This window comes from Amphiprion ocellaris, chromosome 14 (genome assembly GCF_022539595.1).
Source record: "Amphiprion ocellaris isolate individual 3 ecotype Okinawa chromosome 14, ASM2253959v1, whole genome shotgun sequence".
NCBI lineage: Eukaryota > Metazoa > Chordata > Actinopteri > Pomacentridae > Amphiprion > Amphiprion ocellaris.
Window position 1 is genome coordinate 6,467,420 of NC_072779.1, and position 72,089 is coordinate 6,539,508.

Consider the following 72,089-nt stretch of genomic DNA (forward strand, 5'->3'; position numbering starts at 1 on the left):
CTACTCAACCACAACTGCTCAATTTCATATCATTACAAGTGCCGGATGAGGTACAGGAACAAGCTCCTGTTGTGGAATTAAATAATATCATAACATAACTCTGGTTTGAGTTGAGGAGGTCTCTCTTGTGCAAAAAGTGACCCTGAAATGAAGTCCTTTTAAGATGTCCTTTTAATCCATGCGCTGACCTTTTGTACCCCAAAATTCTTCCACTCCTGCAGCGCAAAGAGATCAGGGTCACAGTTGCATAACATGTCCGGCTGGAGTGTTTGCAGTCTTTATGTCAAATGGATATTTTTCTGGGTAATTTCTCACCGCGGCAGCCACTCTGATTATCATGGGAGTGCGGGGGGTCCAGAAGTGAGAAGCTAATGAATAGCTTACATAAAGTCTTCTGCCAAGGTTGGCTTTCTCTGTCAGGATGTCTGGGGAAAAAAAAACAAAAACTCACTGTTCACTGGAGTGGGGCGTTCATAACATGGATGGGGTTTTGGAAGGGAGAGAAAGCAAACAAGAGAGGAGGACAGAGTGAGAAAGGGAGAACAGATAAGAGAAGGTAGAAACAGCAAGGGAAAAAGTTGAGAAAATAACAGATGGCAAGCTATACTGTCGCTGACTGGCTGGGTGGGTGGATGGATGGATGAGAGGATGAGCGGGGGAGAGATGAGTGGATGGCTGGTTGGATTTAAACATTCTTAGATGTATGGTTGGATGGTTTTAGCTCAGAGATCTCTGAAATGTGAGAACTAAAACTTTCTTGTCGCCACAATCGTTTCAGTGTCTCAAAATAACGACAGAATGAGACTAAGACGGCAACCAGCCGGAAAATTATACAGCAAATCTTGAAGTGAACGATGATCAATAACCAGACAGCTTTTCTTTGCGCGTCTAATTATGGTTGTCTCACTCACACTATTTATTATGGCTCTTAAAGGAGCAGTGTGGTGATCCAGTGAGCACATAATAATCAGAAGATGAAAATATTCCTCCACAATGGGCACGATTTACTCCTTTTGAAACATTTGCCAAAATCGGCAAGTGTTTCAAAGTTTCTCTGTCTTTTTTTGTGAAACTATATACTAATTTGTGAACTGTAAACCAACGCCAAGAGATTTACATCATGCAGAGGTAAAGATAATGTACAACACTATGGAAAAAGACTGAATCTGCTGACAGTATATGTTAATGTAAATAAATTGCCCTAAGCCGCAATAGCTATGGCTAATTATATACATAGACTTTCATGGACGCTGCCATCTGTCTAAGCAGATGAATATGCAGGAAATGGCCCAAATAAACATTTCTTAAACCATCAGCTGCTTGAACAGTTTCTTTTTAAGCACATCTACATAGTAATAATAACAAATCTGGTTTTACAATTTAAATTATTCCCTCGACTTTTCAAAGTGTAGAAAAACTGCATGCTGTTACCCTCTTGGGCATTCTGAGAAAAAGAACTTTAAGTGCAATCGATGGCACACTTCAACACGTTTATGAAATATGCAAAACTGTCACATTCGTCTCTTTGAGAAATGGGAAGTCACAACATATTGTCGAATCTCATATAGGAGGGCTATGAGATTCACATGGTGCTGTGCTGGCTATTCTGCCACCTGCAATTGGCTTGAGTTGGGTTTTCTGTTGCTGGTGACACAGTCCCACGCATTCTTGGAAGCATCGTCGTTCCCAACCAGGCAAATACTGACAGTCATTATTTGCTTTACTCCCCAAATGCTGCTGTTAGAGCTTTATATGTGGGCAGGCTTTCATAACACGGCTTTGTTATTGTTGATGTGTGATTTAAGAGAATTTATTTTTTCTATTGTCATGTTCCTGCTAACAAAGCTAGCTGCTAAACTGAAGCTAGTGAGCCGCTGCTATTCAAAGTAACTGATGAATTGACTGTTGTGTGTTTTTCCTTTTGTCTATGTAAATTTATCAAATTAAAAACTGTGTTGCACTTTCTATACATAAAAAAAGAGTTACCACATGATTTTTTTTCCTGCTGGGTGAGGATGTAACAAAATATAAGCAAAATTTTTACAGTTTTCACTGAAAACAAACAAAAGAGGACAATTTGAAACACAGGCTCTCTTACACGTCATGACTCTCAAAGAAGGAGCAACAAGAAAATATTCTGGTTCCACCCACTACAACCTTTTTTCCCCAATTTTCCCAAATGCTATTCAAAGTAAGTGATGAACTGACTGTTGTGTATTTTTCCTTTTGATTTGACTGTGTTGCAGTTTGTATTAAAAAAATTATGCTAATCTTTTATTTTGTGATACTTTGTTTCTTCTTGACATGTGGCCCATTGTAACTAATTGAACAGCTGATCTTTATGATAAAGAATAAAATTTCACTGTTACTGTCCCAATTTTTACAATTCTGTTGGTCAAATTCCCCACATTTTCTGTTTTGTAATTCTTCTTATTGAATATGCTGTCAAAGCCTTCATAGTTTCACAGTTGCTTCCATTAAAACCCCAAAAACCATCCTGTCTTCAACCTTTATTAAGCTGCACACCTGTAAACACAGCTTTAAAAAAGCTACACCTCAGTGGTGTTATGGAACAAGCTAATTATATGTTTCCTGTCTAGATACAAGTAATTAAACAGTATCGCTTAAGTTTGTTTGTTTTCAGCTTTTACTTCATTTACTCTATATTTGGAATGTCTGTTTCTTAGTGATCTTGCAAATCTGATACTGGCCCGTTCCCTGATTTTCCACCCACAGATACTGGCATTTGTGCTGACACTTGTAAACAAGTTTTGGGCACCAGAGCATTGAAGTAGGGGGGGCACTGCTCTCAGTTACAGCAAGTATTCTGTTTATGCAAAAATAAATAGCACTTTCTCTGACTTCCTTTATAAAGCTTACATTTTACAGAAGCTCTGAAGATCACAGGTATTTAATAAATGATTTTTAAAGTTCTGTTCTTCGTAACTAGTCATAAAGACTTTGTAGACTTCTTATGATTAATTGAAATTTTAATAAAAATATCTGGTCATTTACTGGAGGATCTCAGGATATACTTAGGTTTATATGGAATTAAACATGCATTGATTTTCTTAGGATTTAGTCCCATCTGGGCCTTAAAAAGTGACAATTAAAATCTTAAAATTGGTTCTGAAATGCACAGGTAGCCAAGCTAATAACACTATAGTTGAAGTAGTATGTACTCTTTTGTTGAAATTAGTGAGAAGTCTGTGATATTTTGAATTAAGTGAAGTTGGGAGAGTCTGGAATGAAAGTTTATGCACAAAGAATGTTATTAGAGGTTATTCCAGTGAGCTAAACTCGATCAATAACATCAGTGATTCCTGATTATTTGTTGCAGGCATCGCAATCTTATGTAAAAGCTGTGTGTTTCCCACTGGTGGGTGGTTTTCCATGACCAAGCTGAGAGCAAAAACTAAATAATCCCTGTTGAGCTTACTGTATGAGTAAGATTGATTTTTTTTTTCACATTAATTAAACTGCTTTTTCCTGGTAAAACGTTGCCTGTGTCATAATCTTTTCTGACTGTGTAACAGGCTACAATACAAATTCATATGCAGGTAATAAAAAGAAAAAAGAACACCTTTAGACAGAGTTTTTGCAAAAATCAACAGCAGTTTCATAACAGGCCGTTTCATGTGTTGATTTCTGAATCATTCTCCAACTGGGTTACTGAAAAGGATTGCTTAAGGTCATTTGATAATGGTGAGCATGCAAAGCAGAACCTCGCTAAATACATTTAGCTGTAGTCTTAATTTACTTGTAGCTGTTATTTGTAGACCTACTAATATTGCAGGGTTATGAAATCTGTAAATAATCTAAATTTGAATAGGCTATAGAATGCACACTAGGGGGCATGTTGGATTAAAGAAAAATAAAAACAAAGAGGAGAGGGGAAATGAAGGAGAGGTACAGGTCCATTAAAAAAAATTAAGAGAGAGGCTGGCAGTGTCATGGAAAAGACTAGAGAGAGGGGCAATAAGGGGGTGATACAGGAGCATCAGAATATTCTTTGGGCAAATGTTAATGGCGAAATTATTAAAAGAAGAAAAAGAACGAGGACAAAGGAGGACGTGAAAGTAAATAAAAATCAAGCAGATAGATGCCGGTAACAGATGTGGGGGAGAGGCTAAATCAAGCCTGCAACAAGGCAAGGGAATGTGGGGACAAAAAGGTATCCAGGCAGGCACAGAGGTTAGCGGGGTTAAGGAGGAATTGACGAGGAGGAAGAGCAGAGGAGACGTCATTGGAAAGTGTGTGAAAGAGTGGCAAGAGACCAAAACCAAGAGGGAGAAAGGAAACTGGAACATCTGTCTTTTTGTAGGGGGGTAAGAAATGGAACGGGGGAAAAAAATCATGTTCTGTGAAATGAAAAGAAAGAAAGAAAGCAGGAAGAGACTGAAAAATTGGGCAAAGAGGACACAAAGGGGGTGAAGGATAGGATACAAATAATGGACCCAGAGTAATTTTGTAAGGCAGAGAAGTGAGCAAAGAGTGAACTGGAGGAAGATAAATTAGCACAGGGGTTGAAGGAGGAAGCAGAAGGATGAGAGACTTACCAGAGGACAGGTGAACTCAGGATAAGGGATGAGCATAATGGACACTGTAGTGGGAAGATAAGGCACTGGGTGGATGTACAGATGACTGTCATGGGGCGAATAAATGGATGGATGGATGATGTATGAATGGATAAACAGATGAATGAAGCTTGTAAATGAGAATAGAGAGTCACTAGAGAAAGGCTATGAGAAGGCAGGCATCTGAACATGGTGAGCTGCTGAACAGATACGCGAGAATGCAAAAGCATTAAACGACTGATTAGGGCAGAGACGCGTGATGGAACTGACTATAAAGATGTAGTGCACTTATTGATAAACAACAATAATGATGAGGATGATGAAGACAGCATGCCTCATAAAGTCCAGCCCTCTCTATCCTATGCCTGCTTGTCAGAGATTGCTTCCCTGCAGAAATACACATCAGGACTTGCGCAGCCGTATTCTACATCAACCAATTTACAGGTCGGTCCAATATGCTGACGGTGCTCAAGTAAATACCTGCTCCAAGGAGAACCTTCAGGCCAGCGTTGAGTTGACATATTTCACATCAGCATATATCATTTTAGGCCTGACATTCAGCCCAAACAAAAGAAAGCATTCCCCCTTCCCTTTGAAGCATGATTGTCATCCCACAAAACAATGATAGAATCTAACTAACTTCTAGGCAATTTAACACAGGCCTGGGAACACAAAAGGTCAGAGGTTGGATATATTCAGTATTAAGTGGAATTCCAGTTAAGTTTATAGACATTAAGCAGAGAAAAACATGACAAGATAATTTGACTAAAAAAAAAGTTTCATCAGGGATTTGTCAGTCAGTTGTAGATTTTTTGGTGCCACTTTTAACAGGAACAGGTCAAAAACAGCCTTTTCCTGTTCACAATCATTACAAACAAGACAGCTGTAACAAGATGATTACATTTTTCTGCTGGGTACCATTCCATGTTGCTTTATTATTATTATTTTTTATTATTAGAGTGACTTTTTATATTACAAAATGCATCCATGGCTGCTAAGGTCCCTGTGTTCATGCCATTTTGTTTCACTATCACCATGGTAACACTGCAGCAACCCTGATCAGACTCTCTCTTGAGCCACAAATCTCTCCTCTTCACTTAAATCGGTGTTTTCCATGTCAGTAAATGTAGCTGTGTCATAATGCATCACTCTAAGTTGTTCGCTCAGTTGCACTGTGACTGAGAAAGACACTGAAGCCATTGTAAAGCCCTCCAGGTGGGAGCATCAGCTGCACACCAATATGTAAATAAATATGGGTGACACAACCTCTCCAGCAATGTCCTTTCAGTAATAGATCAATCCCACCTTGTTGCAGCAATGTCAAAGGTGTGGAATGCAGAAAAAAATATCTGATCTGATTCTAGTCAGTGGCCTATTCTCCGCCTTAAAATCCACTTTCGCTTGCAAAAAAGTCAGACACCAAATAATCCAAAGCACATCACGTTGCAATAAATAACTGTATTCATCCAGGCGCAATGAGAAATTCCAACACGACCGCCTCAAGAGAAGCATTAACCATCAAGTGGTAAGCTAAGCTAGACCCCATGTCCTAGATATTTACCACCCACTTTGACACAAGTGCCATGATCATAAAGTGGACAGGTCATCTTAGCCAAGTGAATGGCTGCAGGCGTCCAGCACAAATCTATTCCCTGTTCAGAGATTGATGTCTCAGCCCTGGGGGTCACAAAAAGCATTATTATGACAATTCCACATCATAGTTTGAGAAATGCCTCAGGTGCAGGAGCACACATGACACACGGGATACAACTGAGGAGGATTACAGCGTTAGCTTCAGGGCCTATACGATATATGGCAAGACAATCACCATCTGAAAAGGAAGTTTGTTTTTATATTTCTTATTACAGGTCCATATTTTCCTCAAGTGGAACTGACAAAAGCAGCAATAGTTTTAACTTCACACACCAGCAGGCATTCAGTGACTGCTTTTGATTAAAAACAAACAAAAAAACCAATGAGATTACTTGTTTTCAGGAAAAAAAGAGCAAAAAGAACAATAAGGTTCAAATATATCATTATTATGTGAATAATAAAAATTAAAATTAAAAAACGTCCACTTTATTGGTTATTTAGTTATAGAAAACCCCACATTTTCCATGTTGCTGCCCCCCAAAATGCCAATAAAATAAAAGTTATACCAGGTCAAGTGTTTTTAAAGTCCATTTGAATAACATGAAAGAAGAGATGATACAACATGAGTGTGATCTGTTCACTAAAACACACACTGAACTTAATGCCATATCATCATACCGAAGCTCAATTAACAAACCAGAACAGAACATGAAGGAAGTTTCGTTCTCTTTCATTCTTCATTCCTCGGCCCTTTATTCTTCATTTTCAAACAAGCAACCGGATACCAGGTATTTCGCTTCCAATATAACCAATTTAATGTCCTGATGAGCCCTGTATTAATTTTTATAAAGTATGAGAAAGGAAAAGAAGTGCGCCGGGTATTTATCTCCTGCTCTGGCTGTTAGCATGTTATCGTTTTCAATTCATAGTATTTGCACACTTCAAAGACGGGCGATGTTTGGTTAAGTACATGTAGCAACATACAAAAAGCAATGAAAAACAAGGAGCAAAGCAGTTTAATTGTTATATCCTATAGCAAAATAACTACACACATGCACACACGCTTCATGTTCTTCTTTCAATGTGAACCATGTGACGCTGCTGTAAACCTGAACCCCTGATTTTACCTGACTTCATACATACATTACAACACACATACAAAAACACAGACTTAATTGGAGCTCATTTCCTAACCCTAACCTTGAGGCTAATCCTTGTGCTTCCCGGTGCTCAACCTAATCTTGAACGATGTCCTCACTTACACCTCATTTGATGTGCAAAAAGATAAAAAAAAAAAAACAACTAATAATTGACAGATGCCCATGCACTACACACCTCGCTACACAACTCCTCCATTAAATATGAGTGTATCTTCATGCAACAGTTTGATCAATTTCCATGGTCTGCCTTTGTTCCAGTACTCAAGCAACCTCATTTTCCTTAATGAGTCAGACTGTAAGAGCTGATGCTTAAAAAATTGCTTGGGCCATGTCTTTAACTCCTCCTCCTCCTAAGTCAATCCTTTGTCACTGATTAAACCTCTTAAACCTCATCTCTGTGATATCAGAGTTACATATTTGAATTATTCCACCAAAAATGCACCACAGAGCATCATGGGAAATCATTCCTGCCTGTTGCCATCAGTGTCACCGAGTCAATAGTCTGACTAGCAGATAAGTAATTTCCACTTCACTTTTTTGGTTAACACTTGATATTGTGCAATACCTACAATAACTACTTCCCTGAGCAAAAGTACAAATATTTCTCCTTTAGTATTTATTACACTGTACACTTACATTTTTTTCTTAGAACAATGCACATTTTATGCTTATATTTTTTCTACTTATGTTTGTATTTTTAGGACATATTTTTATTACTGTTTACATTTCTAAGACTTTGAATGGGAGCAGCTCTATCATAAGCACTTCCTCCTCTGGGATCAATAATGTATTTCTGATATTTAGATTTCTTTCCCATGACAATAATCGCTTCAAGTCTTAAAATGTTCCCACTTTTGCCTATTCTAGAAAATGCAGACCTATAGCCTCTGCTCAGACGCTGTAAAACTACACTAAACGATGGCAAGTTGTAATATTGGAGTAATTCAGCCATGCATATTAAAACTGGAAATTGAATGTGAAAAAAAAAAATTGGAAAGTGACATGCACTTGTTCTTACAGTTATTGTTTTGACCATTTGTTTCACTCGTGATTTCTCTTCTAGCATATCAACAAATACATGGGCATGTTAAAAATGCAAAGAAGTTGATTTCCACCAGAGGGGGTCTTTAAGACCTGTCTGTTTTGGTTTGACAGCATGTTACAAATGCAGCTCACATGGAACCTTGAAGTAACAGTCTAAGTAAGAGAACCTCGTTGTATATTTTATACACCTCTCCTTATTTTGAAGAGCTAGGATTTCTATGCATTGAGAGCCTGCAGAGCAACTCCTTCTCATTCATATCTTCAAACAGTGGCGAGCTCTCTGAATGCATACAAACAAAAGCCCGCTTTTAAAAAATATTATCATCTGTGCGGCATTTCAGCTGGAGAGCTTTATCTAAAATGGGATTGATGCTTAAGAGAATGTGAACCTACGTTCTACTGTATGTGGCACTAATACATCCACTGCAGCCACCTCAACCACCATCACACCTTATTACCTCGGCAAGCTCCAGTGGTCACCTCTCCCTCACCATTGTGGTCTAGCAGCTTCCATCAATCATGGTCAACTAGCTATGGAGGCTGAATGGAGGCTTGGTGGGGGTTGAAAAGCATTTGGGACGAGCTAATGTAGCCTAAACACATGGGGTATGGCCACTATTTACAAAAATCTGACAGCTGACCTGAATTTAATTTTCCTACACTTTTTGTATAATCTAAACACTTGTAAGGCCTGTTTTAGTGACAAGTCTTTCCATTTTACTTTCCTCATCATGCATGAGTACACAAAAACAACATATATACTCACAAGATTACACAACTGTCAATGCTGTTCATTCAAGTCCAAATCACATCCAACATCAATCTTTTTTAAGCGCTTGACCTTGGATGCTACCACCGAACCATGGAAGATATCACCGAGCAGCATTGTGTGCTTCGTTGTGGTTGTGTGTGTTGCTAAGCGTCTCTAAAGGCTGCATTGTGTGCCTACGATCAAAAAAATATTTATAGCTGATAGCTCAATTTTGATTCCTCTATATAAATGCCATAAGGGGACGCACATGTGAGGATGTTTTAATATTATGATTCAGACGAGCAGCCACCAGGTCAGGAGCAGGCTGGCCATGTCTTTCTCATAAATTCAAATTAGAGAGTCAGAGGTGTTCTTCATATGAGCACAAAGGGGGGAATGTTCATCTTAAAAATCCATAAGAATTCTCACTATATGCAACACATCTCTCTTGTTATTGATCTCTCCACATCTAGAGATACTGTAGTGCACCTCCTCAGTACAGAGCGGATCCCTCAAGCTGCTTTTACGAAACGCTACATCACTCCCTCTTCCTCCTGCTCTTCAAAACAGTTGCATGGCTGAAGGTCATGGATGAAGGCAGCGTTTTCTGACAGGAAGCAGCGATGCTCATGCCAACTGCTGAGGTTTTTGTCCAGTGGGGTTTAGAGAGGCAGCCTGAAGCCAAAAAAAAAGTCTGAGTTTGCTTCTCATTTCCCCTCGAATCACAGGCTGCCCTCTTTGCTATCGATTCATGGGAGGGCTGGAAGAGCTCTGAGACCTCTTAAATGGAAACCTTTGCTTTTAGTTATTCGCTGACTGGAAATGACAACACTTCACCATTTTATTGACGCTGTAATTGGAGTTAGTTGAAAACCATCCAGTCACACGTCAGTTTTATGAATTGGTTCTTAATTCCAATTGTTGCTATGCTTTAGTTCAGCGAGGAAATTCCTGTAGGTTGGATGATTATGCGACTGTGGAGTATGCACAGCACTCTGACCTCATCATTCCCCTGAAGGAAATGTCACACCAAGGAGTGGGGAGCAACAATAATAACTTTTACCTTAGGGGAATGCCGACTCAGAGACTACAGGTGGATGCTGGGGATGCTTTTGAAATGTTATTGGAACAACAGCAACACGGATGATTGCAGTATCGCTGCCAGTGTCAGTTCTGGAGAGCAGCGCTGCTTAATTTTATACATTTGTGAGTCTGAAACAAACTAAAAAGAAAGTGACAATTGTGCACAGCAATCTGTCAGTCCTGTTTTTTGTGGTGTACTATGAATGAAACAAAACTGTTTTATATTCTATGTGTTCATTTTTCCCTCTACTTAGCACAGTGTAGTTAACAAGATGTAAACAGGACTACTAAGGGCCAGCAGCTGTATTTGACAGTGACGAGCTTAAAGGCTGCTTTGCCGTTATTCCAAATATGACTCCTTCTCCCCCTCTGTCTATCTTGTTTCTCTCACTTTACTGTTCATGTATTTTGAGTGGCAGCAGCTTATGCTGAATGAGAAGTAAAAAAAGCAAAAAACAAAAGTAAGCCTCATGTTTTTTCCACTTACACTGCTGTTCTACTGATCGAGGGGGGTTAAACGTAGGTCTGTGTCTGCTGGATTTACCCATGCCAGCAGCGCAAGGATGAAAGCCACAATTCCTGACACATTTCAAAACAGAATCCAATTAATCAGATATCTGGATTTTTATCTTGTGATTATGACGTCAACATCATTTAACTCCTTCTGTCTCTGTGTCCTGCTTTTGTTTCTGCCTTCTTCAGCAGCTTTACCTTTAATGCCCCGGAGCTAATTTGCCCATAACAACTAAACAAACAACTAAGGCACATGCTCATGCACAGTGTTTATGTTCTCACCCATATCTGCACACATACAGATACGGTTGGCATGCCCCCTCCTTTGCTAGCAGTTAGGTGTTTTAATTGGTGTAACTGACGAGGACAGTGGAAACCAGCTCAGTGTTGGAGGAAACAGAAGCAGAAGAGGAAGAGATGGTGCAGGTAAAAAGAAGCTGTGTCGGTCGTGTGGGCCCACTTTGGCTTGAGCAAACACAATACGGAACAAAACAAAGCTATTTACAGTCCTGCCACTCTGAAGAGAAACAAAGCCAGTGTGTTTCAACTTGTCACAGAAAATGCCACGTGCATGTCTTAGGAAAGGTAACAGCAAAAAAAAAAAAAAAACACATATCTTACCTGGGAGCTCTACTCTTTGCAGATGCTGCTACTGAATCTGAAACTATTTATTCTGTTGAGCACCAAATCCATATTTTTTGTGTTTGTTTGTTTACGGCACAGCACAAATAAGCAGACACAGCAGGTCGACTTTGTGGGTATAATTTGTGCACAAGTCATAAAATACTGTTAATGAGGTAAATGTGACAATAAACCATGATATTGATTTTAAGGGGTTTCGCCAAGCTCTATTTTCCAGTTATATGTGTAAGTCCGAGTCAATTTCAGATGCCTCAGGCCCTATTTTGTAACCATTGCATTAAATACTGTAACTTTTAGCACAGTTGTTCTGTTAGCAGATTTTAAAACTGTTTTGAGACATATATTTTGGAATATGCAATATCCAACTGATTGTGCAAAGAGTCAAAATGTAAAAAAGTCTGTCTCATGAGTTAACAGACATAAGCAGGGTTTTTTTTTCCGTTTTCTGCACAGACCTAATGGCAAGGGTAGCTTCAAAACATACTACAGCAGCAAAAGCACAATCACGGCTTCCACACGTTTTAACAATAGCAGAAGAAATCTGAGCTTGTTTCAAAGCATTTTCACAGTACAGTGATCTTCAGACACAAGCATGTACATTAATTGTGAGAAGTGATGTTTTTGTAGTGAATGCGTTCTTGAATGTGTACAGGGGGCTATTGTTCTGCTTTGTTCAATGTTTGACATTTGGAGATATGCTAACAATAACTCTTCAGGCATTAATCATAAGGATCCAAGTCAAAAAGAAATATTCTCAGCTTGGCTATGTGGCAGGAATTGAAGAGCGACTTTATTTTTTTTTTCTTTTCGTGGCTATAACCCAGAATAGCACTCTCCATACAAATTCACAGTTTTACTGAATGACTGAATGATAGGCGCTAATGAGTCGGGAGATGTGTGAAAAAAATCTCTCTTTTTCTCTGTTCTGTCTCTCTATCTCTGTTTTTATTCTGTCACTTTCTCTCTTTCACACACATACACTCCGACACCATTCTCAATCACACACACACACAAATGCACACGCGCTTGCATACACAAATACTCCTACACCTCCAGAAATAGAGGCAGCAACAGTCTTACTGAATCTCTCAGCCCACATGTTGATAATGTCACCTTTTCAGTGTTTCATTACCTTGTGCTAACAATCAGAGAACATCTCTCTCTCTCTCATTTATCTGCTCTATCTCTCTCACTCTGTCTTTATTTTGGGATCAGTGGGATGTTTGAGGCAAACTGTCATTCCATATAATTGTCATAGTTAATGGTGCTACACTGTAATTTCTCTATCACATCTGGAGAGGGAAGAGAGTTTATGATCCATTAATGCCATTACTCCAACTTGTAAACTGCACTCGGTGGAAATACTGGACGAAGGGACAGCAGCATGAACGTGAAGTATATCATTGAGGAGTTTCAGTTCCAATTACAGATACAGGAGGCTTCTCAACTATAACATTCATCTGACCTTCGTAACACAAATGAACACTGACACAACCACATATTAGTTACCGTGCATTCTCAGAGAAACACAGTGCAGAAGGTTCAGCATAGCAACAGTTTGATATCATAAACACTGATACCAACACATGGCATTAGGAAACATTAAAAGGCAGATAAACTGAATGTGTATGGGTTTGCATGAGGTTGCATCCACGGTCAAGAGAGATCTGTGGTTTAAATCCCGGTCAGGGCGCAGTTGTCCAGTGACGACCCTGAGGCAAAGTCTTTAGTGCTGCCCCACCTACCTACTTCGTGTTGGATAAAAGTGTCTGCTAATGTAACTGTAATTTTAATTAATCTCAGAGACATCAAGAAGATAAATGCTGACAAAAGGCAGCTAACAGATGCAGAAAAAAAAGGCAAACTGCAAAGCAATGAGCCACTAATAGGTTAATGCTGGAATGGCATTTTCCATGATCTGCAGCTCTGTTTGGCTGCATCCAGCAGCTGGCTGGGATAACATTCACCGGTGTGAGGTGTGTTGCCAAGAAAGCTTTGTAAGAATATACGAAGCAATAACCTCTTCGAATCTAATAAACAAGTCCTGCTGAATGGAATGAATACCCAACTGTCAATCTGATAAATTCTCAATGATACCTGTTGTGCAGTGCAGTAATTAACATCACGTAGAGCATGAATACAACAAAGCCAAACATCTGCGCTGCATTTATGCAAACATGAAGAAGAGAAGAGAAGAGAAGAGAAGAGAAGAGAAGAGAAGAGAAGAGAAGAGAAGAGAAGAGATAACAGAAATATAATATTGAAACCAGCAAGCTCCGTTTGTCACCTCCTCTTGTAGAACTCCTGATATATTGAATATCTGCAAAAATCAACTTTGACTTCAGAACAGTTAATCAGCATGGCAAACATTCCATGTCAGAAAGACAGCTTGTTGCAATCTGATTTCCAATTTTCTTTTGCAAACATGAATATTTGATTGAAAATCCATCATTCATTCTGCAACAGAAACATAACATGCAATAACATAGCAACACATTTATGCATTTCACAATGAAATGTTTATATGTTACTGATTGCAAAAGAATAGAGAAGTGTTTACTCAAGTGTGTAACTACACATAAGACTACAGATTGTTTTACTTTAGTATTCAAAGCAAGAAGTCAAGACTAATATCTCCACACCAATGGCAAAGATAAAGACGTATTACTAAGTCAAGGCCAAACCACAGTTGATTAAGTGGCACTTTGAATTTTTTAAATGACAAAGCGTTTGTGGTTTTCATGCAGTTAACTAGCCTGGTTGCTTTCCAACAAGGAGAACTTTGTGTAGCCAACAAGAAAGCAGTTAAATAAAAAACAGGTACAGTCACATCATTAATATTAACAGAATAACACTAGTAGTAATACGAAAATACACCACGATTAAAGGGCCATACTATCCTGAAATTGCTTATTACTGGTGCGGATTTTGAGTAAAACTGCTCTCTGAGACATGAGCGGCAGCAGTGCACAGTTGCACTAGGTAGAATCAGCGCCCAGGAAAAGTATTTGAAGGAAAGCAACTAAGCAGTTGAACAGATGGTCAGTGAGATTTTAATGCCCAGGCCAAACTAAACTGTTGCGCGTTGGTTGGCTAAATCTCAGGGTTATAATCAGTGTTATGTAAACTGACGAGTGAGAGTGCTGCTGCTGCTGTGTGGTCTGACTCCGCTCCGTGGCCCTACTTGCTTAATTTCCACAGCACTGTTTGTGTGTATAAGTTTAGAGTGTATTCATGAGCAGACATCTGTGTTTTTTGTGATGGAAGGGGGAGATAAGAGCTGGTACGGAGGTAAACCAAGCAAAGCTGAGGTGGAGGAAACGAGAGAGTGGTGGAGGGTAGCAACAGGAAAAACAGAGAAATTTTAAAAAGTAATGTGGAATTCAAATACACCTACAGTAGCAGATGTATTTGACTGGCATGTTTAAGTCTTAAGAGGATATCTGTGCTGCAGCTACTGCAGAAGATTCTTAGGATGCACTTCCCCAAATGGTCACTAGAGGCTGCCTTCTTGAAGCTGTATTGAAGTACATCATAAGATATGTGTTAAATCTTACATACAGATTACAGTGTAGTGAGGACGTGGTTAAAAGCAGGCACTACATGGATTAATGTAAGTCAGTGTATAAATACTAAAATTAACCCTGTGATGCACAACATGGGTCAAGCGACACACATTTTCCATTGTATATGGCTCACTTTTAACCATTGTGCATCAAAGAGTTAAAGAAAAGATTCAGACTGAGACAAACCATATTTATACTATCAATAGCATCATGTGACACTGTGGTACAACTAACTGTGACTTGCGCAACATGAAAAAACGGTGCAGGAAAACTACTGACTGTGTACCTTCAAGTTTAAAAACATACTGAAATCTTTCAAGGCATAGCATTTATTTCTCTATCTTTCCCATTTATTATTTCAACTTTATTTGCATTTATGTTAGCTACCAGGTTGTGTCCACAAATGCACATTGGTTCCTACATGACAAATTAGTGCGTTGAGTGACAGAAAATAAGTCCTTGTCTCGGGTTAGCATGCATTCTAAACATGGAGCTGAACAGTGTATTTTTTGGTGTATTTTCACATAATTTATATACCACACTGTTTCAATAGAAACATTAATATTTGAATGTGGAAATATAAACTGGTTGCATAATGTAGTTGCCTACAGAGATTTGCAGACCATCTCTCACTTTAGCTTTTGATTGAACTGCTTATTTTCTCCTGCACTGGGTTGTGAATGTTTGTGTGTGTATGTGTGTGTGGCTATGGGATGCGGGGGTGTGTGTACTTGGTGGTAATTTAAGAGCCTTTACCTCAGTGTTCACATGTGGGTATATAATAGTATATTATATGCTACCTTTATGTAAACATTTGTATTTATATGCCTGCTACTGTGTAACCTGCACTTTGTATGAGCAGCTATTGTGTCCATTAATCTTAGTTTATTTGAATTAGTTACTAATTTTGCATTGTTCATTAATGTTCTGCTATATAGCTGTACTAGCCGTATTTTTATTAGAGATAATATTTTGAAGGGCCAAGTTATATTCTTATTATTCCAGTAGCTATTTTATTATCACGTACTCACTATTGTTTCTGCCTCCTTGCCTTTGGATATTTTTTGTTCTTTACTTCCATTGTTTTCAGGGACAGCTGTGAGTCTAACAATAGCAGGTGTAACAAGTCCTACAGTAGAATTAAAGACTTTGATGTGACTTCCTCTGTTTCTTACTGACAAATCAAGTGGGCAGAAACAGAAAGACTGGAATGCACAAATGCAGTATCACAAAAAGTACGGCACAATCTGTTATGGAACACATTCTACAGAAATTATTGATGTTCTCAGGCTTGAGAGATAAGAGTCACATAAGAGATCAGGATATACAAAATTATACAAAATTTTATGTAGCAGACTTGCATATGAATAGAATCTATAATAGTTGGAACTCAACAGATCATTTTGCCACTGCAGTGGAATTTAAAAGCACAATGTACAAGTAAATAACATCTAAGTCTAGGTAATATACATTTTCCACTGCTGTTAAATGCTAATTGATATCAATCCTAACTTGTTTCTTCAGCCTGCTGACATTCTGTAGCACAATAAATGTGGTGAAGGATCAAGGGATTCATAAAAACGGTGTATGTTGGCAGCACTGATAAGAAAAGAATTTCTCATTTGTCTAATATATGCAAAGCTGTATTTCAGTGCTCTTTAATCCCTTTAACATGTTTCTTAGAACTATGTTTGGCTTCTAAAATGATACCGAGATCTTTTAGTTAGTAACTACAGCAATCTTTTAAATGCCCTTTAAATGAATGTCTGGTTGTGTTCTCATTGTGCTCAAACAAAACTCACAGCATTATCATTTTAATAACTTTTTACATTTAAGACACCACAAATCAAACCACAGAGCTATTTTCTAAACAGATGTTGTAAGCAGTTGTCAGGGTGTATGTCAGCATTTGTGTGCACGTGCACTACATTCAGCTGAATTTTTCATGTCGCCTGTGTGTGCATCATATGCATTTCTGCATGCATGCAAGTATGCATGTACACACTGATGTAAGAATGTGTATGTAGATCAGCGTGCATGTCTGCCTATATGAGTAAGTATGTATGAGTAGGCATAAATGTGTATTTGTGCACGAGCATGTCACACTGGACTCGGCCTGAAACAGTGAGTCAGAGAAGACGCCAGCTTATGGCTGATTGCAGAAAGCAGCTCACAGAGGGGAAGCACTCTTTTGTCTTCTACAACAGCTTGATTTATTCCTCAGAATGGCTGATTGAGGCAAGTCACTCTTAATGCTCTGCAGAATGGCAACTACAGGCTGTAGTCGCAGTGGCTTCGTGTCCATTTGTAAAACTGCTAGAACGACATGCACCTAGCAATTTGGCAACATCAACTTCTGACCGTGCACTCTGGTCCACCCTCCTGCTTTCTTCATCCTCATATCCTGCACGACCTCTATGGACAGTAACACTTTGATTCACTGAGTGTTCCTCCCCTTCTCAGCACCCACATGTGGATACCAAAGCAGAGGAAATATGTGCACTGATTCATCCACACCTGTAGAAATTCTGCTCTGGCCTGTTTGGCTGGATGAAGAAAAAATGAGACATTGTTAAGGAGCAGACACTAAATCCATGCTCAAGAGCCTCAGCAGCAGCAGCAGCAGCAGCAGAGTTTCAATGCACTGACACTGAAATGCACCAACCCAGGAGGTGGAAAAGGCAAGAGCAAATAAAGCTTTACTGCAGTAACTGAACTGAGGTCCTGCACTTAGGTTTATCTTTCACTCTGTCTCCTGCTCTGGATTGGGCTGGAGGCAGCCAGAGGCCAGTCCTGCCTGCTGCTGCCTGCTGGTCAGGTGTGGTTTGGAGTGACCCAGCCAAAGCTAAAACACGCCACTGGCTACAACAGTCCATGAGTGTAAATACTCACAGAGAGCCTTGGGAATCTCCAGTCGGGTGACATCACATGCCAAATTAAGACATTCCTCCCCTGTGAACAGCACACTGGTCCACTCCAAAAAACAACAAAGTTCTCTTCAACCTGTGCTGCCTTTATCCCTTTTAAAATGCTCTTCACTGCCTACAAAAACACCAAAATGAGACTTCAACTGCTATTGTCTGCGTGTTTAAAGAGCAGGCCTGAAAAAGAATGTGGAGGTGTTAAGATCGTGTCAAAAGGCAGGCGTTGACTAAACTAAGAAGAGTTCAGCACAAACCTTTCAGGGTCATGACCGCCCACCCCCCCTTTTTTTTTAGAAGAGACAACAATCCTGGTGGTTAAAGTGCTGGACAAATGCTCCAAAGAACAAACAGATGTGGACTTGCATGTGTGGCTACTCACATCCTCTCACATGAACACAGTGATGCCTGAGTGATATAACTTTTAAAGGTCAAACGGACAAACACAGGAGAAACAAATACTAAAACACAATGACATGTTTAAGATTGACTGAGCAGTTGGAGGAGCACACTTGCAACAACGCAATGCAAAACCATGTCCAAACTTGCCTGAGCAAACACGCAAAGGTGGCATCAGGTTGCGCAACACATGGCACCTGAACTCACCACAGTTGGTACTTTAAGTCTGTGTGAAATCAGACGAATAATCACCACATACAGCACTGCGATAGATGCACAAACAGAACGGAGAAGGGGGGGGGCGTAGTTAGTCAATATCCCTTCTTTTAAAATTCAAAAGCACTACTCACAGCGAGTGATTATTTCCCCATAACCTACACATCTCTCACCTAAATTACCATCATCCATCTCTCTCCGTTTAGCCCTGCACACACACACACACTTCATTCCCATCACCTGCCCAGAGATGAAGCTGTAAGGATTCCAGTTTCCTCTATGTATGTGTGAGTGTGTCATTTGTTTAAGCTGGATACTTTGGCTTAACTGATCACTTGCACTGTTTTGGGGAAGAGAAGCTTTCCATTGTTGCCTATTGAAAATTAAAAAGAATAGTATAAATCCTCCTCTTCGTTGGAGAAAAACGCAGCGACAGTCGCCGCACTTTACTCTCCTCTCCACTATCCGTCGGGCGTGCGCGTCGTCAAAAAAAAAAGAAAAAAAAAAGCCCCGCCACGCGCACGCGGGCACGTGTTGGTTATGCATGCCCGCATGTGCACGCGCGAGCCAGATAAATAAATAAATAAAAAATCGAGTCACATGCAGCGGTGGCGTCTGGCTTTGGGAGAGAGAGAATGAGAGAGAAGGGAGGCAGCTTGAAACGATACTCCGCTTGCATTACAATGGCATTAATTCTACGGGAGGGGAGAAGAGCTGGGGTGGGGTTTGTTGGTTGGAGGAGATTTTTCTTTTCTTTTTTTAGCCCTTGTTGTTATTATTGTTATTATTAAAATATTAAAACGTACATGCACCTGCAGCATCAGGTTAAGAGGCGATAAAATGTGTGAAGAGGGCAAGAAAAGAGAGGAGAGGGGGAGTTATTGGAGCACATTTGGATTGTTTTGTTATTTTTTTTACGATAGATAGATAGATAGTGTGAGAGACAGAGCTTTTATTATTGAATACAAGACCATGACGTCCCTCATAAGTAATCACCCACATGCACTACTTTAACCACGCGTGAGGAGTCAACACACACACACGCACGCTCTCTCACACACACAAGAAACGTTGCACTGCAGACCAGACTGACGTGACTCCACTGCCAGCTCACTCTGCCTGCTCTGATGAAAATAAACCCCCCTAGTCCAAAACTGAAGGCGAAAAAATGAGTTGTTCCCTCTCATGTCAGAAAGCATTCTGCATTCACAGGAGGCTCCCTCGATTATGATTTTTTGCTCTGATAATGCCATAAAACTGCCCATAAGAATGCCCTTGCGTCCTCCCACCCCCCTGCCTTCTCCTCGGTGATGCAAATCTTCTTTGATTTGTAGTGTAACTTGAAATACGCAGATGACTACAAAAATATACGCCGGGTATCATAAGCCCAGTTTTTTTCCTCCTCTCTCTCTCCTCTTTCCTTCCTTCCTTCCTTCCTTCCTCCCTTGCAGATGCACACAGCTCAGCGCTCCTCGCCTCGTCCTGTGCTTCTCTCTCTCACAGTCTGGAGCGACGCGGCTGCAAGCAGCAAGAATATTTGGCTGTAAACAGAGACACAGCGCTGTTGTCTCGATGCGAAACGTGGGCTTTTAGGAGACGGTGAGTGATTCGAGGAGGATTTTTTTTTCATTATTGCAGAGAGAGAGAGAGAGAGAGAGAGAGAGAGAGAGAGAGAGAGAGAGAGGAGAGAGAGCGAGAGAGGGAGAGAGACTCGTCTCATCGGTGCAAAGCTGGTGAGAGAACACGATATTTTCTTTTATTTTTTATTTTTTGGATGCGTCTTTGCTTCCCCTTCCTCGGCTGGTGCGCGCGTATCCATTCGTGGTTAATTTTTATTTCATGCTCCATCGTAAGTAGGCCTACTTACTGTGTTTTTTTCTTCCTAAATGTATGCTACTCTTGTCCATTTTGATGCCTGTCTTGGTGTATAGCCAGACGAGTCTTGTGATAAATGTCAATCTTTTCTCCTTGGAAAATCATCACGTAGGAGTCAGAAGGGGAAGAGCGAGAGAAAACACGCGATCAGAGGTTGGGGGGGAAAAAAAAAACAAGGAATCCCAGCTGAAAATGTAAGAGGATTTTTATTTAGCAGCCACTGAAAAGAGATTAGGGCGACAGCAGTGGAAGTTAAATTGTGCTGCATATAAAATGGGCGGGCTTGTCTTTATATTAGGTTGGCACAGGCGATTCTAAAATTAAATAGTCTGCGCTCGGACACAGTCTGCACTTTATTTCAGGATAAGCGACAACGATCGATGGGCTTTATTTTGGACAGGGAACCTCGGCGCACACGCACACATGCACACACGCGCCAGATGTGTTAGTTGAGAAGAACAATTTTGTTGCTGACGGACTGAGAGTTGAACTCACTACAGCACCACCAATGAACAGTGAGAGAGACCTGCGCATATCGTCAGCAGCCGCTTCTCCAGCCTCAAGCTAGAATTCGTCAGATCTGAGATCACAGAGTGGGATTTTTTCTCATTCAGTCCCGGCTAGGAAAAGATATTCGCAAAAAAGTTTGAGGATATAGGCAGCGGACTACTGAATATACCCAGACGCATCTACTGTAAGTGATTTTTTCTGCATTTTTTTCTCGCCTTTTTTTCCTGAAACAGGGAGAGAGAGAAGGGGAAGGATTTAGAGGCAAAGGGATGGTTTATGATGCTGGACACCGCTAGAATCGAGTTTTATTGAGGAGAGAAGGAGGAGGGGGGAGTTTGCCGTCGAAATTAGGACCGTTTAAGGCGTATTTTACGGCAAACAAGACGCGTTTGATGTTTTTTTTCCCTCTCACCACCACACAGCCTGGTTTCAGCACCGCGGACAGCGCTCCGAATAAAACAGCATCAACGCACATTTGCTTAATTACTCCGCCACGCACGGATTGGATCGTCAGGCATGTATTTAGAGCAGCCTTGCAGGGATGCCAGTTGCATGCTAAAGAAAAAAAAATCCTAAAACAGATACTGTTAAGGAGGGGGAGAGAAAAGAAGGGTGACATTCTCTCCCTCCTCTCTGAATAACTTAGAAAGTGTGCTTGTGCGGGATTTTCTCCTCCAGTCGTTAATCTGCATCATCCTCGCTTTATCAAATCCTTGTCAACCGGAGGATTTAATTTTTTATTTTCATTTTTTTAAAACTGTGTATTGCATGTTCCGTCGACTCTCGTCTATATCTCGCTCACGGGTGCACATTGGAAGCGAGCAAGTATCAGGGGCATTGTCTTTCTACGTGGACTGCGTTTTCAGTGGCAGGATTTTTAGAGCACGTTTGTGAGAATTTGGTGCGCTTCTGCAAATAAGTAAGTAATTGGCCCTCTCGTGGACACATTGATTATGCTTTCGTGAGAATGCACTGTGGATTTGAGCATTGCGCAGCCTATTGCTTCCATACTTTGTGACCCGGCTGACATCATTGCTAAATGATTGAGGAGGAAAAGCAAAATGGTCTTATTTTAGTGAAGGGGGGAGGATTTTTTTGGAGGAGGGGGGGTTGATATTGCGGTAGCGCCGTTTCACATTGCAGGGTATTAGACGAGGCTGTGTACAGGTGCTACAAGCTCTTCTCACACACAGTGAGTGTTATGTGCTCGATGATGTGCTTCCTTGTTATTCCTTCTTAATTATTATGCGCTACCAGATGCAGCCATATGCGTTGAGCGTCAGTTATGAAAGAAGTGCATTTCCACTGGCTCGTTTTTTTTTCGTCATCGAAAAAAGCAGCTATTTAAATCCGGCCTCTCCTCGTGGTTAGATGGTGTATGAATATACGTCTCTGTCAGTGTGACATCTAATTCAGAACGATGATGTAGAATCTTTGTGCGTCAAGTGGCATGTGATGGCCCAATGCATGTGGCAGGGGACCGTTTACTTTGATTCATGTGCTGTCAGGGGGAGATGGTAAAGAACCAGGAGCAGGAACCTCACAGAAAGCATCTGTCTAGGAACATGATCTCCCTCAACGCAGCCTCCACGGTCCATGTTTGCTGTTGACATGATAAAACATTGGAGATAATGGTGAACCACTGGCTCATATGACTTGGTAATGATGCTCATTCTCTGTCTCTTTCTCTTCCTTTGACCTCCAGCAGTGAAAGGTCCTCATACTGCAACTATGTGTGGACGGAGCAGGGCGGCCTTTCTGTGTCTGTGGGCTGGCTTGCTTGTCACCAACAGCGTATTGGGTGGGAAGAGGTAAGAACAAACTTAAACTCATGAATTTGCTGTGTGTTACACTGGATCGCTGGACAATTCAAAATACACAACCTAACCTGCACCACAGATGCATGTCTTGGTTTTGCTCCACAGTGGAACAAAGGTCAGGAGGGGGGTGATTGTCTACATGCTGCCATTCTAATTGCACACATGTAAACAAGACTGCATTGGGCAAAATATTGTATGTAATTTGCTAAAAAGGACAATTACCTCTTAAAGCTGGTTTCGGAGCTTTGCCAAATGGTGAACTGGCTAGTAAATGTGTCAGTAAATCTGTCAGCCAGCCAAGGAGGCGACCAGTCGTACACCTGCCAGGCTGATATTCTGTCTCCCTGCCGATTGCTTGGTTTATTGGGTGACAGTCTCGCAGAGCATATTCACTGGGGCTGTAACTGGGGCATCCCCACAGGACACCTGCAAGCTTATGATTGCATTGGAAGTAATAAGAAGTGCAACCCAGAGAGAGGAGTTGGGAAATATCCGCCATCCATTTCAGTTTGGTGTTTAAGTGTTTCGGTTCGGACAACATCTATGTTCTCAGTTTTCAAACGTGGGCCGTGTACAGTAGATGACGTGCTGCACTGAGATATCTGGCACAGATTACTGCACGTGTTTTTGACAGTGACTGCAGGGACAGCAGGGTCGATGTACAGACGCTTCTTTTCAGTGTCAAAACTGAAGCGTTGGCTGTCAGCTCACTAGAAGCAGAGAAAGAGAGGGAATTGGATAAGATGTGACAGTAATAAGATCCACTGTCATGTGACTGCTACTGCATTAATTCCCACATGATTCAAATATTGGGCAGCCATTCACGAGCAGCACATTTCAAAATAGCACACCCTCACTCCACTGCTCGGATTAGAGTGAGTGATTTTGACATTGGACACTAAGAGTGCGAACCGGTTAAACACTCACAAGCAAACCAATTAAAAAGTGCCATTCATCAAGCTCAAATGCATGAGATCATGCGATCTCTCATCCCATTGTGGTTCTTGTGGAGTACCCTGGAGAGACTGAAGGGATCAGGATTTTCTTCAGACTTGAATAATTCAGTAGAACTGTCATAGGCCGTTCACTTATCTGGCAACGTCTTGAGATGGTCCAGTTTGCTTTTCTGAGCAGCTTCACCACAAAAACACATCCGTTCAGTACGTGGATATGAGTTTCAGCTTGCACACCCTGAGCACATGAAGAAGACAGCTGAAATGCATCCTGTGTTGAATATATGATGCACTGCAATACGTCATTATTGCACGATGATTCGATGCAAGTGATCAATCTCGGCTGTAGCGTCGGTTTGAGATGCACTGGGTGGCAAATGGAGGCTCTGATTTACTGGGCTTGACGAGCTGTGCATTAGAGAAAATGTAAAAAGTACTGATTACCTTACTGAGTAACTGTCACTGCAGAGCAATTATCACCCAAAGATTTACTTTATAATCTTGTCCCGTTTTTGAAGTCAAGTACAGAGTCACTCACACACACACCACACGCATACATACACACCTTGGGGGATTTCAACAAGACACGGTAATCAGGAAGACCTAGCACTCTGCTACAGTATGTTGCCGACGAAAGAAATTGCCTTATAATTAGATATCCGGCTGACGAGATGGAACGAGAGAGAAAAAAGAGAGAGAGGGAGAGAGATACAGTAAAATGGAGAGAGAGAGAGAGAGAGAGAGAGACTGGTAGAGTGAGTGTGAACGGCACTGTTGCTGTTCAGATGACCTGTAGATGGGGATGGTGTACAATGTTTTAGGAGGAAGTAGCCCCTGGCTGATAAACATGTGTATTCTTCCACAGCACCTTTCTCTCCATTTTCTTTTCTTATCCTTGACATACAACCCTAACCTCCACCACCCACGTATGCCATATACACTGTAAAAAAATACCTTTCTTACAAAAAAGCACGTGCATCCTATTATTGTCTTCATTCTCGAGGTGGAAAAACGGCTAATTTGGCATGTCAGAGTCTTAAGTTAAGGTAAAATAAGGCTGACTGTCTTTCAAAACATGTGAATTGTGAGTTTCTTTGATGGTTTTTATTTTTTATTTAAATGAGAAAGCATAGTTTGATCCCTACATCCACCGATTATTAACAACGTAAAACATTTTTTTCACTGTTTTTGCCGCTATCAGATACATTTTAGTCACTGGACACCCTAAGGAGTATCCTGGCTTATATTTTGTATTGGTGAATACTATGACAAAGGGGCTGCAACCCATTGGGAAGAAGAAAATTTATTTTGGTGTCTTGCTTTGTTTCAGTTATTCAGAAATTCCTAAAATGTAAAAAGTGAGAATATTACAAAAGGTGGAAAGAGGACATTGTGCTTTATTTTAGTCTCAGCTGACGTCCCACGGATGCAATTTATGTTGTCTGTATTTATAAATAATTGGCTTCCCAGACCTGAACAAAAAAGATTAATTATTGTTGTGAATTTGACTTTTTTCAAAGCAGTTACCTCTGGGGTTGACGCAAAACAAAATTGCTCATCACAATTTCCACAGTTTTAATGCTGGCTTCAGAGAGTTTGTTTTCTTCTTTTTTGGCAGAGAGGGGAGATGCTTGTTAATTAAAGGGGGAAACTGGAGGCAGAGAGTTAGCATTAACCCTTTTATACAAATCCATGTGTGACGTGGATTCCGCATCCTTATTTAGAGGGTGAAAATGTTTAGCTGCTCACATTCAGAGCTGCAGGATCAGCCTCAATCCTGCAGATTTTGATGTGAGCCGTCTCTCTAAACGGTGACAGTCTAAACATTATCCTCACCTTTCCCAACCTAGCTTTTCCACCTCGTGTGCTCCTCCTCCATCTCTTTTCTCTCCACTTTTTTTCTCTTTTCTTTAAAGCTTTAGCTCCCACGTTTCTCCAGACACCACTCTCCCTCCCATTATTCCTCCTACTTTTCTTTCCCTCCCATTGCAGGTCCCTGCTAACTAATCTTGATGACCTCTCCCTCTCCTTGGAGCTGCTCAGCAACCAGAGCTTGTTTCCAAACACTTGCTGTTTATTTTGCATGCAATCAAACCAAATGCTATTGGCATGACAAAGAGGGGGAGGATGAGAGCAGCGTACAGTACACTGTTAGAGATTATTATCAGGACTAACATACATGCAAACATATGCGAGCGTATGGTAGATGCATGCATCGATCCAGGCATGCAAACACTCACGCTTTTTCATTACTGCCATATCCTGTCTTTATGATACATAACATAATTAGGAGATGTATCCCTGATTATGAGTGTGTTGAAATATTTATGTGTGAAGATGCTGCTCTCACAATTCCTGATTGTGAGTGTTTTCAGCATTGCTCTAAGCATTTTGTTTCAAGTTGCTCAAAGAGCAGATTCAGCAAGGCTTTTGTGGTCTAAAAGACCATATTATGGTATAAATAATGTATTATGATTTCTCTAGTCCTACTCTCTATTTTACTCCTTAGTTTTCCTATCGTGCCTGCATAAGGATGCATACATAAGGCGCATGTGTGCTCTTCAAGCCTAGTTTTACATTCCGCTGATAAAAATAAACTAACAAACCTGTCTTCTTCAAAGAGATAATGCAGCAAAACTTGGCCTCATGGGATATTTTCCTTTCCAGTACAAATCTGAACAATCTCATATCAATGTGATCTAAAACCATATGGTCACACACTGTGAATTGCAAATTAGCAGTGAAATTAGTCAGAGTCACACAAGATTTTTCTTGTTCATGTTTTCACAATGGGATTTGCAATGCATTTTGTCCTGCCTGTGTGCTTCGCTAACTATGGAGCCGCAAAGAGAAACTACAATCTCTTTTTTGTCTTTGATTTATGATTCATTTTCAGAGTTTGTTCTTACTCTGTTGGCAGTTTTGACTGTGGTTTTGGACTCTAGCTGTGACTTTAAATCTTCTTCTTTGATTTGCCAGCTCTGGGCAGAACGGCGCTCCACATGAACCAACAGATAACACTACAGTGTTCACCAAGATCTTAGACAGCCTTCTGGATGGCTATGACAATCGCCTCAGGCCAGGACTGGGAGGTCAGTATACCCAGGTTATTGAATATATTCTGTCCGTCGTGATAGCTGTGTGCACCATTTTGTGTTTTTTTTTGGTTCATTTATTTTTGGAAATATGCAAACATCCTCTTACAAGTAGCTATACTATCTACATGACTGTACGGAATCATAACCTCGACTGACTCTTATGGAGGAGGGCTTATGGAGGTGTGGTAATTTAAAACAGGAACTGAAGACTCATTCTTCACCTGCTGCTCTTTGTGAAATGGTGAATTGCCATAAAACCAGCACTTGTAAATTCACAGAGTGACTGTCTTTTTTGTGTGCATGGGCTTTTTATTCGCCCCATTGTCAACTAGCCATTGTAAGAGAGAGAAGCAAAATTGCAGAGACTGAGAGACAAATCTGGGTAACGGAAAATGAGAGAAATAGATAAAGAAAAAGAAACAGTGTGTAAAAGAGAACGGAGGGGAGAGATAATGTGAGAATTGGTGTGTGAAGGACACTGAGGATCGCGTAGTGTGATGCAGCAGGCATCAAACAGACAGGCGAATAAAAGCAGGCCTGCGAGAAGTTCACCAGCCAAGGGGAAGAAATTATGGATTATGATGGGTATCATTCATAAATCACACTGTCACATTTCAGTTTCAGAATCACAAGGAGTGAACCCTCATACACATACACACACACACACACACACACACACGCACGCACACACACACTCCCGTGTAACCATCCCATCCGAATGAATCCCCAGTGGACCCATTTTGGCTATCAGCATTATAAGACGGGAGTGGCACATTTTCAGTAATATTATTAAGAGACTGAACCTCTGTCCGGGTAATGGAGTTGACACTAAGACCAATAACAGCAGAAATGGTTATCAACATCTAAAATGGGCATTTTTATGATTGTTTTTTTTTTTGTTTTTTTTCTCATATGTGTGCATGTGTGTGTGTTTGTCTACTTGTTAAAAATATTGCTGAATAGACTGAATGGATCAGGAGCTATAGCCAGGTGGTCTTGTATTAACAGGTAGTTAGGGGCTAATGAATGCCACTGATAGTCACTCACTCACACTGGCAATTTCCTGCTTCAACAGAGCGTGTAACTGAAGTCAAGACTGACATTTTCGTGACTAGTATTGGGCCAGTTTCGGACCATGACATGGTAAGACTCTTTTTGCCTCTATAAATGTCACTCGTTTCCCCTTGCGTTCGCTCACTCCACCCTGTCTTCCAACCTCTCTGGACACAGTGGTCTGGAAATAGTAAAATATTTATTGATCTGATGATTCATTCCATTAACTCATGACGTGTTAATAAAACTGTCAGTGGTGAAATGTATTTTGTGGAGCACTGTCTGTCATCGCACTCTACGTAAAAGCCAACCCTGCTTGTAAACATGGATGAATGGGACTTGTGCAAATATGCCGTGAATTCTGTTCTTAGAGTTAATTTATTTGCTTCGGAGTATTATAACTAACCTAAATTATTCTTCTTCTACTAGCTTGTAGAATTAAAATGCCTAATATTAAAATTAGCCTCTGCCGCAAAAATCTGAAAATGGAGGTTGAAGGATTGAAGCGTACGATAGATAAATAAATAAATAAATATAAAAATGGGCTTTGTAACATGTGCAGCGTAGCTTTAGAAAAGCACCAGATTAAGCAGCTGACCTCTCTTTCACTTCTGACACAGATATAACCATAGCTATGCCTTATATGCTGCTGTGATTTGAAAGGTCAAGTTGTTGTCAAATCCCGTCTTGGAAACTACTACACTGCCATCAGATGATACGACAGTAGGTGGCAATAAACAGCAAAATTTCATCCCAAATAATGAATAATCACTTAGTCTTTAACGTTCTACCTTAAAGGAAATATGTTCAAACGTGACTATCTGATCTTTGCCCCATGCACTGGAAACCAATTCATCTCATTCGAATGATTTACTACCCCTCCTGAAATAAAAAAAAAAGTCCTGTTTTATGCACGTGAAGTGTGTCTACTCTATTTGACATAATCTCAGTTAATTGCACTCGCTGACATGCGGGTCAGGACTATTTTGCTGTTCTGTTAAGGCCAGAAGGAAGAGCTGAGGAACATTTTCTCCATCTCTAGCGTTTCCCTATCCTCCTCTATTACCTTGAAGCTCTGTTTCAGTTCATACTAATTATCTTAGGAGAAACGAGTGGAAACGGAGGGGAGAGAGAACAAAAAAGAAAACAGGCTGCACTGTAATTTTTACAGGCTCTTTTTACTCTGCCAGGCAGTCATGTGGAACCATTAAAATCTGCTCTCAGCTATAGTCATTAGTTGGCTTGAAAATGAAATGTCCTCCTAATTCTGTGTCCACTGCTTCCTTTTTGTGTCCAGTGTAATTTAGATTACTGAGCAAAGAAGTTTCCCCAAAGATAAATGCTAACAATAATCATTTTGGCACTTACCTAACAATGCAATACCAAATGACCAGATACCAAATGAGCTTCTGTCTGCACGTAGCACATTAAACTGACCAGACCATAATTATGTAAATAATAGAAGGAAAGAAAATGGAAAGGCAACCGCACACATTGCTGTGTAAAACAGAGAGCAATTGCTTCACAACAATGGAGGCATTCTTTTAGAAAAAGATACCAGCCAGAAAACCATGCACCTCCATCCACTAGATCCACTCTGTGTTTGCCAAAGCCTTTAACATGAAGAGACAGTTACCAGCAGGGAAACTAGGCCAAGACTAGCATAGGAAAGTCAAAGTGACACGAGGACGGAGAAAAAAAGAACATAAAAAAGGGGGTAAAGGAGAAAAAAATATGGTGGGAGGACTCAGCGTCTTCTCCAAACCAGTTGAAGGTGAAGGTAAAGCTGCAGCAGGGTGGGGAGCCTGGCTTTTTTATTTTGTTGACTTCTGCTTTGCCTACCTCTCACCGTCCACCTGTAGGAGTACACCATTGATGTCTTCTTCAGACAGAGCTGGATAGATGAAAGATTAAAGTTCAAAGGGCCCATGGCCGTGCTGCGTCTCAATAACCTGATGGCCAGCAAGATCTGGACCCCCGATACTTTCTTTCACAATGGCAAGAAGTCGGTGGCCCACAACATGACCATGCCCAACAAGCTGCTGAGAATCACAGAGGAAGGCACGCTACTGTACACCATGAGGTAGGCTGCTGGATGCTTTTTCTACTTTGCTGCAAGAATAAAATGTTTTGGGATGGACAGAGAAGCAAAGATGTGGTAGAAGTTTAATAAAACCACGTATTCCACTTTCTGAAGGGGGTGATTGGTGTAATTTAATGACTAAGCTATAAAGAAATCATGGAAACACGGCTGGTAACAGTTTCTGTGATTCAGTCTGTATTGTTCCACTTTTCAACAAATCCAGACAAACATCTCCAGGAAACAGTGACTTAGTCCGTCTTTCAATACTTTAACTGCTGTTTCTATTCTATTTGTAGCACTCAGGTCTAAAACCATTAACTCCTAAATGGGTGGAAATGGGTCTAAAACAGTTTGCTGCAATTTACTGAGAACTTATTTTTCTAGCAAACTTAATGGTCCGCTTGAGGGGGACTATTTTTGGTTGATGAGCAGCACGCATTTGGCAAACTAGAAAGTACCGTGGGAATGACTCAAAATAAACTGTAACTCCCATGCACGTGATCATGAAGAAACATGTCACCCAGTGGAGCGGTTTATCAATGTGATTGTTTTAATAGTTTTTTTATGGTCTGTGGTGCAGAGGAATACGATACATAAGGGTTGTAGCTAAAGGGAAAATAGTTGTTAGTGGTTTGGTTTTAATTCTGGTATGTGCTATAAATGGTATACTCATCTTGTAAGCTACTGTATTAAATAAAAGCCCACTTATGGTGCATATTTTGTAAATGAATTTTCTGACATGCAAGAAATGCTTCAGATTATATAGTGCATGTATGGTACATAAAAATGACTCACTACCCTGCTATATTTTCCCTCTTCATTTCCAATATTTATTTATTTTTATCTTAAACCACATAAAATTTCATAATAAATTGTTATCTTTCCATCGTGGGGTTCACCAGGAAAAATAAAACAGTTTTGCCTGGTGATTTATCACCTTGGGGGTGCTACCTGACAGTTGCAAGCAAGAAGATAAGGTGTACAACCAGCCGAGCTGAGTTCAGACCTAGTCATGGCACCTCAGTGGCCTTCAGCAGAGAAAATAAACCCTTTGCGACAGTTCAAACCTTGACGCGCACCACAGACTGATGCTAATGTGAGATGTCTAAAGCAGGAATCGTAAAACATTTGTTTCAACATGTTTACTAGCAGGGAGAGTGGAGAGGGGAGGGGGTGGAGAGACGAGAGGCGGAGCCCGTGTTGCTGTCACAGATGAGTGAGATGAGGGATAGATGGGAGATTAGTGTGTCACTGGTAGCCTGACATGCTGTTTTTCACCAAGCTGTCAGGAAATAGAAACCCACAGGTCAGGGAACTGGAGCATTTGTGGTGGTTTGAGGGAAAAAAAACGAGTGCAGCTATGTTCAACACGGTGACTGGTGCTGAGAAAAAATTAGAAAAAAAAAAGGTCCACCACGTGTTCCTGGTGCCTAATTGTACTAATTTGTATTTCCGCCTTAATTCTTCTAGCTCTCCTCCAGCACTGTTACCACGCTTTGTTATTTCTTTCCCCTGACTTTGCCAAATGCTCCGATTTCCTGATTTCACATGCTACATTTTTTCCTCTAATTCATTGTCTGTGTTTATATGAATCTTTCTAGGCTTACAGTAAGAGCAGAATGCCCAATGCACCTGGAAGACTTTCCTATGGATGCCCATGCTTGTCCACTTAAGTTTGGCAGCTGTAAGTACCCTTTGTTTTACATAAAATTGAACAAATGTTCATAAACACGTCACTCAGACACACATAAATGCATTCTGACACTATCTCATGCAACTGGAAGCATGACCCCAGCGACAGTCCCCCGATAAGGGATGCCGTAGTGGTAGCAGCCTCCCCCATTCAACCCAACAGACCTTCCAAGAAGCTGTAAGACCCTGGCAGGCATGCAGCGTGCAAACCTGTGTTTATCCAATGCACTGCCCGCCGTAATATCGCCAAAGCATCACACCAGCTGCTCACTGCTGACAGCTAGCCCTACCCTGCATAATCCTTGACAAGACACAACAAGAGATAGAATAATATAGGTTGGAGACAAGAATAGAAAATGAGAGAAAAAAACCGAAGGGAGTAAAAACGGGATGGTCGGCTGGAGAGGGAGGAGGGGGGCAAGAAATCAGCAGCAAAAAAACATAGCAAGGCTAAACCAAGAGACAAGTTAATGTTGCACCGTCTTCGTGCAAGTCAGCTGCACAGCATGAGTGAGAGGACCAAGCCTTAACCGCCTTCAAACTGAACTCACTCTTTAAATATTTTAGTGATGAGCTCTCTTCCTTATGCTGCAGTCTGCAGTTGAACCATCCTTTCCTCTGCAGTGGTCGAGCCACACTGCAGCTTTGACAGGTTGGGTGGCTGGAGGGAAGAATAGACTGACTTGACTGTTTTAAGGTCATGTTGTCCTGTTGGGATGTTGTTCGCTTGTTTTCTTATAAGTCGAGGGATGACATGATGTGCCGTGGCATGATGTGACACAACATCATATCACGGGATAGAACGTTTGAGAAGGCATAATAAAACACAGACACGGTGAGTTTAGATAATAATAATAATAAAAACACTTTCGATAAACCAGTGGAGGTGAGGTGTGCAGACAGGGATGCTATGCTTGAATAGAAAATCAGGCAACACTGAGATGAGACAAAAGTAGCCAAGATGAGGAAAAAAAAACAAGATGAGGTAAGGCTAAACCTCAGGATTTGAGCGGGTGACCTCATTTCACATTTGTCGTATTTTTTCTTCTTCCACCTGGCATCCCTAGCAGCTCCAAAAATACAACGTGCGAGGCATCATGTGAGGACAGACTCCCAGCAGCAAAATAATTTATAACTCTGTTCTTCCTTGGCAGATGCGTACACTAAAGCAGAGGTGGTGTATGTGTGGACCAGAGGGGCTGCCCAGTCTGTGGTGGTGGCAGAGGATGGATCCAGATTAAACCAGTATGATCTGATGGGGCAGAGCGTGGATTCTGGTGTGGTGCAGTCGAGCACAGGTAGGTTTCAGTTTGTGATTTAATGGAAAATGAATGAATGCTTTGAGGCAAACTTTTTGTTCTGAATTAAGTACCTGACATTTTTAATATTCATGTGGCATTAATCAAAGACGCTGATGAAGTTCAATACATAAACAGTCACGCAGGCCTTTTCATTGCTCATCCATCACTGCTCAAATGATTATGCAAACCTCCAAATTTTGAAAACTGCATCAGTTCATGTGCATTTGCATCTCGCTTTACAAATGACAGACCATGTCCCAGATTCATTATTTCCCTACTGGCCATTCCATATTTTTTTTCTTCCGCCTCATTTTGGTCAATTGATACTGGCAAAAATTAGTCACAGCATAAAATGGGTGACCTGTTTGCAGTGATGCAAGCTGCAGGCAGAAGGTAACGCTCAAGACAGCTGGCAATGGGCTGCCCTAGTGACGAAAATGCATTTTATTATTATTTCTTTATTTGTTTCAGTTGTTTATGCTTCTTGGAAATCTCAAAACCAACATTGGTTCTAACCAGTTTAAGCCCCGCTGCTGCTCTGCTGCTGTGACTGTTATATTCTCTCTGTGACTGGCTCTCAATGCGCTGATGAAATGGATCATGCCTGGATATTGAGTTTGTTGACAAATGGCGCCTATAACTGTGCCAATAAATTGCAACTGCAATAAAACTGAAGGGCAAAACACCACAAACTATTTGGAAAATAAACACTTTAGACTATATGGACAGGTACAATAGACTGTAAGTCAGATTTTTTTGTTGCTGTTGTTAAAGTTCTGTGCTTCAGCGCGTTCAATTTGAAACAAATTAATTGATGCTGCATTAAAGTGCCAAGTCTCAGCTTTAATTTGAGTAGATTTATCAGTAGGTTTAAATAGGTTTATCAATATAGAATGAATAGTGGAGGAGATGTAGTCGTTTTAACATGGAGTCCAAAGGAGGAAACTGAAAACAAAAAAAAAAAAAAAAAGGGAAAACCCTTTGCAGTCAGTGATTGTCTGAAGTCTTCACCAGACATTTTGCATCTTCCTTGGTGATGCTCTCCTAGCTGGGCCACTTTCAGCTCTGGATTATTGTGTGGTTTCTGCCTTTAGGCCAGCCTTCAGCAAGTGCAGTTAATGCTCAATCAGATGACTGACTCTGCCAGTCAAAGATGTTCCATCTCTTCTCCCTGAAAAGCTCTTTGTCTGCTGTGACTCTGTTTAGGGTCATTGTTCTGCTGGATGACAAAGTGTCTGTAAACATCCCGTTGCCTCTGTTAGCAGTGAAATGATCAGTTAATATAAATGTGGCACTTTCAGCTGACAGCCATACATGGCCAAGCCCCAACAGAAACACCGCCGTGATTGACTGATATGTTGACATGCTTTTGGTCATGAGCTGTTCATCTGTTTCTCCACATTTACTCTTTCTATCATTCTTCAGTCTACAGAACTTTGTTCCACTGCTCTACCAGTTCCTTTACAGAGGTTGCAATCTGAAAACTGGGCTTTATTTTTGAGTTTTGCATCTTCTGGTGAATCTACAGTCATAAAGCCTTGAATATATGTGTGATTAATGTACTTTGTGTTAAACAAACTGTATATATCACAGTTTCATCTATATTAATTTACTCAAATTAAAGCTGATAGGTGCACTATAATGCAACAAAGTGCGTCTGTGCATTTCTTGTAACTTTCCACTGTTCTTTTATCTGCGAACAACAGGAGAGTATGTTGTGATGACAACTCACTTCCACCTGAAGAGGAAAATTGGTTACTTTGTGATCCAGACATATCTACCCTGCATCATGACAGTCATCCTCTCCCAAGTGTCTTTCTGGCTTAACAGAGAGTCCGTCCCTGCCAGGACTGTCTTTGGTGAGTTGTCTGCTCCTTTCTCTTCTAAACATCTGTGGTTAGACAAATGAGTCCATCACCAGAAGGTTTTAAATCTGTTTCCGGAGAATCAATGTGAAAGATACAAGGATGACACATTAGGCACTTACTCAAAACCATAGTAGCTTAGAGCAAGGTACTAAACCCACTAAGTTGCCTAAAAAGTATAATAAAAAGACAAAAGCCCCTGTTAAAATAATAAATGCTCAATATGGCAATTTTTTTGGTCACAATTTACACAGTGATATAAAATGACTTACAATTTCATTGTTTTAAAACTAATTTGGTGTAATGATTCAGCATTATATTCATTTCTATCTTGGTAAGTGGTAAACATTGTCTGAAAAAAATACAAGAAACACTATAATTAAGTAGTATTACACTCTGTGGCAATTTATCACATCAGACAATACATTATTATGATCAGTTATATTCATGACAAGGGATATTGGAATGTATTCCAGTCAAAATCCTTAAATTACTGCATTAAAACCTGGTTCCTGTTTCAATATAATCAACATCCTGCAAACTCGTGAAGCAGAAATAATTTTTGGGTTTTGGTTCAGCGTAAACAACTGTAAAACATACAGCTTCTACACATACACCATCAATGACCCTAAGCGTAGCTTTATTTAGTTCTGCTAAAAGATTGTCCGGGTTTGCTACAACACAGTTTAATTTTACATGACCTCAGTGTGAGGGAGACTGCTTTCGAGAAAACAGGAGCTATTGCTACAGACTACTGAGCTAAATTCCTTTTTATTTCTCCGATTTGGACCAAAAAGATACATAAACAATAATTTCAAGGGGGAGGTCAACATTTGGGAAATGTACATATTTGCTTTCTCACCGAAAGTTTAATCAGACTTGGAGTTCATTACTCTAACCTAGAATAGAAACTGCAAGCATGGGGAAACAGTCAGTATACTGGGTTTTTTGTTAATGTCAAATTTTTACTCACTATGGGTTAATTTTTCACGACAGTATGAAGTCCTGCACTTCTATGGAAACAGCACAACTATGGCTTGAAGAAGAGAGAACTCAGAAGTGTCTTTCTGCAAAATAACACAGTTGTAATGCCATAAATCATAAAAAAGAAAGTAGAATTTATTTGATTATTTATTTTACTGAATGATAAAACCTTTAATCAACGTGTCCAGCATTTTTACAAGTACCAACAGTTGTTACCACTACTGGGAAAAATGGTGGCTCTACATGTTATAGGCATTTACAACTGGTCTTTGCAAACACGGCCTGCAGTTCTGCCCAGTTCTCTGAATTTTTGTCAAATGGCTGTTGGTTCCAGCTGAGGCAGCCATAAGTTCCTGGTTGAATTGAGGAGTGCAGAATTTTTTGGTTTTTACTAAATGTGTTTATCACAAACACTTTATTTTGGGTGATTTTTTTAAGTGAGGCATAATGAAAAAATATTCTGATGTAACGCACCTGATTTTAAGCTTGAATTTTTTTAACTGTCCCAATGGGAGACAAGTAGCTAAACGATCCTCAGAAAGTCGAAAGTCTTTCTATTTTTACTGTTTCTGGCTCTGATTAATGGCATCATTTTGGTGATTTTTTTTTAAAGATAACATGGTTTTAAATCCTGCCGGCGTCTTTTGGGGTTCAGAGGATTAACGGCTAAAGCTCACAAATTAAGATGTGGCATCTCACTTGTTGAATTTGTGCACAAACAGAAATGTAAAAAAAGGACAGGCTGTGGTTTTTGCATGCTTGAACAAATTCTTGATCATTGGCTGGACACAGGGACTTCCTGGAGTCTCTGCTGATTGCCTGGAAACCTCACAGTTATGACAAACAGTGGCATCGATCTTCTCATCTAATACACAGCAAGAAATGTTTCCTAAAATGTCACATTATTCCTTTAAAGGACATTAAATGTTAAAAAAGACAGATTGAACATTTACTCTTTGCCATTTCCACACTGTCATGTTCTGTCTTTGCACCAATGACGTGAACAAGAGCTTTAATCAGCTGTGGCTAGCTGCAGTGGAATTTTAAGCCCAAACCTCAGTGTGAATTTAGATTTACGTGCTCTGAATATTAGACTCCAAATGCGTGCGTGTGTGTGTTTGTGCCTTCCCGTGTGTGATGTAAGTGTTCATTAATGCGTGTGTGTGTGTGTGTGTGTGCACATCGGCCTGTGTGCGTTATGTGCATGTGTGTGTGTCTGGTGTGTATCTGTCTGTCTGTCACACTAAGGTCTTACATAATACCGCCCAAAAGGAAAGCTCTTGCTAGTCTGCAGCATGCTCCGTAGCAGCATAGCACAGCAGCAGGCAGAATGTCCTTGAGTTACCTCACCCCTACACACTTTCTTCTTCTTCTATTCTTCCTTCTTCCTCACTCTCTCTTTCTCTCTTGATCTTCTTCTCATGGATGTCAGTGTCTCCCCTGGCCCACTACTTAAAGAGCTTTCCCAGAATCATTATATGGGCACCCGATTTTTCAGCTCTGCAGTCTTTAGCTGTTTTTTTTTTTTTTTTTTAACTCTTCCTGCAATATTTTGGTGTCTGTGTGTGTCTGTGTGTGTGTGTGTGTGTTTGTGTGTGTGTGTGTGTTTGTGTTGTGTACGTGCCACAGCTTGCTACCTGCGGTGCTCGTCACGTGTCGAGGGGAAATGAGGATGGCCTAGATTAGATTCAAACAACTATCTAGGACATGTGTGTGTGTGTCTCTCGCACTATCATTTCTGGATCTGCTCTGTGAGATTTCATGTATGTAGCGTGGGCACACATATGCAGGTGAATAAACGCGTACATATTTTCTTGAAGACACGGGGCGACCGCAGTGCCTCGGTGTACTAGAATGCCCATTCATGTGATTAATCATCTGAGACAGCGGATGAATAAGCCCGTTCTTCGAAGGGGTTACAATGTCAATATCGCCATAAATGAATCATTAAAAAGACATAGCAGACAATAAAGAGCTTTTCTTGACATCTTAATCCTTTGACCATCATGTAAGTCAAAAATTAAATGGAATATCACGTCGCTACACGTGTTTTGTGCTGTGAAGATGAAAAGTGTCACGACACAGAAGCTGTCGGTGATTCATAGGGAAAATCCAGGCTAAATTGGAAGGCACCTGGTAGTGTGAACTCAGGAATAATATGTTGCGTGTTCATGTTAGAGGCTAGTGTCTTCATGGACTTAGTGCTCAAAATGTTTGCTTTGCATTGGGAAATAGTTTTTTCAGCATTCTCTGTTGTCATATGTCTTCTTGTGTCTTTATAATGCTGATTACTGATTATTTTCAGCTAGTGCTTGGAATGTGCTTCATACATTCAGTTAATATGAGATTGATGCATATAGAAGGCACTTTTGACACAAGCACCTCAGTGTTTGTTAGGTACAGTTTCAGAACGCTGTTAAACTCAAATATTTGGCTCAAACATTTTAGGAAACATTTTAGTCCACATTAAGTTTGTTTGTGGTGTATGACAAATACGTTTCTATCAACATAGCTTTGCCATTTATTTTATTGCTTTACTTTTGCTCATCATTCACTCAACAAATTAAATATTAGATGGAGCAGGACTTGTTACCATGGTAACTCAGGAAACAGAGGAGAAGCTTTAAATATGTTGTAATCAGGTCCATTTTTAACCCAATCCATGATATTTTCCTCAACCTAACAGTGCCATTTTGGAGCCCGTATCTCACCAAATATTAAGCAAAAACAAAGCTAAACAGCAAACACCAGTCTCCTCGGTTAAAGTTCCATATTGGATATACACCTCATCCTTCACTTTATACTCCTGACATGGACTTTGTGGGCCTTTGAATCTGGAAACAATTCCATCACACTTATACCTTTAACTGGAAAAACATGTTGATTTCAAAATTAAATGAGATTGCAATGTGGTGGTATAGAAATATAATTTTTCTGAGACAGTGTTGGTAGTATACCCGATTATGTACATTACTTTATGTCTGAATAAGCATCTAAGTGTCACAACAGTGACTTTGATATGTCAAATGTCATGAAATGTCCAATAAGGGACAAGTCTGAATTAAATGTAATCACATTTATACACACGAGTGCTTTTAAACTGAATGCACACATTATTCTGTTGTGTTAAGAGAACGAATAAATGCATCACTGAACCTCTTACGCTCGAATAAAAAAAGAAAAAAAACGAAGTTTAACTAACCACACAACTAAAATGACTTTCATACAAGCACCGCCTCCATATATTTTTGATTTTCAATAATGCCATGAATGAATGCATGAAGTTTTTCAGCAAAATTCCTCTCATGCCACATGTGGGAAAATGTCAATTAGTCGTGTGTCAGACATTACAAAGTAAATTCAATTCTTGAATTAGGAAATTAATGAGAATTTTTATTTAGTGGATTCAATGTAAGAAACAAGAATGAGAGTTGTGCCCACATTGGCAATTAATTTAATTTTCATCATAAAAGATTATTCAAAGGGAAAATAATTTTTTAGCAGTGATGCACAGAAAGCTTTTATCTTCCTTCATTTTAATTCCCACTCCAGCTGTACAACTATTCCCTCCCATGCACCAGGTGCCAAATATTATGTGAGCATGATGGCTCTCTCTGTAGTCTTATTTGAAGTTTATATTGGAATAAAGCTATAAGGTGCATTTACATAAAAGACAGCACAAAGCCTGTAATGTTACATATTCTGTGTCTGATAAGAGTTTCGGAGTACAACATTTGTTTTTCGGTATTTTATTTACTGTAGGAGAAATGACTAAACTGTGCAAATGCACTTTAGTTATTGCTCCTGCAGACACCCATTCACAGCTTGGTTTCATTTCAGAACAGCAACACAATCCATCAAATGCCACACCGATACCAGGAAGCAGCTCCTGTGATACTATGTGTTTTCTTATTACAACAGATGTGATCAGGTTTATGTTTCCAACACACATGTCCAATGCTGACACAGAAACAGCATTAACATGAGCAAATGCAGCATTGAAAGCAGCGTTTCAATTACATTATGTGTCTATGAAGCACAGCCTCTGCACTAAATCTTTTTCCTAAAGCCTGCCCTGTAGATGAATAGGCAATTTAAAAACACAGCAGTGGGTAGAGTTATCTTATTTATCACTGTGCCGATTAAGAGCCTGATTAGTTTATAGCTAGTTCGGTGTAGTGGAAAACTGTTGGCAATTTATTTATTTGCAGTCCAAATGAAAATCAAAAGGAAAGAGCCACTGATGGCATTGATATGGTGTTTCTCTCTCTCACTTCTGCCCTCCCTTCCTCTCTTTCTCTGTTTCTAAGCTGTCAGGGACAGCAGTGCTCAGAAGATTAGCTTGCTTCCTTTGCTCCTCTTTAAGAGCGATTGGCTGGGTATTTATTGGTTTTCCCATGATGCTGTTTAATGTATCTGCTCATTAAGGAATAACACCTTGTGTGCGAGTGGGTGTGTGCACTGGAGTTCGAGTGTGTGCGTACACAGGCTCGCACAGTGCATGCGGTTTGTTTGCTATATGTGCACATGCTGGTTGTGCGCCGGTGGGTGCTCATAAATTCATGATTACTAGCTGACAACATTGTAGGCAGTGGTGCTACGGACTGTATGCATGTGTGTCTGAGTGTGTGTGCGGCACACATCTCACAGCTGCGGTGCTGGCACAGTCTTTTACCTCAGCCGCCAATCAACATGTCAATTTATTTCTTCATTTATGTAAATGAGAGGTGACGTAGTGATGCTGAACGTAATGTGTTTCTGAGTCAGGCTTCCCTGAGGCTTCAGTTATTGATAAGGCATGAATAAATGAGGAACTGCAGCACAGTGGGGATGTTGATAGACATCACACAGAGACAGCTTCACCCCTGGGACTGGTTGAAGGAATATGACAAAAAAAAAAAGAAAAAGTTGTTTGACAACTCCCAACACTACAATCAATCTCATTCATCAGATTTACAAGATTCAATACTGGTACATTCTTCAGTGTATCCATAAAAGATACAACTGATCCTCTTAATGAATTTGGAAAAGAACTATTGTGACTAAAATGCTAATTAATAAGCATGAAGCCATAAAATATTTAATTTACATACAACTTAGTTGGATCAGCGAATAGTTTTTAAATCAAAAGTCAGACTATTGCTCTTAACATGATAATCTTTGCATGCTAAATGTCAATATAACAGCAAAATGTTAACTGAATGCATTTTATTTGCTTCGCTTTTAAATGCAGAGTCTGAAGAAGGAATGTTGATATTTACCCAGTTAGATAACTAATGTGCCAGATTTACCGTCTTAGTTGCTCCTACTGCATGAGCTGAACATGCACAAATATACACAGCATTTGAGAAAATACGTATTTATTTAGATTAGTTGTCTCTACCTTTAAATAATTCAATGCACTTGGATACAAATTGCAATAGAAAACAATGGTCATGGTTAAATACAGTACAAAATGAAATACTGATAAAGTCTACATAGATTTAAAACTCAAGCTGGGACACGCTGACATTCGATATATCAATATTACTTTAATGTCCTTCCCCCTGACCTCAACCAAGCATAACTACCTCTACTCCAACCCTTCCACCTTCTTGTCTTCCTATGATGTCTGTGCAGTAAAATTATAGCAAACTGCCATGACATTGCAAGTCTACAAATGCTGTCTTTTTCCAATTTTCTAAATGTTACGGTGGAGGGGTTTTAGAAGTCTTTTAAGGCTTGCATTTTCAAACTTTGCAAATGTGTGACAAGCATTGTCTGTACTGTCCTTGCTGAGGTGTAGTTGTGCATGCAAATGAATGGCTCATAAAACAGTTCGTTAAAACCAGCTTTGCTGCAAGGTCTCCTCAGGACCCGGCCTAGAAATAGGGTGTGAGTGGCACATAAAGGGCTGTATGTTCTTTGAGTGAGCAGGCGTCTTACTTCACAATGGATTTTTGACCTTGTCCCACATTTTGATTGTCATGTTTGATTGGTTGCCTACTCAGTCAAAACATTGTTAGAGGCAAATTTCTGCTTTGAACCAGGGAGCATGACAGTAGAGCGAGCGATATTTTCCTGAAGGTTCACTCTCCCCTACAGAGATTTGTCTGTGGCTTGGCTCTGCTGCAGCGGCTGAGCAGTACGTCTTACTCACTCGCTTGAGATCGGCCCGATTAGCCGAAGCCTGTCATTCAGGTTGTCAATCAAGGGTGAAAGTTGGAAAAGAGCAAATAATAAATTGACAGAAGGATCAATAATAATGATGAACAATGACATTGCACCTCATGCTGAAAAATCGTTTGACCTTTGGCACAAAGAAAAAGTTGAGCTCAAAGAGCCTATTAATTTATTTTTAGCCATGCCTGGAGCAATTTATTTTCTGATTTGCAGCCTCTTACAGGCAACTGAGCTGAAAGTCTATCAGGCTGATTACTCTGATAGACATTCAATCAAATTTACCTTGTTCTGGCAGAAAGCTATTAACCAAGTGGACATTATCGGCCCCACATTTTCCAAAAAATGTGCTTTTGAACTGTTTGCCTTTGTGTGTAGTCATATCAAACTTTTCCATGCCTGAGGGAGCAGTGACAGTCCTCCCACCTCCTAACTGCCTGCCTCACTTTGTGATTCATCACCTTAAATCTCTAATTGACTTTCCCCAAATTTTCTTTCATATCCTCCTCTATCTTGTCATTTTTTTCCCCAGTACTCTGTACGTGTGTGTGAGTATTTGGAAGTGAGTCCCAAACAAAGGCGAAAAGCTTGTTAGAAGATATGTATCATATATAAATCAAGTGTCAGTGCTTGTGCACACTGAGCTAAATTGAGTGGAAGGAACTCTCAACAATTGAGTTACACCACTATTAATCCAGTTAGAACTTTCCAGATCAGTGACTTTGTTCATTAACAGCCTTCAACCTCAAGTCTATTAGTTACAACATGTCAAATAGAGTCATTTAAAACCAGCTCTGCAGTCATGTTCTAATGAATCAACTTGCTTGTGCTCTAAATGATTCCTAAGCAGGCCCATCACCGACTCAAAGGGGAATCTTGTTTTTTTCTCTCCTGGAGGTAGGAAACACCTAGTCGACCTTGTTAGCATAATCACACACAGGCCTTTGCACATACATGCAGATGATTGTAAACAATGCATTAGTGTGTGCACGCAAACCATCAGTAAACGGTGGTCAAATCCATGCATCATCAGTCACTTTAATAACAAATGGTTTGCTTTTCTTTCTCCTGCTTCTCCGGCTGTATTAAGACATTGGAGGAAGACTTGTTTCCATGACAACAGAGCTTGTCAAACACAGTAAAGTATATGATACCAAGCATCAGGGCGCTTTTGTGAGGACTTGTGTAATACCCAGTGGTGCTGCCTTCGTCCTCCCCCACAAAATTAACTGATTTCCTGGCAAACAAAATAGAGGACAGATTGACACCATACTGTTGCCACCCATTTCATCTATATCCCCTCACCTTCCTCAGTTCCCTTCTGCATAGCTCCAGGTATGTATATAGGCCTCCATGCTTCCCCCTACACATGTATTTGTGTCGTCTTGCTATTCCCTGTCCCTTAAAACACTCATTTATATTCCTTCCCTTCATCTTACCTCTGTACTCTCAGTTCAGACGCAGTGGATGTGAGGTGCTGCTCTTTTGTGCTCAAGCACCTGCTGTGTTCATAAGTACACATGATTGCTGGCAAAATCACTTTGCACTGGCTGTCCTCCAGTGGAGAATGTTCTGGCACCCACCACATAAGCAATGACACCTTGATGTAAGAGTTACACTCCGCTGCAAATTTCAAGACGCTCGTTCTCAAACTTGAAACAATTTCAACTGTGACACCGAGCTGCTGCTTCCAGTCAGATTAAACATTCATGGAACGCACCACATGTGTTGATTCTTCGAGTTTGTATTTGCATGCACCTAATTCGAACCAGCAATTTACATATACTGGTAGCGTTTAAATGCAATGTTATAAGGGTTTTAGAGCTGAGTAAAATGTTGCAGGGAGGGGGTCTTAGAAAGCTTCTCTCAGTGACAGTTCAGTTTCTTTAAAGTAGTGTTGCATGTGGTACATATCCTTCATTAATGCATTAAGTCCATTACATGGTGGATGATACCCTCCAGTTGGGTGAAAGACAGCAGTAGAAGTAGGGAAGTAAAGCAAAAAACTGCAGTGGACAGGGTCAGCAGCAAAATGTTTTTAGCCACCTAAAATAAATGGCCTACCTAAAAAAAAAAAAAAAAAAATCTATATTGTGCTATATCTAAAATATTTTCACTGCTTTACCTTGCTGTCAGGCAGCCCTTTTCAACAAGGACCTGAATCGATCTGGGCTCTCCTTCAAAGCCACCAGACTCCGTTGACAAAAACAGTAACTTAACCTCACAGAGTACTGGCGTTTCTGGTCTATTGCCTACACTGTTTAGTGCATTTGTGCCACTGTGCAACATTGATGATTTAACGTGTTATTTTTGATCTGACTTTGGTACATGGTAGACCAACAAAAGACATTTTTTGTGTACTGTGAGCTAAAATCACTGTTGGGACTGTCAACAATTTGGTAGCTTTGACAAAAGCAATAAAACGGCTGGAGGTCCTCATCAGAAAAGGCTGTCTAAAGGCAAGGTTAAGAGGTCAAAGTATTCTAAATGTTGCATGTACTCAAAGTGATACTTATTTTTTTAGGTGGACTTTTTGTTTAGACAGATAAGATGCATTTTCCTGCTACTACTGTCCACAGTAGTGTATTGGTTTGTTTCTATGGTAGTCCTGCTTTCTAAATCTTAAAGTTAGGGGCCAGTCACCATGTACTGCATTTAATACACTGACAAGTATCTCAAAAAATCTCCCTTTAAAGAGACAGAGCAATTTCTTTTACCATTTATTAATTTATGGGTTTACAGCTGCCTTAACATAATCTTTACTATATTAATACACATTAATTATACAGAACAACAGTTTTCTACATTAGACCACTATCATCCTTTACTTGATCTCATTTGTTGCAGGGTATTTTTCTTCTCAGTTCTTGAGTAACAACAAGTAACAAATGTAGACACTAAAACATTACATACATTTCCTCAAAATGTTACTTTGCTAACAAAAAATGATGTGTATTTGAACACAATTCTGTTTTGAAAGGGGAGGATATGAAAATCTGGAATTAATATTTGACTAAGCATCACTTTTTATTTTCAGATCTCCTGTTGCCATGCAGCATCAACACAACATTCAATGGCCTACTTAGCAGTGCAGAATATGGTCATATGTAAATTCTGTAATATCCCATATTAATATAATTACTGTAGCACAAATATTGCTATAATACGGTACATCTCAGTGCCTGCATTCAACTGTAGCTACCTTTAATCTTCATGTTCTCCCTCTCCATCTGAATCCATCCCATACGTGGGCAGCTGAGTTACGTTCCTACACAAAATTGGAACAGAATATCGCCACTTTTATATGAAGCCATTATTTGTTTTTTGTTTGGACAGCATGACTGCAGTTACATCATTCAGGATGAGGAGGTTATTCTTGATCATTCGTGTCCATACTAATCCAACGAAACAAATTATTGATCTATCTGGGGCAAAGAAACAAATCTGAACAATAAATTATCTCAGAATAAATAACTATGACCTACTTATTTGTTATTCCCTTTAGAGCCACAATGAACCCTAGAAATGTATGACTGTGCACCTCGTATGGGTTCTATGCAGATCTAGTAGATCCATCAGAGGTGTCTTGTTCAGTTATGGCTAAAGACCAATCATATATTTGGCTATGAGTAATGAGAACATAATAATCATCCTTTATGGTTCATGTCACAGCACCCAGTCAGCAATGGCAAAAGCATGTGAAAAGGGAGTGGGAGGATGAGCAGTCCGTGATTCATCACCTAACACTTCATCAAGACTGAGGAGGAAGTAAAAAAATAATTTATAATTGTGAAGGGAAACAGTATCATTTCAGGACACATGCAATAACTCAGCACCAGCTGTTTTTCCATCGTGAAGCTGGTGGACACAACAACAGCAACACTATGCAGTATAATACAATTAAATATATATTTAAATACACAAATAAACACTGCTTTAATGGAACTTTTTGTAGACTGCATTCAAAATGAGTTGTTAACTTAATAGATTTTTTATTTTGTTATCTTGGCCTATATGGCGAATTTTACTTTGTGGATTGCCATGTCTGAGATGAGAAGATTGCTACTCAAGCACATCAAGAGGGCAAAACAAAGGCTTTTGTTGTCCTCTTGTGTAAGAGGACAGCAACTGCTGTGTAACCAACCAGCATTGTCTCCTCCAAGTTTAACCAATCAGCGTTCACAGTTTTTTTGAGGGTCGCTCTGAAATATCTACACTGAAATAATCACATTTTCTAAAACAGTCCTGACAGAGTTTTGACAGGGGCGGTTCTTGTGGTCGGAACACACACAAAGATTCAGCTTGGCCTAAACAGATCCGCACTGGTGCCGAGTTAAGGATGCTTAACTGCACATTTGCACTGAAAGACAAAGCATGGCTCCATTATCTACCCCTGGAATCCTTTTGTCATTTAAAGACAAGATTTTGCTTCACTTTCCTTGATATTACCTTAGTTTGTCTGGGCCAGCAAAGGCTGTGTTTATTAGTTGACATTCTATAGTGATGAAAATTCAACATAACAGATCACAGACATCAAACACAGCACTGATTACTTTTTTTTAAATGTTTTTTTTATTTTCTTTTTTTTGTAGTTTACAATGACACCTACAGAGAATAAAAAATAAATAAATCAGTGACAACACATTTCCGTGGATGTCTTATGCATCAAAGTGTGTATGTACAGTACATGTTTGTACATAAACATCCCTCCACACAGAGCATGTGTGTGGGAGGGTCCTCACTGCATATTTTATAGTTCCTCTACAAGCCAGCTGTTCATCATGATAAACTGAATCAGTGGATTCTTTCTGCTGCTTGGGCTGATGTTATTCGGTGTGTAAACATCTGCAGTAGCCTGCTCTGTGATGAGCACCACACTGTTGGATATGCTCTGACCCAGTTCCTCTCTTTCTCCACAGTGTCTCATCACAGTCTTCAGTAGTAGTACACTGCTTAGTATGAAGCATTTCGAATTAAAAACATGCAACAGCTGTCTCAATTTACAGTTTTTGCATGGCTCATTTTATTGTAACTGCTTGTGCACTGGTGTGCAGGTCGAAATTAGAGCGAAAATCTATTTTTTCCAGCTATTACTCGTCAGCAGTATCTCTGACGGCTGCATCTACCAGCTGCATCTGTAGAAACCTCCACCTTTCTGAGACTATTAAAAGCACAACCTGCAAGACTGTATCAGCTGCTCACATAGATTAATGTGAATGAAATGCTTGCTCATTTGGTCTAAGAAAAAAAGAAACTTGCCATGCAGTAATACTATTTGTGTACTCTGGGATTCTATCTGGAGTAAACTCATGGTTATACCAGAATACTTTCACGACTCAGCATTATGCTTAATGTTTCATTCTTCTTCTTCGATACCATTAATAATACCAGGATACTACATATACTGTCTATTCATGCATGGCACACACATGACAAATGACTTTTACCAGGGCCTCATCATGAATCTGAATTTGTTCTTAATGACTTGCTTGTTAAAATGTTGATGGAAAAACTAAGAATAATAATTAATCCTGACAGCACCTGAACCATCTGAGAATTGATCCGACTTCACATAATCCATCTTGTCTCTGTATCTCCCTGCAGGAGTGACCACCGTCCTGACCATGACCACACTCAGTATCAGTGCCAGGAACTCTCTCCCTAAAGTGGCCTACGCTACAGCTATGGACTGGTTCATCGCCGTCTGCTACGCCTTCGTCTTCTCGGCCCTCATTGAGTTTGCCACAGTCAACTACTTCACCAAGAGGGGTTACGCCTGGGATGGAAAAAGTGTGGTGCCAGAGAAGGTATTTGAAGCACCTTGCTGTTTAAAAAAAAAAAAAAAAGTATTCCTTTCTTATTCCTAAGGAGGCCCTCAGTTTGACATAATATGGTTTGTTAGGCGATGATATGGAACATGACTGCAATGATTGCTGTCAGTATGAAGGCAAATCTGTGTTTCCAGGGGTGGAAGGAACCTTCATCACACCAGTCACTGAGGATAACATAGAATTACATATATAGATTTTTCTTTCCAACAGCCTCTTTTTGGCATCAGGACAGCACTTAGCCGCTGATGGCACTGGATCAGGCAGGGAGCAGTTAGTTGTTGTCGCCAGCTCATCTAACAGAAAATGCGATTTGAGTAACATGACATGAACATTAATAGTTTAGTGTTCATCTTGTGCTTTCTGCTCGACTTGTCTCTATACTGCAGTTAGCAGCACCAGACTATGGCCAGCCATTTTTGAAAAAAAAAAAAAAAAAAAAAGCCTAATATTAATGTTTACAAAGTTGAGATTTGTGTTATTCTGAAATGTAGAAATGTGAGAAATTAATACTGAATATTCACCAGGCTTCTGATTGACACATTAGCATCAGTAACTGTGCAATAAGATACAATATGTAGCCTTAAACAAGCAGTGTATACAGATATGCGAGTCCCAGTTCAAGCTTTGACATTTTTGCTTTTCCCAATTCTTTCTCTGACAAATACAACCAGCAAAAGAAGAAGAAGGAGTCCCTCCTCAAGAAGAACAACACCACAGCCTACCCAGCTGCCACTGCTACAGCCTTCGCCCCCAATATTGCCAGGGACCCTGGATTGGCCACAATCGCCAAAAGCGCCCCGCCACCCCCAACTGAGCCCAAGGAGGAGCCAAAGCCCAAGCCTCCAGAGGCCAAGAAGACCTTTAACAGTGTGAGCAAGATAGACAGGATTGCCAGAATAGCCTTCCCTCTGCTCTTTGGAACCTTTAACTTGGTCTACTGGGCGACCTACTTGAATAAGAAGCCCAAATTGCAGGGGATGAATCCACACTAATCCATGTTTCATTCCTTTTAAAAAAAATATATACCTGTAATTATTTCATTTTCTTTCTTATTCCTCTTTAAAAAAAAAAAAAACTGTGTTTATTTTCAGACGAACATGGTGTCCATGCAGGTTTGAATTCCCAGTTGTTGCATTGCTTCTATGTTTACCTAAATTTGGAAGATTTTGAAAAAACAAAATACAGAAAAAAAGGATGATAACAATACAAACTTTTGAGAGGGTGTTGTTCAGGTCTGGGATGATGCTACTAAGAAAATGCTACTATAAATATATAGCCAAGAGAATGCTATTCTACAACTGCACATAGCCCAAACTTGTTAAGGGGCTTTTGTTTCTATGTTTGTTTCATTTTCTTTTCGTTTATTCGATTTCATTTGAACATAGAATCACAGTAAAAGGCACTTGTGTATATGCATGGGCAGGGCATCTTATTATTTCTGTTTATTTATTCAAAATACAGATCAACATTGACTGGTGGCTTAGTTTATTTGAAATCCGCAGGAAAATGCTACACTCAGTCTCTTTCAAAAATATCTTCCATTCTCTGTAGATGTTTTATGAGATTAATTATGTCATTCTTCAAAAATATGTTAGGGTTTCTGCAATAGCAATAAAACATGTCTCAGTGGACACACTATTTATTTAGGGATCGAAAAAAATACAAAAATCCAATCATCTCTGTGCTCAACATTGAAAATATATTAATTTCCTTTCACAGCATTGTAAATATTATCAGGTGTTAGAGATGTCAATATTATGTTAAAGCTTTGCAAAGTGTAACTAAAGGGTATGTGAATTGAATACATGGAAAGGTAAACTTTTTTTATTTAAATTATTTTTGTTCTCTTTATGATACTTTCTACAAAAAAAAGTATATAATGGTCTAATTCATGCTTAAGTGACTGTTTCTCGCCAAGTTAACGTTCCATTCAAAGCTGCTTTCACACTGAAGTAAAATATTATTCAATCGTGTGTTCATGTACACACCGACGGCAACAACAGCAACAACAATATCAATGGTATAAACTGAGATTGGCTAGATACAAGTAAGAATGTACAAATCATCTCAAATCCTGGAGTGCATTTTACATTTAGAATTAAAACACTCATTGTTTACTTAGTTTTGTTTGGTCTTTTGGCGTTTTCGACTATTTATGGTAGGGCTTTCAGTTGCCAAAAACACCATTTATAGGAAAGTTCAGTTAGCGTCAGTTAAAAGTAAAGGGGTTGGGCACACTGAGACGGAGGAGAAGTGCCTTTTCCATTTTCTGAGTTGAAGCTGTGATGGCTATTACTTTGTTGATTGACGGCGCATCTGTATTTTCCACCCCACTGTGTCCCCTGACCGTGTTTACCATAGTACCCCATCTCCATTCAGTTGAAAATTGAGACATAACACTCAGAAAGTACCAGCTACACTGCCTTCAGTATCACATGCCCGTTTGGACTCATTTGTTGCTGCTTGTTGGTGAGCAACAGCGAAAGACAGGGACAGAGACAGAAAGAGACAAAGAGAAAGGAGACGTTGAGTTGAAGTGGCACTGTAATCTTACTTTAGCCGGCGCTGTGTTTCGCACAGAGGACTTGTCTTGTAGTTCTACGATAGTGATGAAGATGAATATATTTTTGTAGCATGATGTCAATCCCTCTTCCGAGAAAAACCAACAGAAACTAACGCAAATGTGAAAAGAATGCTTTTGTTTTGTTCTTTTTTTTGTCTTAAACATTGCTTGCTTCTTTCTTTTTAGTTTTCTTTTAAACTTAGAAAAACACACAAACTTTAGGGAAAATTGCTTCTTCTCTGATGTGGCATGTTAAGGTTTCTAAACAGTCCATTTTAAATTATGTTAATGTAGCAATATTAATTAGCAAGGGCTTTTCTTAGGACCTGAACCTGGCACTCAGCCTGGGAGTGACATCCATTGTAGCTTTACACTGACCCCTCTCTACTTGTAGTTTCATCTGTATGCTGTACATGGAAATTTAACCTCTTCTGTTTAGATTTGGTTAAAGATAACAAGCATTGCATTGTGTGTCCACCTTGGGTTCTGAAGCCTCTGGCTACCACTCTAACCTTGTTTGGCAAAGATTCACGAGTGAGGGTGCACTGCATCGCATTATTGATTCTCAGTGTGCTTTGTTGAATATGTTTACAGGGCACTGAACAGGCCAAAAGGCATATTAGAACCATACAGTACGCTCTGTATGTTTGTGCGCTGGAGTGAATGGATTGCGCTATTACCAGAAGGAACTGAAAAAGAGACTGGTGGTTGTTGCTATTGTTATTATTTGCATTACCATAATGACCAATACTGAATTTATCCCCTAATGGCAGACATCTTTTCAAGCATATGCAAGCAGTCAACTGTTCACAGCCACTTAACCTACAAGCAGAGGGTCAAGGAACTGCAAAGTTCAGGGTGAAGAGTTGTATAAAGATATTTGAACTCTAAACTATTGTATGTATGTTTATTATCATGAAGAAAAAATATATATACATATGTAAAATACATAATGCATACAGTATTTGATTCTATTAATGAAGATATTAGCTAAGATGATGATGAATATTGTTTGTATTATCAACCTATTGTTATGCGTTTTGCACATTTAGAAGAACAATAACATTACATTTATGTAGTCAGCTTCGTGCTATGCAAGGACAGCTTTGAACCACATCATTGACCTTCTCTCCCTGACCATTGTGCTTCAGATTTACAAGTTATTATAAAAAAGAATGAAAAAAAGCTTAGCTTTTCTATCAGCTGTGCACCCATTTGCTTCTCCCCCCCGACCATGGCTATACAGGGTGACATCAAAGAAAACAGTGGATTATCTCTTTTGTTTGCGCTTTGGATTTGTCGGTGGTTGAAGGGAAAATGGCTTTCGTTGTTGATTGCACTTTTTCTCCAGAGACATGCAATAAAGTGATTGAGCTGAAAATACCAGGAGCAAAACTGTAACAAGATCACCTTGTTAATAATATTTCCGTTCAGTTCTTGAGCTTGTTTGTCATTACAAAAATGAAAAGAGGTGAAAGTGTTATTTTGTTAAATGGATAATTTTGTTTATCTTTCGCTCTCCAAAGCTCAGCGATATTACAGGGAGCACCAGGCGCAGTTTTGACTTTGACAGAGTAAACATGAATTTTCTACTTTTCTGTTGGAAGTATCTTTGCTAAAGCCCCAAGCTTCTACTCCAAGCCGGATAAAACAAACGCTGTTGAGCATTTACAAATATTTTGGAGCTGGGTCTGATTTTGCTACATTTAATGCTCCAGAGAGAGAATGTTAAAAAAATATGAGGCACAGTGCAATCATGAGCTTCCAACTTTTACCTTCACACTCATAAGCAGAGCATACATGTAAATATCACATTTGTAGGCACATCAGTCATTTCTTTCATTATGTTTGATGCAAGGTCCATTGCAGTTCTCAGCAGCACTTGCTTTTCAACATTGAGTCTTTGGTTATTCCTAGATACCTACTGGAGTTTTTTCTTGTATTTTTATCAAGCAAAATATGTTCTGATTTTCACTGAAATGTAAAAAAAAAAAACTAATTTTCTAAAGCACAAACGTTGATTAGGGTAAGAGAAATTAGAATGAGACTGTATACATATGGACACGAAAAAAACAATGACACAAACTTACAAAACGCACACAAGCTCACAAACCCACATACAGTACATATGCTGGTAGTTCCAGGATACTGACAAAGGGTTCTGATGGATGTAGAAGAAATGGTGAACCTTCTGTAAATGTTTTCTTTTGTTTCTTTTGGTTATGATATGGCCCTGTAAAATCTGATTCTCTGCATTAGTCTTTAATAAAAAGAAAACAAATGAATGTCGTGGCTATACCTCTGTCGTTGTGCTGCAGATCACCAGATACAATGGAACACGTGATGCTCCGTTAGAGTAAGACGTTTGAGTGAGTGCACTGAGTACAAACTTATGCCACAAGCTCATAGAATTCATAGGGCATGCTTTTATATATTATTTTCAGCATATGCCTCACTTTGACACCATATTGTAGTTCAAATGTAATGTATATACATTTCAGTCTGAGTTTTAGTGGGAAAATAAAGGAATATGACAAATATAAATAAATGAACAGATTATGCTAAAAGGCAACATATGGTGAATGTACACCTAAGTCAGTAGCAAAAACAATGGTGCCATATGAGATAGGCAGATCTCTCAATGATTCAAGGGCCTCAAAATAATGGAAAAGCACGAATTTCTACAAGTTTATTAGGCTCCAAATGAGCAGTGGGCCTGACAGGAAGCCTAACATTACACCAGTCTCTGATGAGTATCTGAGTAACTGCTTCATTTAAATCAGGCCCTTCTAATTTTTCCACTCTGCTCAGGGATGTTGGAAATATTTTATCAAACTTGAATTTTGCTGAAGTTCTAATTTTCGAGATTTTTGCTCCAGGGATGCCAATTTTGGTGAATTGGTCGACTGGTCAATTAGTCAGCCCACCGCTTTGGTTCTGACTGAACTACCTCAACAGCTATTAGATGGATTGCCCTGGAATTCTAAACATGCCGATGGTGCCCAAAGGATGAATATTTCTAATTTTGCAGATCCCTTGAAGTTTCTTTGAGCACCACCAGACGGTCCCGTGAAATATTATACCTTCGTAACAATTCATGGCTCCCAGTTGTGGAGTTGTATTGTGCAGATCATTAATGCTGTGAAACATTTGAATCTTTTTGAAGGTCTGCATGAAAGTTATCCTGGGAGATGTCCCTCTTAAGATAACTGTCCTCACTTTGATGACCCCTTAAGTTTTAATCTTGCACTGCTCTCTAGTTTATCCACCAGGTTTATGATCAAATACTAAGTTCCAAAATTCTCATTAGTTGCCGTACTCTGTGTTTGTTACTGTTTAGCACATGTTACCATGTTAGCAAACATGATGAACTACAGAGAACATGGTATTATGTTACTGACATCAATATGCTAGCAGTGCTGTTCCATAACTCCAACTCACAGAGCTATGGGCTATGGGCATGCCGAATGAGTGTTGGCTTTGATGTAAGGACTATACAACCATCATCACTACTAATTCTCAAGCTAAGCAGCATTTTCTACAAAAATCTTAACTTTACAAGACATCAAGTCAGCAGTGCAGTTGGTGTCCACGCATCACACATGCATCAGCATTTTTATTTGTACTGTGAATCACTCACACTCATATCATTTCTCTTATTTTCATCTGCTTTATATACAAACAACAATATATGTTTGGATAGTTCCCTTTGTGCCTTTAAGGGTTGGCACCTGTTCAAAGTTCCAGTTGTTATTTTGCATCCCAAGAGAATTGCAAAGTCTTTGCAAGGTCCTTTTTCGGTCCGAGTAGGCTATTTTGATTGGCCATTTTGGCTACATTCATGCATTACATTTCCTTTGCATTACTAATTTCTAGCCAAAATCTTTGACAGAGCATTTATAAAGTTTCTAGAGCTACATTATTAAATTCACTACAGAAACTCCTGGAAGTCAGTGGTAGAAGTAATTAGTTGATGCCTGTTTCTTGGGCCATCAGAAAAGCCACTGCAACATTCTGCATTTTGTTCCTCTGTGTTTCTCTCCTCACTATTCCTCCTCTTCTCTTGCTGCCTCTGCTCACAAGCCTCCACTGCATCCCCATCTTCCCCAGACTTCAGGTGCAGGGGAACGTGCACTTCTTCCTTAAAAGCATGTGAGCTGCCAAGCTCACATGCCAAGCTCACATGCTAATAAAGCTGCTTCTCCCTGGCAGGAGAGCGGCGAGGAGAGCCTTTTTCTCTTTCGCTCTGCCTGGTTCTCCTCCTCTTACCTCTCTCTCTCTCTCTCTCTCTTTCACTTCCCCCTCATAAGCACAGATTGGGGGGGGGACTTCTAAGCTTTGTGAGCGCTGTCACAGGTACAAAGCTAAGAGAGTCCTTTTCTTATTCAGCTAGTTTCCCTAGAAACTCCATTTAGACGGGCACTGAACAGTCTCTCTGTGAATTGTGTTTGTGTTGTGCATAAAGGAATGAATACAACCTCAACCAATCTTTGCACATAAGAGCTTGTAATTCTGCTGAAAAATAGAAATAGCTGCACAAAACAGGGAAATCAGAAAAAAATGTTTTCGCCCAACACAAAATAATCCATGTCAGAACCAGTGCTACATAGTAACAGCTTCACATTTTTGCAGTATAAAAGGGACTTTGTAGGTTTCTCATGCTGATACATGGCATTGACCCCCAGCGGCCACTTAAGTCTATTGTTAATATTTTGAATTAAAGCTGAATAAAGATGTGTGCAAAAAAACTTTGCAGAGCTACAAACAGCAACACTTGATACTGTAAATAAAGGTAGGATTTTTGGTCACTGGCCAACAATTAAATTGACATCAACAAATGAACTGTGTAATTGCAAAATGAAAAATAGTGCTGTCCATTTCTCCTGAAAGTTCACAGTCTCCACATGACAACGACCAAGGCTACAGAGTCACTCCCACACATATCCTAGGTATCTAGTGTGATCTCCAATTCTTCAGGCCCTAAATTCTCAAGCAGTACCTCCATCAGGGACTCACATCTCCTGAGATTTCTATTAGTTCTCTCCCTGCATGCTCATTTTTCTGTCCCTTTCCTTCAGCGTCTCACTCTTCAATTGCCTGCTGTCTCTCTTTCCCCAATTACCCTTTGGAAGACTCCATAGATTACTTGGCCAGGTATCAGGATCTGTGATTTGTTTTTCTCCTTCAACTGAAATGAATAAATGAATACATAAACAGAGAGGAAAACGCAATTGGGGCAAAAGATAATTACTTTACATTCTGCACCCTCTGAAAGTAAATGCCTCTGTTATAGAGGTTTTCTGCCCAAGGACAGCATTATTGTTTTTTTTCTATTTGTACATGCACTGCGAACTGTTAGTGCACAATAGAAATTCCCTACACCCTAACATGTTTTTCTTATTCTTGAGCGGTTGTTTGTTATAAAAATTCAAATCAGTCGTTCAGTCTCTTCAACATGGCTCGAGGAGTCAGTATTGGACTGGACTTTTCAAGGCTGTCATTTCCATTGTGAATTCCACCCACTGCCAAAAGTTCTTCCTGAACAGAGGGCAGGATAAATGTCCAGTCCATAACAGTAAAATGTCAGGCAGTTTTGTGAGGGGGTATTATGACACCAAGTGCCAACCTTTTTATGGTGACTCAGCGGGGCTGGTACAACGAGGAAGAAGCTTCACTTTTTTTATGTCTATCTGTCCACGATTTAGAACTTTACAGCGAAGGAGTGCAACATTTCAAGAACATTAACTCAAGTACTCCACTAAAACTGAATGTTGAGATGCTTACTGCTTACTCTAATACAGCAATCATACTTGTAATGAATTATTTGTTACATTGAGATACTGTTACTTTTACCTGCCCCTTGGGAGAAGCCTAACAAACTGAATAAACAACAATGAAGTGAACAGCTTAGATTATCTCATAAGAAGAGCACATAGCAAGAAATAATTGGATAAAATAGGTAATAAATGAACAGTTGTTTGCCCTTGTTGACATGTTGAATTTGGGGAAAATGGGTAAAGAGTAAGACCCACATGATTTCTGGAGCATGTCTGAAATATCAAGGCTTATTTGTTGTCAGCAGTAATGAGTAATGGCCAACAGTGGTATGAGGAGAGACAAACACTGGGCTAGAACACATCCAGTGGTTTCCAATTCACAAATTACAAGATGCAAAGGATCTGCTGCTAATGTCTTGGCCTCATACAAAGAATTTCCTTCAGGAAATAAAGCTTTAGCTTATTTTAAACTACTAGACACCTTTAGAATCCCTGCAAGAGGTGTTTTGACAGCATATAGAGGACCAATGGCACACCACGAAATGTTAAACACCTTTTAAAAGTTGGTTTGGCATACAAGCAACCACACCCTTCACACAGAGGGCAACACTGGTTTTCAGTAAGAGTCATATTCTCTTAGCACTGTTGATGTCCACTGATTCATGTAGGAAATATCGCTGGGTTCTAAAGGTTACATTAATAATTTGATGCTTACTTTGTCTTTTGTCAGTTATTTTTACTGCTTGTTGAGAATGAAATGAGGCTTGATGGCACAAATAATGAACCAAAATTGTAAAGAGTATGGATAATTAAATCAAAATGCTAATTAGATGTTACAACACAAGCAGAATTGACACTACACACGTCCTTTCACATCACATATAACCACCCAATCCATATCTAAATATCTGCTAGTAATTAACAAAAGTTTAAAAACTTCATAATTCTGCATTTGTCTTATGTGTAAGTTTTGCTTCTTTAACTACTAGGACATATTGTACCTGAATAAATGCATATCTGCATTTCTGCAGTGAGAAATTCCCATCACTGACTATGTGGATAGCAAAGTTTTGGCTGATGTTACTCTAAAATGACTCCATCAAAGAAATGCAACAGTTCTACTATGTGAGAAGTGAAATTATTTTATCTATCAAACACTTGTGCTGTACTTTCTGTCCAAGCCCAAACCAATCTCGAGAAGTGTGCTTTGTTCATTTCAGCCTCTCCAGATGACAGTGCAGTTTCTCTGAGGGGCTCTGTTGCACTGCATGATATCTCCACAAATTAGCGAGACTCAAAGATGCCACGTATACAATGGTATCAAACTCAAACGTGCTTAGATGCAAATATTACCAAAAAAATAAAACAAAAAACCAGTCCCTCTTGGGAGAAGCTACCATTTGCAGCCATAATGTTGCACAGAAAATGACTAAACTTGGCCAGTCCAACTCGTGGAAAACGGAGCAACACAGACTTTAGCCCACAAGCTGTTCTTCTGCAATAAGAATAATGTTAGTCATACAACACGACATGTGCAGAGCCACCACAGTGACAGGTTTATCTAAATGAGCTAGTCGTTAAGTCTTGGTTGAATGCTGCAGAAACACTGGGCATGAGATAATGATGGCGGAAGCAGCCGAAGGCAAGACTCGTCAGTCCAAAAGGAAAGACCAGTTGATGGCGGGGATAAGAATGGGACATGTTCTCCAGGCCATCATGATATCATCAGCATGCTGCCTTTTTTCTTTCTTCCAGCTTTCATGAAAACACAAAGATCTCCTTTTGTCTTCTCTTTCTATCATTCACATGCAAATTCACTTTGTTAAAACAGAGCAGCCCTTATGCCTCTTATGCCTTTGCATGTACGTTTGTTTCTTTTCCACCCTCTCATTGTCTTTCCCATTGTTTTGAAGTTGACATCTAGGGTGTAACTGATATTTTCTTGCTCCACTCTGCAGAAAGGAGTCAACGTCTGCCAAAAATTGAAATGAGGCCTCAGCAGCCAGAGCACAAGTAACTGAAGTGAGAGGCAAGAAAATAGGAGCTGAGAGGAAAGAGTGGGTGTGTGCAAGTGGGAGGGGTGGGTGTACAAGGGCAGTTAAGATGATAGATTAAAGAAAAGAAAGAGATGATCAACAAGGATGAGATAGCGTCCAGAGGCAGAGTAAAAGTGTGAGAAAGATATAAGAATGAGGAAAAGGAGAAGCCTGGGGAAGGTAGAATGGAAGGCAAATGGAAAAAAAAACAAGCGAAAAGTGAAGGAAGTTGGAATTTGTGGAAGGGACTATAGTGATACGAAAGGAGGCTGCAGAAAGAGAAAAGAAATAGCACAAGGAACTGAAAAGATGACACTGAGCCAAGAGAAGGGCACAGCAAACCCAGGGAATGATCAAGCATTAAAGCGCACGGCGGGGATGTAGTAGAGCATTAAACCACTTCCATACTATCAAATATAAAGCACATGAAAAAGAGAAAAGAATATTTTAAGAATATATTCTAATTACTGCTTATAGCTGATCACAGTCTGTCTCCAAAGAGCTCTGCCCCTTTTGACCTCCCGTTTCATCTTAGTTGCCTTCATAGACTCCCCTCCACTCTTCTACATCTCCAATTGCTTTTAGATGTTTTCTCCAAATCGTGAATGACACCCTCCTCCCCAACCACTCCTAAATATGTATGCCAGACTTTAATAAGACAAAAGCCGCTTTGTCATCTACGAAATTGCTTTTTCGTGGGATACGCATTCAATTTGTTTATAGGGTTGCCTTATATAATGGCAGTTATGTAATATAATTAAAACTTGCTGTTTTACCGTCATTGGATTACACTTGTGTGCTTTCCACTTGCCAGCCAAGCTTCCTAAATCAAGAGAGGTCTTAAGCTTGTTGCAATCCGTGGTTATATTTAATACCAGACAACAGAGGGGTAATTTATTTGGCTTACATCACCAAATGCATCCCGTTCTATTAAATTCCAAGTGAGGGCTTTCATGTGGAATTAACTAGTTTCCCCGACTTCATGTAGAAAAACTGCCTCCACCACCAGTTCATAAGACATATAGAGACATAGGCACCTCTTATTATTCTGCTAAAACTCAGTTTGTTTTGCTCTCATGACACAATGAAAGTTTGATAACTGTGCCATGCACAGTATTTCAAGTTGCATCACCAAAACAGGTCCACTCGCTAAAAATTATGGGTAAAACATCTGTTTGCACTCCACTTCTTTTTGTACAGCAGTAAGGTGGTGCTTTTGGATTCAGTAACTACATCTGCCGCACACAATTCACTCTTTGTAGTAATATAACTGGATTTATGTGGAACAAATTCGGCCCATTTGCTGTTTTGAATTCTTTTATTCCAAACAATGGCCCTGGCTTCAGTTTTTGCCGTGGTAAGCAAGTTGGCTACACTACCAGTAAACACTGCCTAATTCTTGAAGGTCAAAGCATAAATACTCTTGGATCCAATGTGGACAATGTAGGCTATTTGGAACGACTTTTGTTTGGAAATGACTTTCTTTACAGGGTATTATCAGGATGCATGTGCTGTCAGCTGTCTTGTATTAAGCTTCTGCAGACAGTATTGACCCGATGCAGCTCCAGGTCTGCACCTTTCCACACCCATAAGGCCTGTTGAGCAGCAGGTACACGCACATTTTCCCACAGGTAGATACAAAGCCGACAAACAATAGCAGCAGATTTATGGCCTTGTCTTGGCTAGTTACGTTGTGTTATCTGTGCATGAGTGCCTGTGTGTGCATTTAACACTCATGTATGCCTCACACGCATATGCGTGAGTAAATGCTCTTGTGTGTGTCCTGCCTAAAGCCGCTGTGCTCTCCTTTTCACTCCTATAAATCACAGTGTGAACCTGTATTTACCATGGTCAGCGCAAGCATCACCTTGTTACAGTTCCTCTTTGTCTTGTGCCCTGTTCAACCTGAACACAGTTTCACCCTTCAGGGATTCTGAAGGAATCACTTGTACTCATCTTCGCTTACAATTTTCTTTCACCCTCCCACTCCCTTTTCTCTTTCTCTCCATCTGTTCCCATCCCTCCCAATTCTCTTTCTCTCTCCAAAGCCTTCCGGATGTTCTTTGTCAAAACCAATAGTCGCCATGTTTATCTCTAACAAGCGCCGCAGTTTATAAGGCAATGAAGCTCACTTCTGTTCAACCAAACATCGCTGTTCAGTCATGTCTTGTTAGCATGACATGCCCCTTTGAAACCATGTATTCTGGGAAGAAAAATAGCCACTCAAAGGAACAAGTTGTATCGAATTCAATCATAACAGCTTTTTTTTTGTGCCTCCTATCACAGTTTCTTATTCCACATAATCGCACCATGGACTTTCAGAAAGTGGTTAGCCTTGTTTTCCACTGGGAATTACCCTGCAAAACTGACTTCATGAAAGTGTGACACAGTGACAGATTTAACCTTAATAAATGTGCTGGTGTGTACAAGTACAAAACATAATTTCCTCTTGAGGCCAGTGCTTTTCCAGTGCAAGAGCATAAATCAATAAAGACCTTACAGGATAACACGGCGTGTGACCAAGGAAGCACAGTGTGAAACATTAATTGGACATATACTTAAAATACATCATGCATCTGTAATGCAGTTATGAAGAGAAACACCTCAAGTAACCGGATTTCAGAAGGACATGTTTCTCTGCTTACATTTCTGTTGCCATATTTTCACAAACTGACACACAATGTCAAAACCCATCTTTGCCAACCTGGTCCCGTTCAGAGCCCTTTATCTTCAGACGTACGGTTTAGCTCTAAATCTGTCGCTCTTTGTGCGATGGCCAGCACATGCTGCAGCGTGCTGAACCATGCATCATGCCTCGATAGACTGCACACACTGAATCGACAAAGATCCCACATCACCTCCCAGGGAATAAGTGAGAGGCCAGAGCATCCATCAGCACTTAGCAGGTTAAATGTAAATGGTGGAGCAGGTAAATGGATGGCGATAAGAAGCAAATCAAATCATATGCTGCTCACTTTCTGTGTGTTTCGAAACAGACTGATAAGCAGTTGGTAAAAAGCGTTGTCAAAATGCTGTTGGGTGAGTGGGATGGGTTTACAGTAATTTTTTTCTTTCTGCTTTTAGGCTATTCCAAACTCTAAACAGCCAGGTCCATTTATGTTTTTTTTTTAGACGCTTGTTTTTGGTAGTTGTTCACTAATACTTTATCCCTGATGACATTGTGCAGATCATTGAAGATGGTAAGCTCAGTGACGCAAGAATAATTTGGGATTTTATGAACTGATACACCGTGACAATCTTATCAGGTAAAAATATAGTGTCGTGCAAGCATTACTTGGCAACTGACTATCTGACATGAGACGTATTAATAATTAATTCAAGGGTAATTGTTATTACATCCATCCATCAGCTATACGTGATTTATTCTGAAAAGGGTCACAAAGGGCAGGAGCCAAACCCCTCTGACATCAAGAAAGAGTCTGGGTATACTATGAACGGGTCGCCAGTCTACCACAAGGCTAGTTAGGGAGAGAGACATCCATGCACACTCACCCTCACACCAACGGTCGATTTTAAAATCATCAACTATAACCTATACCGTGCATATAATTGAACAGTAGGAAAGCATATAAACGGTGCACACAAAGGACCCAGCTGACCAGCAGGTTCAAATCTACAACCTTTGAGATTAAATGAAATAACATGCAATATAACATACAATATTCAGTTCATTAAATTGGGTGATACAGCAGGTTTATAGTATGGTGCCATGCCATTAGCTCCATCAGATTTTTTTTATTTTATCTTATTTCTTTTTAATCAGCTCTCCTGGGCAACTGTACTATTTGAAGTTGCTCAGAGATTCAGGGATTGAAAGATACAGCAAGCCACATAGGACAGGTGCGTGGGAACATGTATTCCTTTCATGAGATACAGATGTACTACTACTGATTTTAGGCAATTTCATATGAGCACATGCCTGAGGATTTTTCTCTCTCATAAAAAAAATCTTGCAAGTTTTGCACTTTTATCAAACAGGATAGCATATGTTGGACACTCTGCTCCACATGTGCATATTGTACTGACTGCATTAAAGGGCAAATAAATCCAAATAAATCCATCGTATTTCATTCCATCTTGCGTGATTACTTATTATAAACACTGCCACATATTTGAAAATCCTTAAGGAACGATTTTTGCAATCACTTGTTTATTTGGGAGTGTAACTCCCTCCACACTCAGTCTCTCTCACACACACACGCCGCTAATGCTGATGTAATTTGTTATTGTTGACATTTGTTCCACCCTCAGGCAATTCATTTTCCTTCTTCATCCATCCCTTATTGTTTTACATTGTGTCATCTGGCACTGGGACCCCGCCTACCGAGTAAACAAGAGGATAGATAGATAGATAGATAGATAGATAGATAGATAGATAGATAGATAGATAGATAGATAGATAGATAGATAGATAGATAGATAGATAGATAGATAGATAGATAGATAGATAGATAGATAGATAGATAGATAGATAGATAGATAGATAGATAGATAGATAGAACTTGACAAAGAAAAAAGAAAAAGCTTAATTTCCCTGAGTGAGAGTGAAAAAAAGCGTGAGACAGGGAGAGCTGGAGAAACAGCGCCTCCATTATTCATCTGCTCATCTCACTGCAGTAGATCCAGCAGGGGGAGGTGTTGCAATATTTGGATGGTTGCTGCCTGTCTTTTTCAAAAACCCAACCAAGTACATAATCTTATTCTGACTTCTATATACAAACACACACACAACTCTGTCTCCACACCCGAGAAGCTGTGTCCCTAAAAAGAGGCACACAATATTGCGCAGCATCCTCAACAGAGTCATTTGATTCTGAATAGACAGCTGATGGGTCTTTCGTCTGCTCTCTCTTTCTCTAGCTGGTTGTGTTTTGTTTCTTTTTTTTTGGTGCGCAAGTCCGACTCATCGGTTGGAGGAAAGGTATATGTGGAGCGGGGCGGTGAAAGAGCTGTTCAAAACCATGAAATGTCTCCCCCCACTTGGGAGGTTCTGACATTTCGCCTGTCTCGAAGGCAGGGAGAGACGGACGGGGAGAGAAAGGAAGAGAGAGAGAGGGGGAGATATTGGGATGAAACCAGACATGGAGACAGAGTTGTATCTCTCTGTCACACACAATGTGATTGTTGCACTCAGTGGGAGGCCATTATCAGAGAACAAAAGCATTATAAAAGGTTTAAGGGTTTTGTTCACTTTTACACTAAATCTATTTGTTCGAAGAGAGGCCTCAGAAGATTGTGTCGACAAAGTGTGACAAAGGCTTTAGAACTGGGAAGTCTGATGGGGTTTTTTGTATGTTTTCTGTCACCCCAGTCTGCCCTCAACTAGTTTCAGCTTTAACTTTATTTAAATTGACTTTTGATTTGATGTCAGCGGCAGTAATGGTTCATTTAGAGTACAAGTGCCCTTTGAGGCTAACGAAACCTGGATTTTTATTTTTTTCTCAGCAAGGTTACTCCAAGTCAGAGCAATATTAAACTTGGACATGTATTAGTTGGACTTTTGTTTTTTGTGAATCAATTCTATAACACAATAAAACTAGATTTCAGCTCAGTGCACCTCTACAATATGAACCCATATTCTTTTAGTTCATATATGCTGTATGTAGTTTTCAATTTAACTGTGTTTCAGTTCTGCATATAGTATCAACAAACACTACTTCATTCCAAATGAATTGATCCTGTAGTTTTAGTGCCCTCTTGAGATCTCCAGCTCTGATTAACTTACCTGCTTTTCGTAGTTGGCGGTCCAGCCTTCAATGGGACGTGTGATTCAGTGGCTTTGATTCAAACAGAGGGAACATGGTTGTTACCAGAAAGTACCCGTCTGCTTCCTGAGAATTCCTGAACAAACAGCAGATGAAACAAACACAGAGTCATGAGAATTCTTTTGTTGTTCAGCACTTTTGTCTAAAGCAACATGCAAATGAAGAACAACCCGAGTCACAGTAGACAAAACAAGTTTTACAGTTACTTAGGTTTAGTGAGGTTGTATGATGATTCCATCATTTAAGAGAGACATGGTGACCTTTGTTAGGATGTGAATTTATATCAACTTTTAATTATTTTAGGAATTGTAGATGTCATTCTTGTTTTTCCTTTGTGCCATTATGTCAAAATCAGAATAAAAAATGTCGGGGTAAGCAATTCTGAGGTCTTCTTTTTCTTTTCTTTTTTTTTTTTTTTTTTACTCCATTATTCACACACTCCCCCAACACATGCACAGTCAACCCATGATGTGCCTTGGGTGCCAGCTATTATTCATTTTGAGGGTGGCCACTTGTATGAATTTGATTTTCTTTCTCTTTTTTTTTTGCACTAAATAAATTATTGTTGCTTTCCAAAACTGACCACTGACAAATTTCTCTCTCCATTTTATTTCTGCACGAGCCTCCGGCCCTCCGCTGCCTTTTTTCTGTTCTAAATTAGGTCTCAAAGAAATCTCATAAAATTCTTGCATCTAAATTTTTCATAAGTTGGTGTTTTGTTGTGAGAGGAAAAGCTCTCTCTGACTTAAACCCAATTAGGTAAACAAAACAAATTCCAGTTCATAAATATGTTGCAAACAAATGTATGAATACATGTGTATTTGTCAACATAGTCAGATTTCTATTAATTCATGCCGTTAATTAACTTCCATTGAAGGTGACGGATTCAGTTTATGGTACTTAGAGGTCACTGAACCATCTTTTTTCTGTTTTCTTGATTCTTGAGTTCCATCATGCAAGTCAGTTAAGAACTTATGTTATTGCCTTGCTGCAAATGGTGATGTAAAACAGGCTCTTAAAGGCAAATTGTGAGAACAGGAAACACATTATTTAAAAAAAAACAAAAAAAAAAAACAACTTAAGCTTCTCCAATTTTTCTCCAAAACTGTAAATATACCTTAACTTCTGCAAGTGTGGTTAAATATTGAATTTAACAGAAAATCTCCCCGCCTGTGATATTCTTTGTGGTCAGATATCTAAGACACTGTTCCATTATGTTTTGTGTGGCAAAAACAAATCCATATTTATGCTTTTTCATTACATTTATGCTTTTCATGCCATAACTCGCCACAATGTCTGCTGTGAAACACTCTATTATCAGCTGTGACATCCCCAACCACAGCAATCCAGCCTTTTTGTCACCTTGTTTTTGAAGGACTTTGCACTTTTGGTTTTCTATTATTTCAGCCCGCCTGAGTGAAAGCATTTCATTGCACAACGTGTTTTACTGTGCTGAAAATTATTTTCACAAAATAAATTGCAGTATAAAAAATGTCTACTTGAATGTAGCCATGGAAGACAAACTGAACTTCCCCCAAAAATCTATTACATTATGTCCTGAAAGTATGTTCTGAATCTCAAGTAGGGGTCTACAGTGGGTTAGCATGTGATTGACACAGCATCAGATATATCGCTGGCAGGGCACAGTAAGACGACCGTTATCTCACAGACCCTACTGACACTTCCTTGCTGTCTTGCAGCCATTCAAGTGATTTTTATATTCAACCTTACTGGCAGAGAGGGAAGCCAGGGCGGAGCCAGAGACAGCAACACAGAGGAAGAGCTACAGGGTGAGCAATAATGGAGGGACGGTTAGAGGCAGTGAAAAAAGTGAGGGGAGGGAAGGTGAGAAACCCAATAGAGGTTTTGAATGCTTTCCAGAAAAGGCATTAAGAAGTTACTTAGATAAATCTATTATGCCTCACAGGATGCGGCCGCCTTTCTGCTCTAAATCAAATCATGAATCCAGGTAATTGTTCTCACATTGGAAAAACTACATCCTACTTCCACCACCACCCACCCCCAATCACCCTGCCCCATCTGTCTCAGACAGCGAATGATTAAACTGAAAGGCCCGGGACGAAGTATGAACCAGATGATGATGCATATAATGCTAATGATGCACCACACACTACGAGGAGGGTGTCGCCAACGTTGTGTTGAGGGGATGTAATGAAGTATACAAAGCATAAACAACAATAACAACAACATAATTGGCAATGATGATGACGTGATTACCTCTCAGGATTTACTGATCGTGCCTCTGTGTTTCTGCATTGCGGTTACACACTTTTATGGAGGCTATCCAATAAAATGGCATTCTTCTGCTAGGAAGGATAAGTGGCATCCTCAAAGTCACTATGATGTTCATTTTTGGAGGGCCATTGATATGAGTTTACAAATCCCATTTAACCAAAAAAGTGTCAACAACGTGCAGAAAATACTTTTTAGGTCAAACAGTGCTACATATTTTCGATGACCTTCTGTGTTGGCAGTAGCAAATAATACAGAGAGTAAAAGTTCCCCAGTCATAGATGACTCAGGTGAAGATAAGCAAGTATGACATCAGGAAGGACTAGAACACAGTTTACTAATTATAAAAGTTGGTGGTTCAATCTTGCCTCCTCCATGTGCAAAAGTTTCCTTGGACAAGACAATGAAGCGTTGTGGTATTTTAAGATTGAACAAATGATAAAATTAGACAAATGGGATGTGTGAATCAAATTTAAGAGCTAACAAAAATAAGATCAGAAGACCTAATGTGTCAGCTGAAGTTATGAGTGCACTGAAGAATCCTGTGGAAAGCTGCAACCCAACTGAAGCCTATGGAGCCCATATAAGGCATGAGACCAGAAGTTCATGCCCTCTCTTCGTCTGCACTCGTGAGTTGAAACCTAGGGCACGCTTAGCCTAGCAGAAATAGTGCCAACCTAGCAGAAATAAAAAAGAGGAGGTGACCTAACTTTTGATAAGATTACATCATATACATTTTGATTGGGTCTTAAGACGATGGGTTGTGGCTTCTAGAACAGAAGAGGAGTGTTTAAGAAAAGGTATATAAGACGATGTAACACTTTGTGTAGTTAGTTAAATCTTGAGATTTTGCTCATGTTTGTTCTCACAAGCCTCTGAATTGAATAAACATTTTTCACATCAGACTCTGAAGACTGCTTGAAGACTCTTTCTTGAAAACTTTTTAAAGATTCCAAGTTTGGATCCAAAATTGATTTTTGACTATGTGTGTGACAAAGCTGCCTGATCATCACTGGCCCTTAGCAGGCAGACTGAGTCACAACAGAAGCCTGATGTTGCTCCTGATAGCATGTGAGCACCTGGCTCTGCTGCTGCCATTATGGTGTAAGTGTGTGTGTCAATGGGGGAGTGAGAAACACATTGTAAAGTGCCTTGTAGAACCAAGCTAATATTAAAAGCCTCCATACAAGTGCAGACCATTTATCATTTCACTGAACATTTAATATGGGATTTATATCTACATCGATTTGCCACGGCATTCAAACCACCAGTCTAGTACTGTTTGGATCTTCCTCGTTGTCCCAAAACAGCTCCAACCCACTGGGCCTTGGATACAGGACATCTGGAGATGTCCTGTGGTTTCTGGTACCAGGATGCTGGCAATGGAACTTTTGGGGCCTGTGGGTTGCAGGGTAAGGCCTCCATGGATTGGACTTGTACCAGCACATCTCACGGATGCTCGATCGGCTTGGGATCTGAGAGATGGGAGGCCTTGGGCTCTTTGTTGGGTTGCTTGAGAAGCCGAGAAGTTTTGGTGTTGTGGAAGAGTGCATTGGTTGTCAAAGTAACTTCTATAATCAATGCCAGAATCCAAAGTTCCCCTGCAGAACTTCGCATTGTAATGGGATGATCAATGTTTTTCACCTCACCTGTCAGCAGTTTCAATGCTGCGGCTGTTTGGTGTAAATCTTTTATAAAACATCCTTCCAATTCAATTTAACAAAATAAAGTTTGTTAATATGGCCTAATGCATAATTTAGAAATGCATATAGTTCATAACACAATGCCACACAAATCAGAATTTATGACATACCGCAGGTAGACCACATTAGTCCTCATTCGTTCTGCTGCAAGAAAGAAAAATGACTATGCCACAGCAAATGAATTACTCGGGCCTTCAGTGGTTGAAGCCCAAATTGACCTTTACATGACGCCTATCAAAAGGGAGCAGTGCATAATTGAAAATCTTTAAAATATAAATGGACACTGAATCTCATCAACTTTCAATGTAGTACATCAACAGCAGTGGACTCATGTGCCGTGTTCTGAGTTCAATCCAGTTCTTTGGCTTGACAGGTTCTTGTTCTTCACCCAAGAATGATATTTTCAGTATCAATTACTCCTCCACCACACATACACACCCTTCAGTCGCCCAGCCTCTCTGCCAGGACGTCATTATAATCTTATAATTTCCATTTTTGGCTGAATCACTAAGGACTTTTCATACAAAAATCGTGTACAACATAAGTTAAAACAAATCTCTCTGTCTCTAGCTCTTCCACAACATCAAACCACCGTATCATCTTCTAACATAAACACTGTGACATATCTTTCAACCTTTATAAGCATTCCTGGATAGAATGAAATGTTTAATTGTAGACAATGTCTCTATGACCTTGGTTCATTTAGTCTACATCTGTAAACAAGAAAAAAAAAGTGAGCGAAACTATTCTTTGATGCCATCAGGCAATGGCACCTGGAGCTGCTCCTTTTGCTTTGGATGGGGCAGCTTTGAGAATAGTGTGACAGCGCTTAAGGCTATTTTCTGGGATATGGGCACAACTTCTGGTTCAGAGCTCTTATGCAATTTAGCTCTAACAGACCAGATAGTTATTCTGCACAGCCATACTGCAGAGTCACTATTCCATTTTCAAGCATCTGAAGAAACGGAACCCTAATCACATAAAATTTAAGCATGTCGTGTTTGTAAATACAGAATTTTCCTCTCACATTTATATGCTCTTCCTTGTCACTGTTAAGACAAATTATGTGATTTTATAGTGGATTCTGTTTGAAAACATTTTTTATGAGTTATACAAATCCTGCAGTATTTAATGCATAGGAGCACGAGTAATAACTGGGACATCTACTGTTCTATTTAATACAATTCTGGGTACATGTTTATTCTGAATATTTTATATTGCTGTAAACATTTATTTTCTATATGTAACTGAAGATGAAATATTATTTATGGAAATTGTTTAGTAGAGTTTTACACAATAATGTTACAGTTTATTGTGCTCATCTGTCAGTAGCACTGGTTTGAACAGTCATTGTTCTATTTGGATTTTTAAAAAGAATTTGCCTCAAACAAACTATAGAATTATGAATGAGAGTGAAATGACTTTGTGACTGCAGCTGCTCATCTGATAAATGCAAAACCTGTAACTGTTCACTCTTAAAGCTGACTCCTTAACATTTTCACCAAATGCATCATTTTCAGCCCAAGTCATTTGCTTTCTCTCAAAAAATATGTTTCTAAGACTGAATTATGAGCAACAGGTCTTGTATTAGACAACAGATAAGAGGGCGCTCCAACTGATTCAGAAGTCATGTGGCTGCTTTATAAACAAAGGATTCTTAATAGATTCTGAGACATGTCTAAAGAGAAACAATATGAAAGCTGAAGGGTTCCCTGATGTGATCGTTTATTGCTGGGGGGGGGATCTATTAACCATAGATCTTTTATTATTTGCTCTTTCTTCATACCTCTTCCACTTCTTTTATTTATTAACTTGTAAGCATGCTGCTCTTACTGTCACACAATGTCATTTTTAGCACTAACTATGGTTGCAGACAGATTTACTATTGTCCATATTTCCAAAACTATAGTCATGTCCCCAGTGTGTCTCTAAACATAACCACATCGGCAAACCTTACCTCTGTTTGCTGACTTTACCTCTATTGGTGGTATTTTGTAAGGAGCCCAAGTATCTGAACTCATTCAGACACACAACATACGGTTACAGCTTTGCTGTCTGAGTTCATAGAGCAAGCAGGGTGGGACTGGGGCTCCCGCCAGGGCCTTTAAAGGCTGCTGAGCAGAGAGGAATCTGTTTTCTTAGACTCCCCATTGCTCAGTGGAGTAGGGTAAAAGACACATAGGTAGATGACATGTGCAGCAGGTTTACAGACAAATGTCAAGCTTGGTTACACAAATGCAGGTGGGTACAAACAACTCTAACAGGTTGTACAAATCCTGGATCTGATTCTGCATGTAGTGTAAAGACACTAGAGCAGGGGTGGGCAAACTTTTTGGCTCAGGGGCCACATTGAGTTTTGAAATTCAACAGATGGGCCAGGCCAGCGTCAGATGGATGGAAATTGTGCAAACTAATATGAATTACATGTTAAAGACATCACTGACAAAGTAAACAATACTCACATTCAGTTTCAGTGGGGACAGTGTTGTTGGCGTCCCCCTCTTCTTTCAAAAGCTCCCCTTCGGAGAAAGGCTAGCTAGCCTCTGCTATTTTGAATGCTAGCAAATAACTTGCCTTCGTGCTTGACTCTTGAATCGTAGTTTGTGGAAAAAAGTATTTTGCTGAGTCTGTAAATTGGCTGCCAACCTCTGAGCCGTAGCTGTCCGTTCTTGTGCTGACTGGTTGCTAGCGTAGTTAGCATGCTTCGTGGAAAAGTGTCGGCTGATATTGTATTCTTTAAAAACCGCAACGGTGTCATTGCAAATAAGACATACAGCCTTTGAACGGACTTTCGCGAAAAAAATATTTAGTAGTCCACTCCTTCTGAAACACTCGACACTCACTATCGACTTTTCTTTGATCCACTCCTTGTTACTGCAGCTCAATGCAGGTGCAAAGTAGAAGAAGAAGAGAGAATAAACCAACAAAGGTCACTCGTGTCTGGAGTGCGCCATCTAGTGGGGGTCAACAGAAACGCCGGGTTCTGCAGGAGAAGGCCAAATGAATGTGGTCTTTACTGTAATTTCGTCAATTCTAATATTGACCAAATTATTTCGCGGGCCAGTTTGAAAAGCCCAAAGGGCCGTATGTGGCCCGGGGGCCGTAGTTTGCCCATGCCTGCACTAGAGGAATAAGTAAAACGCTCACAACGGCCAAAACTATTTGATATAGTAAGTAATAATTAGTTTAGTCCTCAGCATCAGGGAGCATTTTACAGTCTTTCAACACATTGTTTGGATTTTATAGGCCAAAAGCAGCAGGTTAGTTTTTAACTGTTAAACAAAGAGGGGCATTAAGCAGCTAATGAGCCAGATATTGACCTGCAGTGTTAGTGCAAACCAAAACAGAAGTAAAAGGAAAGTAAATTCTGTAAATACATTCATCTGAGGAGTGCAGTACAAAGCAAAATAAATGCGTTAGTGAGGTATATTGAGCCTAAAGGCAGAGGTTTTAATGTCATGAAGGCGACTCTTTAACACGCTGCATTTTAAAGTTTAAGAACTTTTTGTGCAGCTGTCACGTTAGAGATTAAGCGGCCGCGTTGAGAGTACACTACGAGAGAAAACAAGTATACTAACTTAGACGATTACCAGCATTCCTCTCTTGCATCATTTGCAGTGGCAGCATTTTTTTTTTACCACAATAATCAATGAATGCAGGTTTACATTCAACTTAGTTTTTTTTTCCCCTATGCCTTATGGGCAAGGCCATACACAAACTTTTTAATGATACCCTTACAAAAGAAATGTACCAAGACCAGCCACTACTTAAAGGAACACAAGTGTTTAGTTCTGAATACTGCTAATTGCTAGCAATAACTTTTTACATAACTTGATAGAAATCTGAGTTTGTGTAAGTGTAAAGCTTTGTTACATTTGCATTATGTTTTCCAGTTGTCTATCCCTCCATCTATATAACTGCCCCATTGTGGTAAACATGATATCTCTTAAATGCACAGATTCTATTTCTACAACTATAGCAGATATGTTCACCTGGACTCAAGTATGAACTAAATAGATTTTGGTGGTCAAAGCTTAAAGTTACTGAGACTTCACACCACATCTAATTCTCCTGAACACAGCATGTGAGGAATGCACTGAGGGAACTTCTTCAAATTTAAGAATCACTGTGACTTTAGAAAACACATATTTGGCCATGACTCAAGAATTTCAAAGAAATGTCTAATATGATAAAATGCTTGCTGAAGTCATGGCATTTTCTATCCAAAAGGTCAAAGATCAAGTCTGGACAGAAGTGGATGTAAACTGCAACCTTAGCAGTG

At 39.8% G+C, this 72,089-nt stretch overlaps 1 protein-coding gene across 10 annotated transcripts; it reads left to right on the forward strand.

The window, feature by feature from the left end:
• Nucleotides 1-19,905: 19,905 nt before the first annotated feature.
• gabra1 (gamma-aminobutyric acid type A receptor subunit alpha1) lies at nucleotides 19,906-52,537 on the forward strand. Of its 10 annotated transcripts, none has more exons than XM_023281374.3 (10): nucleotides 19,906-20,064; nucleotides 22,556-22,661; nucleotides 26,603-26,715; nucleotides 27,797-27,864; nucleotides 29,637-29,857; nucleotides 31,459-31,541; nucleotides 32,704-32,847; nucleotides 34,557-34,709; nucleotides 47,463-47,665; nucleotides 48,361-52,537. In XM_023281374.3, the coding sequence occupies exons 2-10, from the start codon at nucleotides 22,582-22,584 to the stop codon at nucleotides 48,679-48,681; spliced, it is 1,386 nt and encodes a 461-aa protein (XP_023137142.1). In that variant the 5' UTR covers nucleotides 19,906-20,064; nucleotides 22,556-22,581; the 3' UTR covers nucleotides 48,682-52,537. The 10 variants fall into 10 exon arrangements, with proteins under 10 accessions (XP_023137142.1, XP_035809293.1, XP_023137144.1 ...); XM_035953400.2 differs by having other exon boundaries at nucleotides 19,922-20,064; nucleotides 22,559-22,661; XM_023281376.3 differs by lacking the exon at nucleotides 19,906-20,064 and adding an exon at nucleotides 20,158-20,198.
• Nucleotides 52,538-72,089: the final 19,552 nt, after the last annotated feature.

Bases quoted from the DNA above. Each gene is read 5' to 3' on its own strand.
- gabra1 (XM_023281371.3), top strand. The intron at 26,716-27,796 runs GTCAGTATACCC...CTGCTTCAACAG, and splicing joins CCTCAGGCCAGGACTGGGAG to AGCGTGTAACTGAAGTCAAG. The intron at 31,542-32,703 runs GTAAGTACCCTT...CTTCCTTGGCAG, and splicing joins TCCACTTAAGTTTGGCAGCT to ATGCGTACACTAAAGCAGAG.